At 44.7% G+C, this 66,901-nt stretch overlaps 1 protein-coding gene across 3 annotated transcripts; it reads left to right on the plus strand.

Moving 5' to 3' along the window:
- The first annotated feature begins 13,837 nt into the window (after nt 1-13,837).
- On the plus strand, nt 13,838-57,127 carry RHOBTB2 (Rho related BTB domain containing 2). 3 transcript variants are annotated; one of them, XM_026714879.2, is made up of 11 exons: nt 13,838-13,956; nt 26,403-26,481; nt 44,607-44,808; nt 46,863-46,966; nt 47,109-47,294; nt 47,435-48,444; nt 51,455-51,573; nt 51,932-52,082; nt 52,455-52,543; nt 54,119-54,224; nt 55,738-57,127. In XM_026714879.2, the coding sequence occupies exons 2-11, from the start codon at nt 26,426-26,428 to the stop codon at nt 55,962-55,964; spliced, it is 2,250 nt and encodes a 749-aa protein (XP_026570664.1). In that variant the 5' UTR covers nt 13,838-13,956; nt 26,403-26,425; the 3' UTR covers nt 55,965-57,127. The 3 variants fall into 3 exon arrangements, with proteins under 3 accessions (XP_026570664.1, XP_087794987.1, XP_026570666.1); XM_087938861.1 differs by lacking the exons at nt 13,838-13,956; nt 26,403-26,481 and adding an exon at nt 34,104-34,564; XM_026714881.2 differs by lacking the exons at nt 13,838-13,956; nt 26,403-26,481 and adding an exon at nt 37,499-38,060.
- Nucleotides 57,128-66,901: the final 9,774 nt, after the last annotated feature.

Below are 66,901 nucleotides of genomic sequence, written 5' to 3' on the forward strand. Positions count from 1 at the left end.
GTGCAAGTTTACCAGATGAACAAAGCTGTTACAGAGTCTGGTGGTCCTTCTAGAAATACTTCAACACCCCCCCCTCCCCGCCCCCCAGAGGGGAGCAACAGAAATAGACCATAAAGTGAGTGTGGTGGGGTCTCTAACAAGGCTTTGAGCTCTAAGCACACAGCACTCATGAGCGGCCTCCTGAATAACAGGAAGAGAGCTTCCTATAATCTTCTCCACTGCCCTCACCACTCTCTGTAGGGACTTTCTATCTGAGGCACTGCTGCCACCAACCAAACAGGGATGCAGTTTGTTAAAACCTTCTCAATTGGGCCTCTGTAAAAAGTGGCCAGGATAGAAGGAGAAATATGTGCTCTACTCATCCAATGCAGGAAATGCAGGTGCTGGTTTGCACACTTCCCTTAAGGATGACGGATGACAAGACCAGTTCAGATTGTTACTTATCTGCACCCGAGATAGTATTGATGACCACTTCTAGAGCTGCATCCTTGATACTGAGTGGAGTATGACTACACCGGCTCTCTTTTTAAAATCTACAATGACCTCCTTTGTTTTATTAATATTTCAAACCAGGTTGTTTTTATTGCACCAAGCCCAGTAAGGCTGTGAAGTGTGGGAAAGACCTGGGTTTCTAGAACAGTCTTTCTCAGGTATCTAATCTGATCTTGAGAGATTATCTAAAGAAATCTCATGCTCAACTTGTACCCAGCAAAAATTAAGGTGGAGTTCCTGTCCTTTCTCACTCTTATCCCTCCCACAGACTCAAGAATGTCCATGGGAACGGCCCAAGGACTGGCACAACTTGAATAGTCTTGGTGGATGACTTCAGTGGAGAACCTGTTGGTCTTTCTGGACAACTTGGAGCTTTTGTTTTTTTGCCTGTTGTTGTTATTCCTGCCAGTCGGAACAGCAGCTCACTTTCTGCAGCTTTGTTCTGTCTGTAGGTCAGAGGAAGCAACTGGTTCTTCTGGAAATGATTTGTGGAGATCTACGTACCAGATTCCTCATTAGTACCCAAGTTGTCTCTTTGTTAAGTTTATATAGCTGCCCACCTCACACAAAGCGACTCTGGGTAGCGTCCAGTAAAACCAGAGATTAAAATATGCAATAAAACCAGTTGAAACAATAAGCAGGGTGAAAAACAAAATAAATCGGGTTCACAAGAGTAGAGGATTACTCTATATAACACAGACAGTCCTTGATGGATGAGCACAGTTGAAGCTAAAATTCTATCCACCACATTCCGTAAGTTTCCAGGCTGAGTATTATCAGCACACTGGTGATACTTCACCTCAGGGTAACAAATGGTCTCCCCCAGTGGTTTCAGGTAGATGAGCACACAGATTAACAGAGTTGGAAGGGACCTTGTAGGTCATCTAGTCCAACCCCTTGCCCAAGCAGGAGACCTTTCACCATTTCTGATTGATGGCTGTCCAGTTTCTTTTTGAAAACTTCCAGTGATGAAGCTCCCACAACATCTGAAGGGAGCTTCTGTTCCTCTCTTTCTTTTCCTCTCTCTCTCCCTCTTTGCCCCTTTCCCCCTCTAACTCCCTCCCCTCCCTCCTCCCCTCCTCCCCTCCCACTTTCCCTCCCTTTCTCTCCCTCTTGCCCCTTTCCTCTCCCTCTCCTTCTCCTATTACCTCTCTCTCCTTCTCTCACTTTCTTTCCTCTCTCTCCCTCGCTGCCCCTTTCCCCTCTAACTCCCTCCCTCCCTCCTCCCCTCCTCCCCTCCCCTTTCCCATTACCTCTCCCTCTTCCCTCCCTCTCTCCCTTCCTCTCCCTCTCCTTCTCCCATTACTTCTTTCTCACTCTCTCACTCTCTTTTCCTCTCTCTCCCTCTCTGCCCCTTTCCCCTCTAATTCCCTCCCCCTCCCTCCTCCTCCTCTCCCTCCCCCATTTCCTCTCCTCTCTCCCTCCCTCTTCGCCCCTTTCCTCTCCCTCCCCGTCTCCTACTACCTCTCTCTCGCTCTCGCCCTGCCTCCCTTTTTCTACTAAATTACTGATAAATAATTCTAAAGAAGCTAAGAGCCTGCATAACCATTCGTGGCATTTTGTTTAGGGCCAAAGGCCCATGAAATGACTGAAAATCATTGGAGGTTCAATGTTTGCATAGATAATGTTCGTGTGGGGGTGGAAGCAGAGCACTTGGGGGGCAGAGTTTGCACAAAGCTTCAATAGAGTTTTATTTGGTTTTGACTCAGTCGCTGTGTTTTGTTTTGTTGTTTTTAATATAGATTATGCTTTGGCACACAACGTCAACCATTGTGGCTAATTCAAAGCCCCTCGTTAAACAGACAGTATTGTGGGATAATGTGCAAACCAGATTGTGACTATGTTGGTAGACGATGCTGAGTTCAGCCCAGTTTGGGAACCCAACTATTTTCGCTTATTTAATACAACACGATTAAGCAACCCTCTGAGATGTGTAACTCCAGGAACAGGTAGTAAAGCTGGCTGGGGAATTCTGGGAGTTGAAGTTCTCCAGTATTCTTCCCCTGCCACAATCGCCAAGCCACGCCCACCAAGCCATGCCTACAGAACTGGTAATCATTTTTTTTGAATCCCACCACTGCTTCCATCCTTCTGCGGTCGGTAAAATGAGGAGCCAGATTGTTGGGGGCAATATGCTAACTAAATTGTTCAGAAAGCGCTGTAAAAGCACTGCGAGGTGGTATAAGTCTAAGTGCTATAGTGCTGTTGCTATTTCATCCAGCCATGTGTGCATAAGATACATGTCTTCCTTTATATAGGTATGCATGGATTTTGTTATGTGGCGTCCCTATTGTTCCTCATAGAGAAATCAGTTTTTAGACAACGGCATGACTTCTGCTTGCTTCCCACTGCCTATGCGATCTTTAGATCTATTCCAACCAAAAGAAACTTGGAATCACATAAACAGAGGAAGAATAAAAACAGCCTGCTACTGAAATCGTGAAGTAAAGCAATCGATAATGAAACCACCTAGGGTTCCATCAGAAAATTAAAACAATGAAAGATGCAGTCTAAACCTGGCATAGTTGTACTCTATTGTTAGGGATAAATCTTCGCCTGCTGCAAAATTGGGTTTCTATTTTTTACATCTCAAGCCAGGGGACAGTAATTGCTTCTCTCTGATGGAATATTTGTGCAAGCAGGCCAAAACTTAACCCTAGATGACTTTGCCATCTGGATCTCAGCAAATAAACATTCCTCTTGTTTATGGAGTCTTGGCCATCCAGGTCACGGTGCTCTCAGAGGTGCTTTTTCAAAAGGCAACTGGAGTTCCTTTGTCTTTTTGTTTTTTTCCCCTGGGAGACGTTTCGCTTCTCATGCGAGAAGCTTCATCGGTTCTGGCAGGATGGTGGAGAGATAGAAGGATACATTCTGATAGGATGGGGAGGCAGGAACGGAAGGATCATATTTCTTTGCAGTCATCTGGCCATTAGTACCCTCCCTGAGAGTGTTCCCCCAAAAGCACTAAGCCAGGGGTCGGCAAACTTTTTGGCTCGGGGGCCTCATTGACTTTTAAAATTTGACAGATGGGCCGCCACCTGGTGCCGAAATGCCTGTCATTACAAGTCAAAATCAAATGAATGCAATCATTCAATCATTCACATCAAAACCTTAATTCTGTACCAATCTTCGGCGGGCCGGATTAAAAAGACCAACGGGCCGGATGTGGCCCCCGGGCCGTAGTTTGCCCACCCCTGCACTAAGCAGACTCTTTATCCCGGCAAAACCCCTTTTATTAAAGGAAGGTGAATTTCTTGCATTCACTTTCAGCCAAAGGCCTGGCAAACAGTCTTTCAAGGGTGTCATTAGGAGCACAGACCTTATCTAGCTTGGAGAGCTGCCAAGTAAGTATCTCCAAATGCAGTGCTGACAAGGAAGGACTCTGCACAGAGTCCTTGAGGTGCAAGACAGATCTTCATACTTCTGCGATGAACAAACGAATTGTTTCCCGCAAAAGCCCCCTCTCCTTTTGCTCCTCTTTTAATCCCCATTCACCATCCACCTGTGGCTTTACTCCCACATTGACACTTAGTTCGTAATTGTTCTTTTCTTTTGGCAGCTCTGTGCATGGGCAGGCTCCAGCTGCTCCCCCGCCTCACTTCTGTCTGACTCTGAAGGCAGCTGATAACTGCCAGACTGCCCTGGCTCCACCTCTGCCTCTGTGAGGCAGAGGCCTTGTCCAAGTCTTCCTCAGCCTCCAGGACAGGCCCAGGTTCCTCCACAACTTCCTCAATGTCCAACTCTGCTGCCAGCTCCTCTAGCCGCCAGCGGGCCACAACAGAGAGCTCTTGAAGCCAGTTAGGGATTTATCTGTGCCCTCAGGGTCACCTGAATCATGGGGCAATTGTTTTTGGAACCTTCTTGGAGCTGCTGAAAGGACTGAGTTATAGACAGGAGAGATATGGTGCCTTATCCTCCCCCTCTGTTGAGGGATGGATGCTCAATTTTTAGCATAGATGGCTTCTTTTGCCTCTTTTTCAAACCAATGGTTCTCTCTATATACACTCTGTAGTGTACAGGTAGTTCTCAACTTACAACAGTTCACTTACTGACCGCTCAAAGTTCCAACGGCCCCCCAAAAAGTGACTTATTTTTCACACTTATGACCCTTGAAGCATCCCCATGGTCACGTGATTTATATTCGCAGGGAGGAGTATGGGAGGCAAGTCAAAAAGAGAAGAAGTGGAATTTCCAAGAGGATGAGAGATGATGGATAGGAAAGATTTTTATTTAAAAAAATGGTTGTATTAAAAATTAGAATAGATGAAAAACTTAGAAATAAGGGGAATATTGTTATACATATTTTTACTTGACATGTCTAAAGTGAATGTTCGGGGATAGGATCAGATTTTGAAAGAAGATTTTTGCTCAATAATTATGCTATTCCTATGAGAAGAATGCAGCAAATATTGAACAATTGAAAAAGGAAGGATTATGTGTTAATACTGATATGTTTAATAACATTAGATTACGTAAATTTGATTAATGTGGTAATTTAAATTTGTATCAATAATATTTTTGTACCAAAACAAATGATACTCAGATCCTACACTGTCCATGAAATGATATTGATGTATGTTTTTAAAATTTTTTTAAATAATATATATATATATATATATATATATATATATATATATATATATATATATATATATATGGATCTTTGGTTGTTCGGGTTTTCTCCGCGTAAGATTCAAGTATCTAGGCAACGTTTCGATGAAGTCACATTCATCATCTTCAGGCTTCTGTCTCCGGCTCTGTGCTTCTCAGAGTAATGTGAGATTGCAGCTGCTTCCTCCTTTTAACTGCCAGTGGGGTGGGACTTGATTGGGTGGGGGCTTGGCTGTGTTCTGATTGGGTGGGGGTGTGTTCTCATTGGTAGGGGGTTTGGCTGTGTTCTGATTGGTTGTGGGGTTAGCCGTGTTCTGATTGGTTGGAGGCATGTTCTGTTCAGGTGGGGGCTTGGTTGTGCTCAGGTTAGTCTTAGTTGCTGGGGATTTGAGTTGGTGAGCTGTGATCTTGTTGTTTGGCTTGAGTTCGTGGTCGTGCTGTATCTTCATAGTGGGTGTCGGTTTGCTTCATGTATGGCTCGGAGGGGTTTGAAGTGGGTAGTGATGCAGCTGCAGTGCAGCTTCTGGTCCATGGTCGTGTCTCATCTTCTGAGTGGGTGTGAGTCTGTTTTCTACATGGAAGTGTGGTGGTGGCATCTTGTGTGGCTCTCATGGGTGTGGGTCTGGTGTCCTTCTTCATGTTAGGTACTGCGTCTGTTCATGAGGGCGGGTTTCCAAATGGCTGGAAGGCGGAGGTGTCATCTCGTTTGTTCATGCTGTGTGGCGTTTTTCTATCTCTATGGCTTCTCTGATTATTCTGCTGTTGAAGTGTTCAGTTTTGGCGATGGTTCTGGTATTTTTAAAATCAATTTCATGTCCTGTGGCTTTGAGGTGTTGGACCAGGGAAGAGGTCATTTCTTCTTTTTTGATTGAGTTCTTATGTTCTTCAATGCGTGCACTTATTCTTCTGTTAGTTTGTCCAATGTATGTGGTAGGGCAGGCAGTGCAGGGGATTTCGTATACTCCTTGGTTTTCTAATTCGATTTTGTCTTTGGGGTTTCTTAGGATGGTGGATATTTTTCTGTTTGTGCAGAATGCTGTTTTGATGTTGTGTTTTGGAGGATCTTGCTAATTTTGTCTGTAGTGCCTTTTATATATGGGAGGAGGGCTTTGCCGTTTTCTTGTTCTCTGTCTTGGATTTTGGTTGGGGTTTCTTTTTGGATTAGGTGGGTAATCTTCTTTCTTTGGAATCCATTGGCTGTAATACGTTGGTGAGAGTGTGTAGTTCGGTTTTTGGTGTTGTTCATCGGCTAAGCATTTTGTTCTGGAGATGAGTGTCTTGGCTACGGAATTGATCTGTGCTGGGTGGTGGTGTGAGAGTGCATGTAGATAGCGGTTAGTATGTGTTTTCTTCCGGTAGATGGTGTGTCCTAGGGAGCCATTGGATCTTTTGTATACCAAGACATCTAGGAAAGGAAGTTGATTGTTGGCTTCTGTTTCCATGGTGAATTGTATTTTGGGGTGTAGGCTGTTGAGGTGTGTGAGGAAGTTGTTCAGTTTTTCTTTCCCGTGTGGCCAGATTATGAAGGTGTCATCTACGTATCTGAGCCAGAGTTTGGGTTTGTGGTCGTATTTTTCTAGAGCTTGTGTTTCAAAGTGTTCCATGTAGAGGTTTGCGATAACAGGTGAGAGGGGTGATCCCATGGGTGCTCCTTCTATTTGTTTGTATTTTTGTCCATTGTAGGTGAAGTATGTATTGGATAGGCAGTGGTTGGTCAGATCTAGGATGTGCTTGGGGGTTGTATTTGTTTTGGATGGCTGTCAAGGCTTTTTTATTGGCACTTGGGTGAAGAGGGATATGACATCGAAGCTTACTAGTAGGTCGTTAGGTTGTAAGTTTTGTTTCTTTATGATCTCGATGAACTCGATGAATTATTTATTTATATATTTATTTATTTATTTATTTATTTATTTTCGGAGGCTTGACAACTGACTCACATTTATGACAGTTGCAGCGTCCCAGGGTCACATGATCCCCTTTTGTGACCTTCTGACAAGCTGAGTCAACAGGGAAACCAGATTCGCTTAGTCACCATGTTCCTCATTTAACGAATGTGGTGATTCACTTCACGAATGAGGCAAGAAAAGTCATTAATGGGAGGAAAGCTCACTTAACAAATGTCTCACTTAGCAACATAAATTCGGGACTCCATTGGGCTCATGCATCAAGGGCTACCTGTGTTCTTGTAACTTGTCACTCAAGTTCAGTGAGAGCTGCTGATAGCGGTAGCACTTAGACATATATACCGCTTCACAGTGCTTTCCAGCCCTCTCTAGGCAGATTACCAAGTCAGCCTGTTGCCCCCAACAATCTGGGTCCTCATTTTACCCACCTTGGAAGGATGAAAAGCTGAGTCAACCTTGAGCTAGTCAGGATCGAACATCTGGCCTTGGGCAGAGTCATCCTGCAATATTGCATTCTAACCACTGCACCACCATGGCAAGGAAGGGAGGGAGGGAGGAGGGAAGGAAGGAAGGAAGGAAGGAAGGGCAATAGCCCTTAGACTTATACACCACTTCACAGTGCTTAACCATTGCACCAACATGGCTTCCTTCCTTCCTTCCTTCCTTCCTTCCTTCCTTCCTTCCTTCCTTCTTTCTTTCTTTCTTTCTTTCTTTCTTTCTTTCTTTCTTTCTTTCTTTCTTTCTTTCTTTCTTTCTTTTTCCTTCCTTCCTTCTCCTTGTTTTCCTTCCTTCCTTCCTTCCTTCCTTCCTTCCTTCCTTCCTTCCTTCCTTCCTTCCTTCCTTCCTTCCTTCCTTCCTTCGCAATAGCACTTAGACTTATATACCACTTCACAGTTCTTTACAGCCCTCTCTAAGTAGTTTTACAGAGTCTGCATAGTGCCCCCAACAATCTGGCTCCTCGTTTTACCAACCAAAGATGCTGCAGACCCAGCAATGCTTAAAGGAACAAATTAGCCAACACCTGCTCCTGGCAGAAAGCCAACGGCAAGAGGCACCTAGGCGAGCAAGGCGGCTCCCTCTGCGCAGGGCACTCTTGATCTGGGTTTGCTCCCGGCCCTTTCAATCCAGCCGTCGTGAGGATTGTTTCCCACTGCATGCCGACATACCGATCGTTCATTAGCGCTTGCTTTCAACATGACGCATGAGTCATCCCCCTCCTTCCATAACCTGGCCTTTGGCTAGCTCTTTGGGTTCCCACTGAATCACTACCAGCTCTTCCATGTTCCTAGTCGCTTAGTTAGCTTTTAGTTCCCACTGAGTCACGGTCACCTTTCCTTGGCTGTTTCCCCATCTTTCCCAGGGCGTAATTACATACCTTTGCATCCTGAGCACCTGTCTGCCTGAATGCAAAACAAATCAGTACCAGACCCAGGCAGGGTGTGCATTTAACAATCCTCTGGTTTATTGTGGAGGTGGACCGTGACTGGAAGATACAACGGGGGGGGGGAGAGGATAAAAACAAGACACAACAAGATAAGATGAGGCAAAACAAGGCATCACAAGCCCACCCGCTTATGGCTCTTTTATTTATTAAGAAAAAAAATGTAGGAATTTGCCAAATTGCTAGAGAACTAATCAGGCGCCCCCATTGGCCTTTCTCTGTCAATTAGGCCAGTTGTAAAGGGACGCTCAGTGGCTCAGTGGCTAAAATGCTGAGCTTGTGGATCAGAAAGGTTGGCAGTTTGGTGGTTCAAATCCTAAGGCATGTAATGGAACGAGCTCCCGTTACTTGTCCCGGCTTCTGCCAACCTAGCAGTTCGGAAGCATGTAAACAATGCGAGTAGAAAAATAGGGACCCCTTGAGTGGGAAGGTCACAGCGTTCTGTGCGCCTTTGGTGTTTAGTCCTGCTGGCCACATGACCACGGAGACGTCTTCGGACAGCGCTGGCTCTTCTTCGGCTTTGCAATGGAGATGAGCACTGCCCCCTAGAGCCAGAAACGACTAGCACATATGCGTAAGGGGAACCTTTACCTTTAAAGAATGAGTATGTTAGAAAGGAACCAGGGGTTGGAGAACAACACTCACTCCCCACCTGCCTTTATTTCTGAGGCTAGTAACTTCTACCATCCACTTATTTGGCAGAGTGGGAGAATTTGCTGCAGTGAACCCGCCATGGCCAGCTTGCCAAAGGACAATTCACTGCCTCCAACTCGCTGCAGCCGCAGCCAGTTCTCCATGGCCAGCTTGACCCAGCTGACTCTCTGCAGCCAACTTCCACGAGAGAGCTTGCTGCGGGACAACTCAGCACGAGATAACTACAGTATAATATTATAAATAACAATATTAATATATCTATTACTAATAATATTGAGAGAGGAACAGATCTAGAGTGCACTTATCTCATATTAAGTTGCCCCATGTTGAGTTGTGCTAGACCGAGGGTGTCAAAACTCAAGGCCCAGGGGCTGGATCTGGTCCACGGGGTACTTAGATCTGGCCCATGGGGCCACCTTGGAAAAGCAAAGGATGGCCCCGCAGCAGTGGTGGGATTCAACTATTTTTGCTAGCAGTTCTGTGGTCGTGGCTTGGTGGGCGTGGTGTGGCTTGGTGAGCGTGGCAAGTGAAGGATACTGTAAAATCCCCATTCCATCCCCGCCCCACTAGCCTGCTTTCCAGCTCTGTTCTCCTGTGCAGGGCAACCAAAGAAGACCCAGCCGATCATCTGGGACTCAGGAGGCAGAGAATGGATGGGGGCGGCACCTGTCACAGGTGGTATTTGCCGGTTCTCCAAACTACTCAAAATTTCCACTACCGGTTCTCCAGAACTGGTCAGAACCTGCTGAATACAACCTCTGGCCTGCAGTGCTTCTGCCAGCGAAAATGGAGCTCCGTTTTCACTGGCAAAGGGTTGCAGGAGGCTGTGGCAGCCCAAAATGAAGCTTGGGAGCCCATTTTTGCTGGCAGAGTGCTCAGGTCATCACAGGTGCCCCCCCTCCCCCCAACATGAGTGACATTGAACAGGCCATGCCCCCTGACCACGCCCCCTCCCCCCTCCCCCGAGGTCAAACACAACCCTGATGTGGCCTTCAATGGAATCGAGTTTGACACCCCCATTCCAGACTCTTCATTTGGTGCCTCAAGGCAATATGGAACGAAATGCATGTTAAAGATAGGCCACCTGAAATAAAACGTTGGGCAGAAGGAGCAAATTCGACCTATTGGACTAAGATGTAGCTCGGTGTTACCTGTATTGCTTACCTGCTGAAGTTTTGCACTACGTTACTGTCAGTTTCTTAGCTAGGCAACGGCTAAATCAGGCTTTTTCCAAATTCCACAGCCCGAGTCATTGACTGAGATGGGCGGCTGTAGAAATGGAATTGTGATGACCCAGGGTGGGATACAAAGCGAACACAGTCACAGAAAACAGGTGAAGCCCCTTTTATTCCTTCACTTTGCTTCCAAGCTCTGAATATCTTTGACGGAAGACAAAAAAAAAAACTCCTGCACAGTTACACAAAGAAGGAAAAAAGCAACGCAAACCAAGCAAGATAAGGACTGGAGGAGGCCCACAGATAACACACACTGGGAAGGACCCCAAACTCAGAAAGGAACTATAAACTGGAGGTATTTACACGCTTTGTTTCCAGCGTTTGCCAGTACGCAGGTCCAAACTCTTATTCAGTTCTCACAGCCACAGCCCATGAAGAGGATCAAGGCCCTCTCCTCCCGAGGAGACCATGTCTCTCCCTATCCTCTCCTTCCTGCGTGCCCTGGGATGGGCCTGGGTCCCCCTCCGACTGGTCAGCCGGCCTCTGCCCTTCCCCAGCCTCCTCCACAACCTCCGGAGCCACACTTCCACTCCCTGTCGGCTGTTCCTTCTCTCCCTCAGAGTCAGTCTCCATCAGGGGCATGACAGGAATAAATGAACAAAGAACTCATTACTCTTTCCCTGTTTTGTGTGGCAGTTCCCCTGGTTACTGATTTGGAGGATTAATTCAAGATGCTTCCAGGCACCACTTGTGGTCTACACCGCAATTCCCCAGCACACAAATTCTCCTCTGATATTTCAACAGTGTGACGCTAAATCACAACTAAAGTACTATCTTGGCCTCTGCTGTTCCCTGCCTATGTCACAGCTACAGAGTCACTAGGGTCACACGAATAACAGATAACAGATTTGGAAGGGAACTTGGAGGTCTTCTAGTCCAACCACCTGTGCAGGCAGGAAGCCCTATTCCATTTCAGACAAATGGTTGTCCAATCTCTTCTTAAAATCACATCTACCTGACCCATCAGAGCGGAGAGGCAGGGAATGCTGTGGGTCCCACCCTTGAGGGAGATACACCTGGTGGGATCCAGAAGCAGGGCCTTCTCCGTGGTGGCTCCCTCTCTCTGGAGCATCATTCACTCAGAGATTAGAATGGCCCCCTCTCTAATACTCTTCCGGAAGGCGCTGAAGACCTGGTTCTGCCAGCGGGCCTGGGGAACCCAGAGAGGGATGGAGCCCATCAAATGGTTCATTGTGTGATCTGCTGTCATTGAGGTGGGTGGGTGGGAGTTGGGTTTTTTTTTCTCCCAAATTTTGTTCTGTTGTACTTTACTAATTTATTTGATTCTTTTTTTGTTAGTTTTTACTGTTTTTTATTTTTGTTGTTTTAAATGTGGTTTTACATTGTGTAAGCCTCCTCGAGTTACCATGGGCAAATAGGCGGCAAGATAAATGAAATAAATAAATGAAATAAATAAATAAAAACCTCCAGTGTTGGAGCATTTACAACTTCTGGAGGCAAGTCGTTCCACTGATTAAATGTTCTCACTGTCAGAAAATCCCTCCTTATTTCCAGGTTGAATCTCTCCTTGATCTGTTTCCATCCATGATTCCTTGTCTGGCCTTCGGGTGCTTTGGAAAATAGCTTGACCCTTCTCTCTGTGGCAGCCCCTCAAGTATCAGAAGACTGCTATCCTATCTCCCCCTGGTCCTTCTTTTCCTTAAACTAGATATGTCTTCTCTCCATCCATGGTTTTTGCCCAGATGTCTTTCTTTCTTTCTTTTTTCTTTCCTTCCTTCCTTCTTTCTTTCCTTTCTTTCTCTCGTCTTTCTTTCTTTCCTTTCTTTCTCTCATTTTTCTTTCTTTCTTTCTTTCTTTCTTTCTTTCTTTCTTTCTTTCTTTCTTTCTTTCTTTCTTTCTTTCTTTCTTTCTTTCTCTCATCTTTCTTTCTTTCTTTCTTTCTTTTGCTTTGGAGAATAGCTTGACCCACTCCACTCTGGGGCAGCCCCTCAAATATTGGAAGACTGTTGTCTCCCCGGTCCTTCTCTTCCGTAGCCCAGCCAGGCCCAGTTCCTGCAACTGTTCTTCATATGTTTTATCCTCCAGTCCCCCTAATCATCCTGGTTGCTCTTCTCTGCACTCTTTCTAGAGCCTCAACATCTTTTTTACATCATGGTGACCAAAACTCAATACCATATTCCAAGGGTGGAATTCCAAAGATAGTCCTCACCTTACAATCCCAATGGGGACCAGAATTTTGATTGCTATGCACGGCAGTTGTTAAGTGAGTCACACTTGATTTTATGACCTTTTTTCCCCATGGTTGTTAAGCAAATCTGGCTCCCCTCCCCTTGATTGCTTATTGGTCACAGCTGGGAAGGTCACAAGTGGCAATCAAATGACTCCAGGATGCTGCAACCATTGTAAATTCATGTGTTGTCAAATCCGCCAATTTTGATTGTGTGACTGTGGAGATGCTGTGATGGTCATAAGTGCGAGGACTGGTTGTAAGTCCCGTTTTTCTCGGCGCTGTTGTAAATTTGAACGGTTGCAAAACAAAGGGTTATAATTCAAGGACTGCCTGTAAACTTTGTGCTAAGAAAGGGTAAAAATTCCTACATCGAGTGGAGGAAACGTTATATATTAAAAATTGTGCATGTGATATACGTGAGAACATTTCCCAGGTATCTCAGATAAAGACGTGGCCAAATGCAAAATCCATATTGATGATGCAATACTCTCCATAATTGCATCATCATCATTATTATTATTATTATTATTATTATTATTATTATTAGCATCTTTCCTTTGAGACCAAGAACACCTTGACAATTGTTACGTATTGAAGCTTCGAGCGCATGTCTGCGAGCGCCAGAAAGAAATGCTTTAATGCAGTGGTGGGATTCAAAAATATTCACTACTGGTTCTGTGAGCGTGCCTTAGTGGGCATGGTATTGTTTGGTTTAGTGGGCGTGGCTTAGTGGGCGTGGCAGGGGAAAGATATTGCAAAATCCCCATTCCCTGCCCACCCCACTAACCTGCTTTTCAGTTCCGTTCTCCCATGCAGGGCAACCAAAGAAGACCCAGCCGATCAGCTGGGAGTCAGGAGGCGGAGAATAGATGGGATTGGCGGGGCCAGTCGGGGGTGGTATTTGCCATTCTCCGAACTACTCAAAATTTCCGCTACCGGTTCTCCAGAACTGGTCAGAACCTGCTGAATACCACCTCTACTTTAAGGGAAACAGAAATGCCTGGGAAGCTGCATTCAAACATTACCCCTAACAAAAGGGAACGTGGTGTCTCTTGCGTTTCTGACTAACCTTGAATCCTGCCTGCCGTCATCTATTCAGACAGCCAGGCAGGTTGTAAACACATGTGTATTCCTATTAGTGGAAAATTCCTTTCTATTGAGCTTAAGCCACAACTGTGGTTGAACAGGTTTTAGTTCCCAGCCACTTTTTTTTTTTCCCTTCCTGTCTCCTGGGAAAAAAAAAAATTCTCAGCCCTATGGCATCTGCTCAGATCACATGGGCAAGCAGAGTACTTATAAATTACGCTAACCTGCTCACACCAGTTATAACTTCCAAGATCATCCAGGAGCTTGGGCTTCCGACTCACTGAGGCAGATCCAGAAGAGATCCAGAAGGCATTCTGTGTGCCTTGGAGCCCTGCCGTACAGGTAACCCCTGTGGGGGTTTCTCCTGGTTGAAAACAGAAATTGCCAGAATTATAGTTATTATAGGCGTGCTTTTGTGTGTGTATCTGTGTGTGTGTGTGTTGAACATTGCGGTGCACAATTTGAACTAACGTCCAGCTCGAATTCTGGAAACGGATTTGGAATAGCTGCACTGCAATATTGGAGAGGAGCCGTTGTCATGCTGATGGGGACGATGGGAGCTGTAGTCTGATGCATCTGGAAGACCTAAGCCTATGAGAGACCATTTTAAATTTGGGATGTTTCCCAACAGATGCTAATCCTCACAAAGAAGATGGCATAATATTTATTTATTGTCCCTGTGATTGCTTTGATCATTTCTGTTGGAAAGTTTCAGGAATTGGTTTTCGGCTTCAGCTAGAAGCTGGACTAAAGGATTCATCACTCAATCTATCACTGTCTTCCTGAACTTAATAATTTGTTCCAGTTTATCCTTACTATGTTCTCTAATTGTCCAGAAACAAGGTAGTGAATTATCCCCCCCCATACAGGTAATCCACGACCACAATTGGGGCTGGAATTTCTGTTGATAAGCAAATCCATTGCACCTGGTTTTATGACCTTTTTCGCTGCAATTGTTAAGCAAATCACTGCAGTCCTTAAGTGAATCATGTGGTCATTAAGTGAATCCAGTTTCCTCCCTCCCCCCATTGAGTTTCCTTATTGGCTAGGAAGGTCCCAAATGCTGATCATGTGACTCCACATGCCAGGTGTAAAGCACCTGAATTATGACCATGTGACCATGGGAATGCTGCAATGGTCATAAGCCCGAGGACTGGTTATAACTCACTTCCTTCAGTGTCATTGTAACTTTGAAGAGTCACTAAAGAAATGGTTTGTAAGTCTACGACTGTCTGTATGGTTAAAAACCAGGCACCAATATAGGCTCCTAACATCAAATTAATAATCTATTGTCATTTTTGGATAATAGGCCATTAATTGACAATGGGATCACAATTCTGTTCTGTTCTTATTCATTCATTCATTCATTCATTCATTTTTCACTTTTCTACAACCCAAAACTCTTGTCAGAATATACAACTGTTACTAGTACTCCATATTTCATATTATATGTAAACATTATTGCTTACATTTTATTGTTGATTGCTTTTGATGAAAAGTCCTTTGTTATGCATAAAACGGCCATGATTTCAATGTTTGTAAAGAGATGAAATAGAATCTCATGCTGTTGCATAACTTACCTGTTAAGACATAATGTAGATTTTTTTTTAAAAAATGGGTTAGTGTTTTGTGTGAATCTCTTGGCATCTGATTAAATCTATTGTGCCAATTTAATAAATTGTGGCTTAAAATTGGTTTAATGAAGAAGGCCTTGGTCTAAGACTCAATCAGTGATAGAATTGGCAGATGTAATTTCTGAGCAATCTTTAATCTGATCTCTTTAGAAATGCTGGACTACAATTACCATAGTCCCCAGCTCTCAAGGTGACTCACGTCTTTGGAAAGTGCTATCTCGGGGACACTAAGGTCTAGATCTGCTTCCCTTTGACTGAGCAGCCACCAGCTTTAGGCTGCAATTAGTTTAGATTAACAGAGTTGGAAGAGACCTAAGCAGGAGACCCTACACCAGGGGTCTCCAACCTTGGCAGCTTTGCTGGCTGGGGAATTCTAGGAGTTGAAGTCCTCCAGGCTTAAAGTTGCCAAGGTTGGAGACCCTTGCCCTATACCATTTCTGACTGATGGCAGTCTAGTCTCTTCTTGAAAGCCTCCAGTGATGAAGCTCCCACAATTTCTGAAGGCAACTTCTGTTCCATGGGTGTGATTACTCTCACTGTTAGAAAATTTCTCCTTATTTCTAAGTTGGATCTCTCCTTGTTCAGTTTCCATCCATTATTCCTTGTCTGGCCTTCAAGTGGTTTGGGAAATACCTTGATCCCCTCCTCTTTGTGGCAGCCCCTCAAATATTGGAACATTGGAAATTTTCAGAACTAGCTACGAAATTTGAGAATTGCAGTCCCAATTCATTTGGAGAATATCAACAAATTCGATAAAGCACCAGAATCCATGGTGTCCATATTGTAGACTTTCTAGCTGGATGTCCAAACGGTGGCTGACTACAGTCATTTTTCAAAATATGTAGAGAAAACAGCAAAAATATGAAATCATGTCAGTTCTTATGTAACGATCAGGAAGACTGCCACGTTAATAGAAGCAATATCCCATAGGACAGGGCTGTCCAACCCTCACAACTTTTAGACTTGTGGACTTCAACTCCCAGAATTCCACAAGTCTTAAAAGTTGCTCAAAATTGGACACCGCTGCTATGGGAGAAATAAGTGTCCCTCAAGTTCATTTCTGAAGCAGCCACAAATACCCCTTTGAGAGAACTACATTTTCCAGACTAAAATAGTTTGCTTTCTTCTTTCCAAAGTGTTCCAGTGCTTCTAAACTTCTCAAGTGTTTTTGGAACGAACAGGAGGGCAAATGCAGTGGTGTAGAAGGAAGGCACAAGAGGGCACAAACAAACATGATGCAAAGACTGAGAAATGATTGCTCAACAATACACACTTCTAGTAATTCTGTTTCCCCAGGGCCTTAAGCTTCCCATGCTGAACTGTTTACAGTTGCCAGAAAGGACTGGATATAAAAACTGTAATTAGCGTTCTTCAAGTCCACAATTCTGGGCTGGTATCGCAGGCGCTGAAACTCTCTCTACATAAAATTATGCCAAGTCATAAGACCTGAGCTCTCTTCTAATACCATGGAGTAGAGAAAACAATTCCGTAGAAACACAGCCTCCAACAGCATGAAATCAGCTGTTGGGAAGAGCAATGCTCATTTTGTAATCTGTAGAAATACGTGTTGTTTCGAGATAGTCTCTTTTGCCCTCCCCATCTAACTCTTGCCACATCAGGTAGTCTCCAAGATTTTTAGCTTCTCTTTTCCTCTTGCCAAACTACCCGTGGCATCTTAGAACTTACCAGTCAGTTGGTCAGGTCTTGCTTTCTGACTCAGCCATCATCATGGAAAAACAAAGTCTACTTTGTGAGGCTAAAAACGTTTCCATTGGCTGCAATGTTTATTTATATGTCCCAAGATGTTCAGGATTCCATCCTGGAAATAACTTTCTGATGAAAATTCATATCAGGAAGACGGGGTGTCTCCAATCCAATGCTTTTGCAAGCTTTTGGAATAGAGCATCCAGTCTAGGGACGTTGTACAGTTCTTGCTGTTCTCTGAGCTTGGTCACTTTTTCTGCAAATGTTTCTTTATCTGAATAGGTCACATCTCCAGTGCTGGCGAGTGTAGGGCTTGTTCCTTATTTCTATACAGTGGCTTGCTCTGCAGTGTTGGTGGAGTGTGGCTTTCTTTTTGGTTGTGCCTTGACTGGGGTATTTTCAGAGGTGTTCAGCAGGTTCTGACCAGTTCTGGAGAACCAGTAGTGGAAATGTTGAGTAGTTCGGAGAACTGGCAAATACCACCTCTGACTGGCCCGCGAACCCCATCTCTTCTCTACCTCCCGAATCCCAGCTGATCGGCTGGATCTTCTTTTGTTGCCCTGCACAGGAGAACGGAGCTGGAAAGCAGGTTAGTGGGGTAGGGAGGGAATAGAGATTTTACAGTATCCTTCCCCTGCCATGCCCACCAAGCCATGCCCACAGAACCGGTAGTAAAAAAAAATTGAATCCCACCACTGGGTATTTTCTTGGATAGTTTGTCTGGTGTTAATCCCTGCTTCTCTAGGCATTGGTAGCTGGAGAAAATCTGTTGTTTCTTTCTTAGCTTTTTTATTATCTCTTTTGAACGATGTGTAAACGTTGTTTTTCTTTATGTATCTATTGATGACTGAAATTCTACTTCAGTATCTCATGGGGATCATACGTTCCAAGGAAAGGTTGAGATAAAAACAGCCAACAAGGAAGTTTAAGAACAGGGTGAAAGTCAGCATGGCTGTTATACATCAGAGGCAAGGAGGTTACAACCATGGGGTTAATAATGATTCTTACCTGGATATCAGGACATATATCAAAGTCAGGCAAAAGTGATCTACTCCAGAATTTCTCTGCTACATCTCCAAGAACCCCTTGCCCAGGCTAGGGAAAATGTTAACTGAGATTTTGAACATTTGTAGGAGACAAAGGTAATGTCACTTTCTGGCTAAGAAAAAAATCTGAGCCTTTTTCTAGAGCTTACTGGAATAACTTTTTAAAAAAGAAAGTGATATCCAACTATCTTATCACGTACTATCGGGTAATTCCCCTTTTACTTACCTGTTTCACGTAAGGTCAGGTTATGAAAACTTAGGCTTTCTTAAGAGACATGTTCTAGAGCAAAGTTTGGTTGGTCAAAAGATTCTAATTTCCATAACTCTTTGATAATTCTTTGCTGTTTCAAATCAAATCTGTTTACAACTTTTTAAAAAGAGATTCTTCCCTGCTCTAGGGTAACTTGCAGCATATCATATACCAAATATTTCCCATAAATAGCAAATGTTAAAAGAGCTTATTAAAGAGAAAAAATGAGAAAGGAATTCCAATTATTATTCTCTTTGGAATTAGATGAAGAAACGGGAAGAAGAGAAGCTGTCTTAGAACTCACAGGGATACAGATATTACTTAAAGTCAAGCTGTGATTTTTTAAAAAAAAAGCTTTTAGCTTATCTGCAGTGCAGTATTCTCCACTGGAAAAATGTGGGGGAAAAAAGAAAAAGAAAAAGAAATGAGGCCATTGATAACACTTAACTTCCTTATGAATGCACGGTGAAAATGAATGCGTGGCAAGCTACTTGAAAAATGAAAAGTGTGAAGTATTGCGGTCATATGATCTATTTTTATGCAACTCTCTTTGCTAATAAAGGGGCAAAGGAGGCCAGTGAGAAACAATGAGGATGTGCTATTAAAAGCAACCCCATGTCCACACAGAACATTTTCCGCCACTTTTTTGCTCATGTAGCATCAGCAACTCTTAATACTGTATGAAGCTGTGAATATTGTATGAAGCTCTGGTACAGCGGGAAGCCAGCTCTATAACCGTTTCATGCCAATTGCTGCAGCCATCCACCAGTATTCCTTGCTTGCATACATGCTCTGAAATCAGGGGTGGAGGCTGAAAAGCTGCACAGTATGGTTAGAGTATGGCACTCAGGTTCCGTGTGATGAAGGATTGAGGGAACTAGGTATGTCTAGTCTAAGGAAGAGAAGGACTAGGGGTGACATGATAGCAGTCATCCAGCACTTGAGGTGTTGTCACAGAGAAGAGTGGGGGAGATCTATTCTCCAAAGCCATTGGTCACCCACCAGTGGGCCGGGGACCACTGGCGGTCTGCAAAAACATTTTGGTGGTCCACAGGGCTTGTCAATGTCACCCCCCAAAAGCAATTAATCCAGACTGCATGGCAACACAAGGCTGCGCCTCCCACATGGCCCGTGGGAACACAAGGCTTGCGTTGCTTGCATTGCAAACATAAGGAAGTGAGGAGAGGGGGGGAAAGGGTGGAAAGGGGGAACTTGCCCTCGGCGCCTGGCCTGGCCACCGGGCTGCTTCTTTCCACTTCTTTCTTCTTCTGCTTTTGGCTGCACGCAAGGAAAACAGCAAAAGTCTTTCTTTCTCTCCCCCAAACTCCACCAGAAATGAGTCTTTGGGACCCTGCAAGGCCTCCTTGCTCCAAGAGGCTGCACTGTCAAAGACTCATTTCTGGCAGAGTTTGGGGGAGAGAAAAAAAAAGACTTCCGCAGCTTCTGCTGCTTTCCTTGCATGAAGCCAAAAGTCTCTCTCCCCATCCCCTGAGAATGGAGCTGAAGACGTTATCCTGCAATCCCAAATAATGAATGATCGATCGGTAGGAAAACGGGGTGGGGAATTTTCCTGCAGACTTTTTTGGGGGGTTCCCCAGGGTCTCTGCTCCGCAGGATTTAAAATTACGAGTTTGGTGGTCCCTGAGGACCAAAGCACCTGAGGGCAGGATAAGAAGATCATTAGAGAGAGAAGCAACCTAAAACTAAGGAGAAAATTTCCTGATAGTGAGAACAATTAATCAGTGGAACGTCTTGCCTTCAGAAGTAATGGGTATTCCATTACTGAAGCTTTTCAGGAAGAGATTAGACAGCCATTTTTCTGGAATGGTCTACTTTTCCTGCTTAAACAGAGGGTTGGACTACAGGATTAGAAGGTCTTTCAAGATCCCTTCCAACCCTATTATTCTAGGTTCTAGTATAATCATTGACGCTATTTTCTCAGGCGGCTGTCTTCTTTCTGAGCCGAAATAGGAAGAGCTGAAGCTTCCTCCAGCAATGATTCAAAATGTCTCCTCTAGCTCACCTTCTCCGTTCAGTCTGGTGGTTGGCATCTCAAAGGCCTGCGGTTAGGGAAGGCATCGTAAGGTTTCAGAGGTGATAATCCAGTAATAACAAATGCTTAAAGACTATGGCTTGTTGTTGTTTTTTTTAAAAAAGGCCAAGCTAAGTACACTAAGACTGCCTTGCCAGATGCAGCCACAGTTCAACTACAACCTGTGCCCAGTATCGTCCTAATCTGGAGAAGTCTTTGCCAAAACTACTGGCTGAGTTGGTAGAACATGCTAGACTAAGTGAAAATGGTATTTGGAGACTTTTGGTCCCTGCCAGTGACTGAGTATGTTCTAGGTCAGATCATAGACCATCACCTGAAGCTACCTTGTGGGTTACTTTTTGGGGAAGTGCCTCTTAGCCGTTGGGTTTTGTTAACACAGTTTACGTTATGGTATAAAACCAGGCACTGAATTCATTAGAATTGGCATAAGATCTGGCATAATACTGCATGGTCTTTCAATTTTGATAACTCACAAACAAATGTGAAGAGGGGAAAAATCAATCTCTAGCTCCAATGTTTCCCAATGTTAGCCATCTTAAGCTATGTGGACTTCAGCTCCCAGAATTCCCAGCTTGTTTCTCATTCCCAGCCTGTTTCTCCTAGCTGGGGGATTCTGGGAGTTGAAGTCTTAATACTTTTAACTTATCAAGGTTGAAAACACAGCTGTAGGTGACCACTGAATCATCTCCTGTTCAGACATACACGGAGAGTCCATTAAAGGGTGAGCATCATCACAAAATCTCCAGAACCGTAAAGCCTACAAACTTGAAATTTGGCACGTATGTTCCTCTTGGCTTCTAGGTGCTCACTAAGAAAGGGTTTTTCGAAAGGACCATCAGAGCATTTAGAGTATTTCCTATATTATTATTATTAACACACTCTAAAGAGTTCTACTCCCCCTCCCCACCTGAAAAGAAATATCTTCCAAATGCAAAACACAAGCAGAGGAGAGGAGTTTCAGTTTCAGTTTCACAGCACCAAGCAGTTTTAGTTACAGAACAGTTGAGCTAAGCCACGTCTAGGCTCCTTGCTGTCTCCTTCTTGCTCACACAGCAAATACTGTTTCAGTTTCCAAACAGCCCTCAATCTCTCACACACTGACAGGACCTAGCCAGATGAATACCGGTGGATGCTGGTAGGCAGAGGCAGAATTTTTTTTCCCCTTATTTTCCTCCCCCAAAACTAAGCCTGATCACATAGTTTCGTAGCGAAGCATGGGTATTGAGATAATAACTACATAGTCTTCCCCTCTTGTTAACAGACTTTCTTTCTTCCTTCATATTTTAAATACATTCCTCAAATTTGGTGCTGATAGGAGTACATCACATATTGGGGTTCTCCTTCCATCTCCAATACAATCTATAACTAAAAAAGAGACAAACTTGTTCATAGCATTAAGCTGATCAGTCATTTAAATACTGAAGTAGGATCCTAGCAAAGATTCCTTAAAAAAAAAAATCTCCAAATTATATAACTGTGTTGAGCTGGGGCAATGCAGAAAACCGAGAACAAATACAGTGGCATTTCTGGATTATATAATCGGTGTTATTTCAGGTGCCCTGTATTTTGATATGCTTATAAGAAATTAAAGGTGTATTTGTGCTTGACAACTAGGGGTCGTTATTGAGTTCACCGTTTCAGTGGATTGAGTGGTGACCCTCAAATTATTTCTTTTCCTAATGCTGGCTATAGTTCATCTTATATTCTTAGCCACAGATTACATCAACCAAGCAAACATGTAAATAAATCCCACTATATAATCTTCTTTAGCCTCAGATTTGTGGAGGGAATGTGAACATTAACAGGGATGAGCTGTTTTTTCCTGCTCTATGTCATTTTCATTCTCAAAAAAAAAAACCTCTAAAAGGAGATCCTCAGAAGTCCTCAGAAAGTAGACTAGTCCACACAGACTTGCTTACACTTATACAGTGGCATTCTATCTAGACCAGCTCTTCTAGATTGGAAAAGGGCACCCAGTCTTGATATTGTTCTGTTTTAGGAATGGATACAACGCTATCCTTAACTTCTTGGAGAGCTTTGTGCAAACTCTGTGGAACTGCCAACCAAGCAACTGACTGGGATTTCAAGCACTAGCCAGTCCTCTATTGCAGGGGTCTCCAACCTTGGCAGGAATTCTGGGAGTTGACATCCACAAGTCTTAAAGTTGGCAAGGTTGAAGAGCCCTGCTCTATTGCTTCAAAATCTCCAACTTAAAAGAAAGATAAACCTGTCATGCAATTTGAACCTGTCCATCAAATGCAGAGAGAGAGAGAGACAGAGAGACAGAGATGGAGACAGAGAGAGAGAGAGAAAGAGAGACAGAGAAGAAGTTGCCTGAGGCAAAGTTACTCAGATCATTTTCTTTACACAGGATCAATCTTTTCCTCCTTCGGTTACTTAGGTTTACAAGACTAAGGAATACAATCTGTCTCCCATGGGTTGTTTGGAGGGGCCTAGGACAGTGGTGGCTAACCTTTTTGGGCTCCTGTGCCAAAAATTGTGCACGTGCTTATGCTTGCACGCCAGCACCCAGAAGGCAACGCACACGCACCCTCATGCCTTCTGCGCATGCACACACAATCTCCCCTCCACTGCCTCCCTACCTGCACTGCGCCTCACAGCTTATTTTTGGCCTGTTTGAGGCCTTTTGTTGGTCTCCCAGAGGCTTGAAAAAAGCCTCTGTAGGCTTTGCAGGCCGAAAAATAGGCCCATTTCATCACTTCCAGTATTTCCTGCAAAGGCTGCAGAAGCTGTCCTCAAGTCTCTGGGAGGCTGAAAAAGGCCTCAAACAGACCGAAAATCAGCTGTGAAGCACACGCATGTGCAGTGAGGTAAGTTTACCTGAGGCTCACGTGCTGGCACAAATGGCTCTGCGTGCCACCTGTGGCACGCATGCCATAGGTTCGCCATCACGGGTCTAGGACAACTCGCTGCAGCCAACCCGACATGGCCAACTTGCTGTGGCCAACTTGCCACAGCCAAGTTGCCCTGGTCAACTCATCATGACCAACTTGCCATGGAACAAGAACTCACCGTGGAACAAGAGTTAGACTGATATCAAAGAAATGATGGAATAGAATCATTAAAGAAAGAATGCAAAAGGAGGAACAACATGAAATGTGACGGATAAAAATTAAAATAATTGTTGAATTACTTCAAATAATTAAATTGAATTGTTGGAATTGTTCCATGGTGAGTTGGCTATGGTGAGTTGTCCCATTCCGCGTTTGGAGTGGTTGATCCTCACAAGGATTCCCCCAACTGAGATTTTTGAATGACTAATGTTATCCTCAAGTCGTCAACTTAGTTGGAAGATTTATGGATAAGAGACAACTTAAGTCTCTGAAGATAACTTATCTTCAAGCCTCCAACTTTGGGGAAGAAACCCCTGAGGCTGGTGCAGGAAGAGTTGGTATATTACAATGACTCTCTGCCTAACTAACTTGCTTCTGTTTGAGCGAGCACCAAAAGCTCTCAAACTAATAAGAAAATAAGTCCAGTTGCTATGACTCAACCTTCAGACAATTTTACCTGGATGACTGAGGATCTCCATTGACTCAAATCTCTAACTTCTGCCTCTTGGAGTTTTAGCTTTGATAAGCTTTTCTATGCAGACGTTTTGCAGTTGGAGAAAGCCTTATCTGTACATTTGCTGCATGTCGATCAATATTCCTTGAAAATTAAGCACCAGTCCCCTTCAGAATTCTATTCCAGGAATTACTCGAAGCTTAGCCAAACAAAATGATTTTTTTTTTTAAAAAAAGCCAACTATCTACAAAATGGAAATCTTGGATGATATCAGCCACTGCTTCATCCGTAACAGGTCTGGGGGGCTCATCTGGCAGTCATCCCTCATGCTGGATAGCTTAGAAACGGTTGCCAGGACAACTGGAGAAGTGAAGAAGAAAATCTTGTGCTATCCTATGACAGATCACTTGGAAAGCAAGCTTTTGGTTTGCTTTTGAAATCCATTCCTCTCCATTTGCTTCAATGGGAGAGGAGGCAATAGTTAAGGCTCAGTGGTGGCTCATCATTCTGGAGATATTAGACAAAGCAACTCTTTGGTGGATCTACCCATGTTTTTCATTTTGCAGACAAAGAGACAAACCAGAGTTTAGAGCTGCTTGTTTGTTTTTCTTTTCCAATCCAGTCCCCAAATCTGGTAGCTTTCTACAATCACTGCATCACCGTAGCTATATTTAGATAATTCAGACCTCAAAACATATCCATAGTTCGGCCTTCTCACATCTGTTGCCCTCCAAAGATGCTGGGATTGTAGCTCCCCGAACTTACAACCAGCCTGTTGCGGAGTTTTGTGGACTTTACATTTTCTTACTGGAGAGAAGAAGGCAAACCAGAAGTCCTCTCAGATTTGATTAGTACAGAGAAGTCTACAGAGAGTAGTAAGAAATAAATAAATCAAGGTGGCAGGCAATGGTTTGGTTGAAGCTCTAACTTTTTTTTTTACACTGCACGTAAAGTACTGGTAGAATGTCAGAACCAAAACCAAGAATGATATGTGGTGATTCTTCCAAACTTAGTTCTAGAGAGAAAATCTTGCCAGACTGAGGATTCTACCATCTGCATCTAGAATATGTGAACGATTTCTCTTTCTCTCACATATAATATTAGGACTGAAACCTATAATATCAGGACGGAGTTGCCTCTTACTCCTATGGAATCCATTCCATCCCCCTTGGGAACCCACGTCCTTAGGACGTTCTATCACAGAGATTTTTAATTGCACAGTGCGGCCATCTTGATTGCGGGGAGGACACACCTATGGCCATTCGAAACAATTTATAAACTCAAGTAAGCTGAATAAATATTTATCATGGGTAAATCCCATCCTGGTTACGAATACTGAGGGATACTGTTGTCATAATGGCTTTGAAAAGCACCAAGATTGGAAAACAAGCTAAGCAGAGCCAACAGATTGCCAATACTGTAGATCCAGGGGCAGGCTTCAAAAGCAACAGGCTCTCTGCCTGGTTTCTAGGTGGGCGTGGCCATGGTGGGCGTGGCCTAGTCGGCCTCCTGCACCACAAGGGGGAGTGGTTTTGCTCTTCCTGGGCTCCATAGGCTCTCCTCGAACCTCCAAGAGGGAAAAAAAATGGCCTCCCTGGGCTCCAAAGGCTGTTTGGAAGCGGGAAATGGGCCCATTTCCAGCCTTCCCGAACTTCTGAGAGGCCCATTTTTCATCCTCCCCGAGCCTCTGTGTGTGTCCTGCACTTACTTGCATCCAAAACGGGCCATGTGGGGACTCCTGGGAGGGGCAGGATGGGGTGGGTGGGGCCAGCCAGGAGTGGGATTTGGAGTTTTTTTGAACTGCACAGCATCTTAGCCGTCCCGAACCCCTGTGGACCCCGAGCAGCACGCACCCTTGTGTAGATCACAGAACTTTTGTTTGAGCCTTATTTGAGTTTAGAAGCTAAGGAAGGTTGGGCCTGGATGAGTAGACACCAGAACTGTAGGATAGGTTAAAAAAATACACCCTGAAAGAAGATACGGTAACAGTAAACCACTCCTGACTTGCTTTCAAGAAGACTGCGCAGGATGTTTCCATGAAGTAACCGTCGAGTCGAGCTCAGCTGTTTTGTAGCAACTACAAGCCTTTCTATAAAGAGTCTTGAGTGACTTCTCTCTGTGTGTGTGCCCCAATTACCAATTTGTTTTAATAATAGGCTTTTTCATCCACCGTTCATTGGATGCAGAACTGCTGAGAAGTTGGTATTTTGGAAAAGTAAAGCTAGGATTTATTCATGCAAATTAAGCATTGGGCAGAAATCCGTATTTGGAAACTCAGCATGTCCTTGGCTGGCTCTATCATCATCTCTCATGCTGGTGTGTCTCATTTATGAGCATACCACACACAGTTTGTTGTTCGCTTTATTTGTTTACTTCTCTCAAATACTGGGGAAAGGCACAAGCTGAGACGGGCAGGAAATGATCCAAATGGGTTTTTTTTTGAGTCTTCCATCTCACTGGCGAAATTGAGGGAATCATCAGCGGTTCAGGGAAAGAAATAGCACCTTCCAAAGGCTAAACAGGTAGAGTTGAGTAGGCATTCGTGTCATCTGTACGTCTTCTTCTATTTTCAGATTCTTGAAGAGACGAAGAAGAGATGGCACCCGGAGACAAAAGTGCTGACAAACGGAAAACTAAGATGAACCATACGCTGTGAGTATACACAATGCTTTTCATTCTTTTGGCCTTGTTATTAAGCTCAGCTAAAAAATAGCCCAAATTTGGGTTAAGGTGCCTGATCTCTTCTTACAGTCTCATTCTACAAAGTACAGGTACTCCTCAAAACTTACGACCACCATTAAGCCCCAAACTTTGGTTACTAAGTGAAACATTTGTTAAGTGAGTTTTTCTTCATTTTGCATCCTTTCTTGCTGTAGTTGTTAAGAGAATCAGTGCAGTTTTTAAGTTAGTTAACAGAGTTGTTAGATAAATCTGACTTCCCTATTGACCTGGCTTGTTAGAAGGTTACAAAACATGATCCTGGGACACTGCAATCATTGTAGATAGGAAGGACTAAAGTCAGTAACTATGAGTCAGTTGTCTTGGGTCTGGATTTTGATCACGTGACTATGGGGATGCTGCAATCATCATAAATGTGAAAAATGGACATTGTGACTTCAAACAGTCACTAAATGAACTGTTGTAAGTCAAGGACTGCCTACATATGATGATAGATTCAAAACTGATCTAAACAATCCAATATATTAAAAGTGCTTCTCCATTGACTCCCACAAAATACAAACTTCCATAACGGGAGCCTAATTTAGAGAATATTCGTCTTTGGGTTCTCTTATCCTCTTAAGACTCAGATGACCAAGGAAGCAAAGAGTTGGCTTTCCTGCACCTCTTTCCTTTGAGCTAGTGGCCATCCAGATTTCTGCAGTCCAGTAGGTTAGCAAGACATTTAGGAATGGGAAAAGACATCGAAAAGTATAACAATGCTAAATAAGTTTGCTTGACTGCCAAGTTTCCAGGTAGAATAATCTGGATAATCTGAATAATCATACCCCTTAAGTATGAAGTAAGGTTCACGGAAGTCAATTTGTGACTGAAACTGTGAAAATTGGGAGCTGAGACAACTGAATCAGGTAGGGCATTCCAAATTTTGACAACTCTGTTACAGAAATCATATTTTTTACGGTCAGGTTTAGAATGATTTATATTGAGTTTAAAGCAGTGGTTCGCATGCATATTACTGCAATTAAGTCATTTACAGGTAAAATATTGCTACGTATAATTTTGTATGCAATACCTAACCATCCCGTGAGCGAGTTAGGCTGAGTTCGGCTGGGACTTCCCCAAGACCAGTTAGGAAGTGATCAATCTGGTTCTCTCCATCCATAGTTCAGCCCTGTGCCCTACTCCATGATTGATCCTCTCCCACTTTTCCCTGTGGATGCTATGGTCCAAAATTGAAGGAGCTAGTTGGAAAAAAAATTGTTTACCTTCTGGCCAAGCCAGCTCCGTCATAAATAAAATTTGAACTTTGCCCCTAAAGGATGACTCAGATTGCCTGTTACATCACTAACAAGTGTCTTGATAATGCACATCAGTCTCTCCAGATATTTAGTGGAGATAGTTGGGTCTTTTTATGGTTCCTTACAAGCAACCAGATTATTGCCCTTGGAGATAACCGGAAGAGGTCATTTAAAACTTAGGAAAGTTTGCTGGTAACTATTTATAGCCACTAATGACAAAACAGATCTATAGCGATGGGATCAAAATAGTAGACAGCAGGTTATAAATATATGTTTGTCTGTGTTGAATATTCCCTTGTAGACTATTGTGCTAAACCTCAGGATGTCCTGAAAAAGATTCAGACTATGGACTATGGGGCATTAGGGCTCTAAGAAACCATTGCTGGATCTCCTGCCTTTTTGGGAAACTGTGAACAAAACAGACTTACTTAATAGAATAGATGCAGAATTCTGCAGGCATGTAAAATCTTATTATATCAAATATAAAATACAAAAAAGAAAGTAAAATAGGAAATTGAGGATGGGAAAGGGGACGGCAGAAAGGGGGTATGAAATACAAGGGGGAAGAGAAAAAAGAAAGAAAAGCGGGCCAGTGGCTTCCAACTCTTCGCAGCACAGTACAAAGTAAATGGAATTTGTCTTTATTTCTTAGCTCAGAAAATATACTCCATCTTTCAGTCTGTGTTCAGGGAGACAGTGCAGCTATAAAAATAACTAATGTATCAGAACTAACAATAATGAAACAAATTAAGAGAGAAATGGCGGGGGGAACGGAGCTATTTGAAGTCAATAAATAATTTGATAAATTAATTATTTACCTTAGACAAGCCTGTCAAGTTTTCTTTTTTTTTCAAATTGTAATTCAAGAAGATGATACTGCATAGGGTATGCCGGAATTTGAGAAACATTTCGTAATGTTGCCTTCTTATCTACCTGCCCAGCTTCAGAGTACGGCAAGGTGGCACTGGCTGGTCTCACCCATCATTGTCACACACTCTTAGCAGGTCCATCCGTGAGGGATGCTTTAATGAGAAGAGCTTGTTTAATTATGTACATATGTGATTCTGCAAGCAGTTCAATCTGCCTGCCTGCTTTGCCTGATTTGGGGTAAAAGTTGCTCTTTTTTAAAAATAAAAAATTCAAACTTTACATATATATTTACAATATTTACATACAAGCCACACCCAGCCAGTCACATGACCACCAAGCCACACCCACAAATTAGGCCATGCCCACAGATCCGGTTGTTAAGAAATTTGAATTCCACCCCTGTTGTCCAACTGAGCAATTCATGGTGGTCTTCAAAGCTTTACAGAAGCCCAGGTCTGGCTAAAAGAGTCAGGACTAAACGTTAAGTTCCAGCTAAGCCTATACACAAGACTCCAACACAGGGGTGTCAAACTTCATTTCATTGCGGGTGTTCATCAGGGTTGTGTTTGATCACAGAGGGCCATTTTGGGGTGGGGGTGGCCGGGGTCATGGCCATGGTGGGTGTGACACAGGACTCGTGTCGGGGGCACCTGTGGTGGCCAAGTGCTAAGGCACTGAGACCTTCCCTTACTCTCATAATCGCCCGCCTGCCTGCCTTTTCTTCTTTTTCCTTCCCTTTTCCTTCTCCTTTCTTCTTCCTTCCCCTCATTCCTTCTTTTTCTTTTCTTGCTCTCTTCCCATCTTCCCATCTTTTCCTTTCCTCTTTCCCTTTCTCCTTTCCTGTCCTTTCCTGCATTGCTCAAATGCAAAGGGGGAAAAATTTCTCCTTTTCTTTTGTTTTTAGTTTGTTTTGATAGCCCTTTGCCAGTGAAAATGGTGATGTGGGGGGCCATGCACCACCACCCCCCGAGCTCCAGTTTTGCTAGCAAAGGCACTATGGGCCAAACCTTTGCTATTTCCAGGCTGGCTCTGCAGGCAAAATCTAAGCATCCCATGGACCAGGCCTTGAGTTTGACACCACTGCTCTAATAAAGCAATGATCGGAACTAAATTGGTGCTAGATAAGAGTTAACGGAATCCAAAAAAAGGTTGGATTTATACTCTTTGTGGTAATGTTCAGAGCTCCAGACTGAGTCCTCTCTTGACGCCACCCTCTGCCTGTCTTCCTACAGGCTAGGAGGATAGAGGCCCTCTGAACTTCAGGGCTCAGAATGTTCCATAGGACAGAGGCTGCCACAGAAAAGGCACACTTCCTAGTTCCCATCATATGTATTTATTTATTTAAGAAAATTTATATTGTATTATACTGTAAAATCGAGGGCAACTTAGTTAACAACTGCCTAGCTTAGTATTGGAAATTCTAGTCGTAACTGTGGTTATAAGTCAAGGATTACCTGCATACAAATTGGCCATCCACAGTTTACAACCTGAGCAATTCACAGAGTTGGAAGGGACCTTTGTATGTCATCTAGTCCAATCCACCCCCCTACCCAAGCAGGAGACCCTACACCATTTCTGACAGAGGGCAGTCCAGTCCCTTCTTGAAAGCCTCCAGGGATGAAGCTCACACAACTTCCGAAGGCAACTTCTCTGTCCATGCGTTGATTGTTCTCACTGTCAGAAAGTTTCTCCTTATTTCTAGGTTGAATTTAGATACCGGTTCCAGTTTTTCTTGTGGTGGGGGTGTAGTGTATTCTAATTAAATTAGGGTTGTGCCATTTTGTCCTCCTGACTGGCAGCTGCACAAGGAACCAAGTGCAATCAGGGAAGTAGTTCTGCCATTCCTGATGGGCAATATTTATTTTGTTGTTTTGTTATCTCCCTTTCCATCTCTCTGCCATTTGTGGCAGATCTGTTTTGATGGCTGCCTAGAGAGCAGAAGACTTTTTGTAGTCGACTTCCTGTGCTTTAATTTCTGTTTGCAGCCTTTGTAGACTATTGTCTGTACTAGCTTCAATATTTTTGAGTTATGTAAGACATTGGAAAGCTTCCTTCTGTTTCAAATGTTGTGTTTTTACTGTTAGATAACAGGAATCTTTTCTGAAATAATCCTCAGATAACCCAAATAGGAGGTGGCCGGTGCCTGCTCTTTACTGGTAATCCTTGATTTGTGCGTACAATTGGGACTGGGATTTCAGTCGCTAAGCAATGCAAGTCCTCATGGGGTCAGACCCAATTTGACAATGATTTTTAACACCATCGTTAAGCAAATTACCATGTCGTTAGGCAAATCTGAGGTCTCCAATTGGAAAAAAGTCACAAATGGTGACCAGCTGATAGCTTCCCTTTAAAAACAAACTATATTTAAAGCAAAAAAATAAAATAAAATAAATACAGGTAGTCCTCGGGTTATGACCGTTGGTTTAACTATCGTTTGAAGTTAGAACAGCCTGGAAAAACATTGCTTATGAGCTGTCTAGAGGGGGTATTCAGCAGGCTCTGACCAGTTCTGGAGAACCGGTAGCAGAAATTTTGAGTAGTTCAGAAAACCGGCAAATACCACCTCTAATTGGCCCCGCCCCCATCTATTCCCCACCTCCCATTGAGTCCCAGCTGATCGGCCGGGTCTTCTTTGGTTGCCCTGCACAAGAGATGTTGTGGTTTGCTGGCAGCAGGTGCGGATGCCTGAGGTCTCGGAGAGTGAGGACTCAGATGAGGGGAGTCCCGTGTGTGATGCAGGGATGGGGCCAGGACCATCAGGGAGAGGAATGCTGCCTTTGGAGATTGTGGAGGCTGGCAGCAGTGAGGAAGAGGCCCCCGAGGAGCCTGTGCCCAGTGTGCATGCGCGCAGGGCTGCTCGAAGGAAAGAGCAGCTGCAGCAGCACGGGCGACTCAGGAGTAAGGCTGCAAGATGATGGCCCTTCCCATAAGAAATAAAAGCCAGCTGAGAAATCGGAGATCTTTGCAGGAAGCAAAGAAGTTTTTGGACTCAAGCCTTGTGGACGTTCGGACTCTCTTAGTTTGTGTTTGGAGACTCTTTGTGTTTGAAATCTTTCTTGGCAACTTTATCTAGTGTTCTTGGCAGCCTTGCACAACCTTGGCAAGACTCGTTCTTATCTGGGACAATTAGTTGGAAACAGCCTTTTAACCGTGAAGGAACAGAATTCACAAAGAATCATTAAAAGGTCTGGCAACAGGCTCACATTTATGATGGTTACAACATTCTTGCAGTCACATTTTTGAGACCTTTCCCCAATTGGAGAAATCAGGTTTGCTTAACGACATGGTAATTTGCTTAACGGCGGTGGTAAAAATGATTGTAAAATTGGGTCTGGTCCCATGAGGACTTGCTTAATGACTGCATTGCTTAGCGACTGAAATTCCAGTCCCAGTTGTAGTTGTAAGTCAAGGACCACCAGTAAAGATGATAACAGACACCACAGTCTCCTATTTGAGTTATCTGAGGATTATTTTAGAAATATTCCTGTTATCTAACAGTAAAATCTGAGCTAATTTGACTCCAGAGGTAGCTATAAAAAGCATTTCATGCTTAACTTGCCCACCTCAAAAACATACTTTGATTAATTGCAGGTTGACTGGGGCTGCCTTCTGACAATTGATTATGTGCCATCAATTGCTGTCAACTCTTAATTACTATAATAGAAAGATTTTCTTTGTGGCAAGTCTTGTAACACTATGCTAAGTTAAAACAAAGCAACTCTATTATATCATATATAAAATAAACATTTGGCTCCAAAGCTGGAGAATAAGAGGCTAGACATTATTTACACAGCATACACGGCTTATCTGGCCCAAGAAATAATTTTGTTTTACTCAAAGAGCCCTTTCCCTGTTAGGAACTCTTCCTTTAATTGAATTAGTGTGTCTATGCAGAAGGAATACTTAACCTATAAAATATGTGATCAGAATATTATTAGAGCTCAGAAACTGAGTTTTGGAGACCGTTTACCCAGAATTAGCAAAAAATTTCATTTAATTGACCCCGTGCTCCACATTTGTTCATCTCACGTAAGCTAGGTTCATATAACATGCAATTTTCTAATTCGTAATGTCATGTGAATACGTCCAGTACATTTAGTTGAGTTACACAGAAATATAATAGAGAATTTAATTGCACAAGTACCTTCCAAGTGTTTATTTATTTATCAGATTTAGAAACCATCCATCTGCTCACTGAGAGACTCTGGGTGGTGTACAAAGAATTTATACAGATATTTTCCCCTAGACTGTCTTTTAAAATGAAGCAAAAAATGTACCCATTTCACAGGTGTATAGGTTCTTGGTAATTGGTGACATCTTTACATGTTACATAATTTGTGACTGACGCATAGCCCTTTGATAAGTCTAGGTTTGGGTTATTCATTCTGTCAAGCTTAGTGATTTATTAATAGAACAGAATATTTGTAGCTCAGGGTTGAATAATGGAGCCCTTGTTACTCTCTGAGCTTAGTGGTTTTCTTGGAGATGTTTCATTACCCAGCTAGGTAATATCATCAGTGCTAGAAGGCAGTGAGGTTTGTTCTCTGCTTTTATACAATGGGTTGCATTTGCCAGTGTCGTTGGAAATGTTCTTGACGGTTCCTTGATTAGAGGAACAAAACCAAACCATGATTTTATTAGGCTCCCTTCCAACACTGATGATGTTATCTGGTTGGGTGATGAAATGTTTACAAGAAAATCACCAAGCTCAGAGGGACCAAAGACCCCTTAATGCAAGGGTCTTCAAACTTGACAGCTTTAAGACCTGTGGACTTCAACTCCCAGAATTCCTGAGCTAACATGACTGGAGGAGGAATTCTGGGAGTTGAAGTCCACAAGTCTCAAAGCTAAGTTTGAAGACCCCTGCCTTAATGATGTATGCATGTTTTCATCAGGTGTTAGAGCAAGGGTCTTCAAACTTGACAGCTTTAAGACCTGTGGACTTCAACTCCCAGAATTCCCGAGCTAACATGACTGGAGGAGGAATTTTGGGAGTTGAAGTCCACAGGTCTTAAAGCTGTCAAGTTTGAAGACCCCTGGACTAGCATGGGGGTCTTCAATGTCAGCCATTTTAAGACTTGCGGACTTCAACTCCCAGAATCCCTGAGCTAACATGACTGGAAGAGGAATTCTGGGAGTTGAAGTCCACAAGCCTTAAACTTGCCAAGTTTGAAGACCCCTGTGTTAGAGGATGGATAGTAGGGTAGATGGATATAGTAGCAGCCTCTTTGCTTATTGATTTCAACTCCATTCCCACCTTCATTAGTCCTTGTTCTCTCCGATACCTTCCTGTCTGACAGAGCAGCTCTTGGCTTGGAGAAAAACAGGCTCCAGCCATGTTACTTAAGAATTATTTTGACCTATGTCACAATTTATGCTTCCATTCAAGACTCCCAGACCGAAGTTAAAAGCCGCCAGGAACTTTTCATACCAGAGTTAAGCACCTGCTCCAAGGAGCAAATGAGCCAAATCATGCAAGTGGCAAAGCTGGCTTTATGTGTGTGATGGTGGTGTGTGTATGTGTGTGTGTGTGTGCGCGTTTCCCCCTTCGGTGACCCTTTCCCACAAGGAAGTTCAAAAGCCTATAACTCAGCCGCTTGTGCCTGCGAGCTCTCATTCCAGCTCCATGCAGGAGGAGAACTGGCAGCGGTTAGCCGGGTTAGCCCGCAGTGGTTGCTGACTCAAAAGCTCTTGGGGGCAGGTTGGCAAGGGAGCCGGCCTCGCAAAGCCCAGCCCAAACTTTCAAAATCATCATCATCATAACAACAGCAACCACCACCACCACCACCGAAAAGGACCCTCCAGACTGGAGGATCGCCACTCCCCAGTCCAAGTCATCCAAGGGACCCTTCTGCGATGGCGAGAGAGATGCCCGTCTTGCGAATTAGGTGAGAAAGGGAGAAGAAAGGGAGGGGAGTTGTAGAATGCAGCTCGAGAGCAGAGCTGGCCATGGGGGAAGGGAAGTGGGGGGAGGGGGAAACGGGGTGCTGGAAGCCGGAGGGAGAGGAGGGGGGAGAAAGGGGACATGTCGGCCTCTGTGATTGGATTGCAAAAGGTGTGCAGTGAGGTAGATGCGGGTGCTGCTCTGACGCTCGCTGACGCGGCATTGCATCAGCGGCTCGGGCCCGCCGGGCGGCTCGGAGGGATTGCTTTGATCCGAACACGAAGAGAAGCAGGAACGAGCTTATTTTCGTTATGCATTCGGGGGAGGAGGCGTTGCAACCAAGTCTCGGCGAGGGGAGTCACGTGATCCTCGATGTGCTGGGTCACAGCAGCTGAGACAGGCTGCCAAAGAGCCCCGGCGGTTTGCTGCTTGGCCTTGAATTCGCCTCCCACCCCCCGACTCCTCTCTTCCTTTAAAGGCTTTAGGGATGGCTAAAGCTTTTCTTGGGGGTTTTCTGTACTGAGGTGGCAAAAAAAATGTGGGGGGGACGACGTGGGTGGGGGTGACAGCGCGGCAAAATTTGGGGAGGGAAGAGGGGGCTCCCAGGAAAGCCAACTGGCAGGGCTGCAGGGTGGAGGGAAGAGCGTCGGCAGGAGCGCCATCACTTGAAGAGACTGGAGCCCCATCTGTCAGAAATGGTGTAGGGTCTCCTGCTTGGGCAGCGGGGTTGGACTAGATGACCTTCCAACTCTGATTAGCTGTAGCTGTGGCTACAGATAAAAGCCAGGGGCTTTGTAGGCTATAGAAGCCCAGTGGAGCACAGAGAGGAACCCCCCCGAAGGACAGGATCTCAGACCCCACCTCCTAAGGCAGAAATCTCCAAACTTGGCAACTTTAAGGCTTGTGGACTTCAACTCCCAGAATTCACAAGTCTTAAAAGTTGCCAAGTTTGAGGACCCCCACCCTCAGAGGATGGCTTCTAGTGAGGGGGATCACAGCTGTTTTTTTGCACAAGAGGCCTGGCTAAATGCAGCTACTTGGTGGTGTTGTGCAAATCCTGCTCTTGTGATGGCCTCTTCGTAGTTTTGTGCAGGAGATGGTTTATAAGGGTAGGGCTGACTCCTTCCTGGGACCTATTTTCCAAAGGAAATTCCACAGGGTATTTTTGTTTTTCACTCGGGCACAAGGCTCTTGGGACAAGGAACTTGCTCCAAACTTAGTCAGCTTTGATTTTTTTTTTTTTCTCCAGGACAGTCCTAACTGCAAAACTAGCATTGGTTATGTAACTGTCTGCCCGAGTTATTTGCTGTTGTTGTTTTTAACTGGGCGCCTTTTGTTCCTGCAAGAGAGGAGTGCAGCTCCAAGATGTTACTCTGGATTTCAGGAAATTTTTATTTATTTATTTAGGACAGAGGGTTAGCCAATCCTGGGAGAGGGGGTTTCTCCATATAGTCGAAAATATGGGCAGCCAATGCCCATTCCTCTGGGACTCCTTTCTGTTGGCCAAGCTTAGCTCTCCAGCCTTTTGATCTGCAAAGCAGCATAAACTTGGGAAGACACAGCCTGCTTTCAGACCTAAGGGATGGAGCATTCAGGTAGTCCTTGGCTTACGACCACAATTAAGCCCAAACTTTCTGCCGCTATGTGAGACTTTGGTTAAGTGAGGTTCCCCCCCCCATTTCATGACCTCTCTTGCCACTGTGGTTAAGTTGAATCCCTGCATTTGTGTAGTATTAACATAGTTCTTGAGTGACCCTGGCTTCCCAAAAGGTTCCTGTACCCCTGGGGGAGAACCCAGCCGTTGTTAAATGTGAGTCAATGGCCAAGTGTTTGGATTTTGATCCGGAGCGGCCTCAACGGTTGTAAGTGTAGGAAAAAAAAACAGTCCCAAGTCCCTTTTTGGCAATGCTGTTGTAACTTTTGGTCATGCCCGTTGTAAGTCGAGGATCCCCTGTAGTAGCAGCTGAGCCCACCTTCCAGAATGACTGCTCTAAAGCAAGGAGTCTCCAAACTTGGCAACTTGAAGACTTGTGGACTTCAACTCCCAGAATTCTCCAGGCAGCTTCTGGGAGTTGAAGTCCACAAGTCTTCAAGTTGCCAAGTTTAGAGACCTCTAGCTTGAAGCCTACAATGCATGTGTGTAGTAAGGGTCACACATTTGACCCAAGTCCTAGAGCAAACTCAGATCCCTTTTTGTAGATGGTCTCCTTATTTTCCTTGCCTTAACAATACTACTGGAATTAGGTATAATAACCGGCAAAATGCCTTTTGAAATCTCGAGAGATGTGCTTAGAGCAGGGGTCCCCAAACTTGGCAGCTTTAAGACTTGTGGACTCCAACTCCCAGAAATCTCCAGCCAGTGCTTGTGGACTCCAACTCCCAGAAATCTCCAGCCAGTGCTTGTGGACTCCAACTCCCAGAATTCTCCAGTCAGCATAGCTGCCTGGAGAATTCTGGGAGTTGAAGTCCACAAGTCTTAAAAGTTGCCAAGTTTGGAGACCTCTGAAGCCCTGCCAACGTTTTCCCAATGGAAACAGAGGGGGAAATTAGCCTCTTTAGTGTCCTAAAAAGAAAGAAAGCCCCCAGTTTTTCCCCCCTCTTCTCTCCCACTTAACCTCACCCATAGGTTTAGTGGGGTCCCCACCCACATCCTCCAGGTAACCCCCCTTCGAAAGATCGCTGCAACCTGGAGCGCGTTGATGCTTCTGGGAATCTACCGCGGACAGCACCGCTGCCTCTTTGCCCAGGAAGACCCGGCTTGGCTCGCTCCAGAGCCCCCACCCTCCCCTTCCCTCCTCCCTCCCCTTCCCTTCTCCTCCCCTCCCCTCGACTCCGCTCGCTCTCAGCCAATCTGCAGCCGCCGGGGATGCAAGGCGGAGCTTGCCACTGCGCTCCTGGGTGTTCCTCCCCCTCCCCGCCCGCCCGCCCCCCCCCCGTCTCCTTTTCTTTTTGTGAATGAAAATAAGCGTTTGGGCGCGTCCCAGCCTAGGACTGCAGCTCCCGCGCCCGCCCGCCCGCCGCTCAGTTGCTCCGCAACTCGAGGCCAGGGAGGAAAGGGAAAGGCGACGCCTCGGCGGGTCAGGAAAAAGGGTTGGGGTGGGCTGAAGCGAGGCAGAGTTGGAGGAGCAGCCGAGCCTTCTTTCCCCGCGTGCAGCAGCGCGGGGCAACCGGCAGGGAAGATGCTGGCCGGCGGAGCTTCGCAAAGGGCTCCACCAGCCTCTCCGGAGCCGGCGCGGCATCGTATCCCCGAGCAGCAGCAGCAGCAGCTGAGCTGGGGAGTCTGAACCTCCTGCAGCGGCCTCGGCCCGGCGGCGGCGGCGGAGGAAGAAGACGAAGAAGAAGAAGAAGAAGAAGAAGAAGAGGAGGAAAGAGAAGGAGGGGAAAGGACAAGAAAGAAGAAGAGGCCGAGCCCAGCGCTCGTTATCGCCCTCGGCATCATGTCTCCAGGGAAGAGCTGGGCTCGTCTTCCCGCCGCCAATTGCCCCTTCAGATGTGTTGGTGTAAGTAAGCCCGCCGCCTGGTTCTCTCCCCGGCTTCCTCTAGCTAGCGGAGGGGCGAGCTGTTCCGCCCGGCTTCTCCTTACCAGAGTACTAGAAGGCTGATTGACAGGGGAGGGGAGAGAGAGAGAAAGAGAGAGAGAGAGAGACCGAGAGAGAGGGAGGGAGGGAGAGAGGGAAAGGGGGGAGGGCCGGAGAGAGAGAGAGAGAGAGAGACCGAGACCGAGAGAGAGACCGAAAGAGAGACAGAGACACAAAGAGAGGGAGAGAGAAAGGGGGAGGGAGGGAGGGAGAGAGAGGGAAAGAAGGGGGAGAGAGAGAGACCGAGAGAGAGGGAGGGAGGGAGAGAGAGAGGAGGGGAAAGAGGGAGGGAGAGAGGGAAAGGGGAGAGGGGGCCGGAGAGAGAGAGAGAGACCGAGACCGAGAGACGGAAAGAGAGACCGAGAGAGAGACAGAGACAGAAAGAGAGGGAGAGAGAGAGAGGGGGGAGGGAGGGAGAGGGAGGGAGAGAGGGGGGGAGAGAGAGAGGCCGAGACGAGAGAGAGGGAGGGAGGGAGGGAGAGTGGGAGGGAGAGAGAGAGGCCAAAGGCCAGGATGGGAGAGGGCGAGTGGGGGACTGGGAAGGCTCCCTTTGAAGCCCAGCCTTGTCACTCTGCGCGCCCTCGCGCGTCCTGCGCGGCTCGGTGCCAGCTCCGTTTTTCCTGCCCTCCGGCGCCCCGCACTGTTGGAGTGGAACGGTCCTCTGGGAGGGGAGGTGGGGAGAGACGCTGTCCTTTGAGCGATCCCGTGGCTGTCACGCACCCGCCGAGAGCGGCGGCCTCACTTGCTCCGGGTCGCCGTGCATGTGCACTTACTTACCCACAAGGGAAAAAGACCGGCGCCCTGGGGAGGGAAGAGGGAGGAGGTGGGGGAGGGTTGGGAGGAAGGGGACGCGGAGTAGTGACAGTTGTTTACAAAACCGTGGCGCATCTCCGGACAATCGTTGCAAAGAAAAAGAAAAAGGAAGGAAGGAAAAGAAAGAAAGAAAAAGAAAGAAAGAAAGAAAGAAAGAAAGAAAGAAAGAAAGAAAGAAAGAAAGAAAGAAAGAAAGAAAGAAAGAAAGAAAGAAAACACTTGCACTTTGCCCGAGGAGGATTTTTTTTCTTTGCCTCGGGGGTGGGGGAGTCTGGTTTGAACTAGGAAACCCTGTCGCCTTCCAGATTGCAAGTTGGAGGTGCTTGCGTGGTAGAAGAAATGTGCAGCACACTTCAAGAGCCGTGTCCGTCCGTCCGTCCGCCCGCCCGCCCGCGTGTGCACGCGCAAACATACGCACGCGTTTTCTGCTTGTTTTGCAAAACGGGGTTGCTTTTTTTTCCTCCCCCAGTCTGCGTGGTTGTCGTTGTTATCATAATAATCAAGCCCAGCTTTGGCCAGAAATTTTGCAGAGTTCTTTGGCTCCGTTTCTTCTCCCTTGCACCCGGGTGGGATGTTCGGAACACGAGATGTTCGCACCACCAGCCTTCTTCCTTCGACGCCCTTTATAGTGGAAAACTCCAGGTCCTGTTTGGACACAAAACGTTGTGAGGACTAGTTCTGAACAAATCATGATAAAGGGAGGAAGATACATTTCTTTTTTTAAAATAATAATAATAATAATAATAAATATTTTACATTTTACATTCCTGTAAAATGATGGGAGGGATTTTTGAGCTCTCCCGTTGCTAGGAAACGAGTTAGGCTCCCCTGGTGATTCTGTGGTCTCCTTGGCAACAGAAGACTGGGGCAGCTTGCGAGAACACGGGGACTTTCTCTCTTTAAGAGATAGCGAGGCAGATTTTGGAGGGCTGGAATTCTAGTAAGCAGAGCGCTGAGGACCTGACCGACCGAGGGAGCAGGAGGGAGTGACGAGCAGGGACAGATGCTGGAATGACAGAGGAGGGACAAGCGAGAGCAGCAAGCCCACAAACTTGAGTCTGGAAAGGAGAAGGGTCAAGGCTCAAGCAAGCCCCCCCGGGGAGGAGGTGGGGAACTGGAGCATCTGGGGGCCGTGATTTACAGAGCTTGAAGCCCAAGATCCTGGAGAACATAATGAATTGGCTGCCCTGGGACAAAAGAGCAACTAAAACAGACCTGCTCCATAGGGTGGAAAGAAAAGAGATGGCTACCGCGTCCCCTCTGCAATCCCGAGAGGTTTTTTGCAATATGTATACACGGTGTGTGCGGAAGGAAGAATATCTGATGAAGGGTCGCAGGAAAGGAGATGGGCCAGAGGAGGGTAGCTTTGGTCTGTGCATTGAATTGATAGTCCCCTTGTTAAATAGCACCTGACTCTAACTGAGCCGGCCCTGTTTGCTGCTGCTGGAATTCCCGCTAGGCAGTGTTCTTCCTTTTGTTTTTTGTTTTTTCCAACAACATAAACAGAATAACAGAGGTGGAAGGGCTCTTGAAGGTCTTCTAGTCCACTCCCTTGTCCAAGCAGGAGACCCTAGACATATACCATTTCAGTCAAATTGCACTTAAATGCTTCCGGAGATTGGAGCAGCCGCACCTTCTGAAGGCAAACCACTCACTCTTAGGAAATTTCTCCTTAATTCTAAGTTGCTTCTCTCCTTGACTAGTTTCCATCCATTGTTTCTTGTCCTGCCTTCCGGTGCTTTGGTGAATAATTTGACCTCCTCTTATTTCCGTCCCATATGCCCCTGCATCTTGCACCTTAGCGGTGAGTTCTTCTTAACTCTTGCAACCCCGTGGAATGATTTCCAAAGCGGAATTACAAACTCGGTTCTGTTACTTTGGCCAAATGTGCTAAAAAGGGAAGTTTACCAAGGGTAAAAGACCGAAAGTCTACCAAGGGATTCGGACAGATGCAAGCATCCACCATGCCACTATGAAATCATGATAGCCTAAAATTTCAGGCTATATTCATCCCCTGGGTATGAGTTACTTGGGGGGGTTCCCTCCTTCCTCTTTTCGGCCTTTGAATCTATCTTGATTCCTGGTGCCCTCCTGGACCCAGTCCCTGCAGTTTCCTTGGCATGGTTTTAGTAAGGGGTCTGCTATTGCCTCCTTCCCAGGGCAGAGAAGAGTGACTGGCCAAAGGTGGTCCAGCTCAGTTTGTAGCTAAGGTGGGCCCGGAACTCACCATCCCTGGTTCCTAGCTTGATGCTTTAACCCAGAGGTCTCCAAACTTGGCAACTTTAAGACTTGTGGACTTCAACTCTCAGAATTCTCCAGCCAGAGTTTAACCACTTATACCAAACTGGTGATTACTTGTTTATTGCTCCTGAATTAATGGTTAATGTGAGCAAGTGGTTCTTAATGGTGTCTGTTGTGTACTGTGTATTTACTCCAGATTATAGGCATGCCATTCTACTTCCCCCTATTTTATCCTCTGAGTAAATCTAGGAGGTAGAGCAGGTTGAATTGTCTGGTTTCACACAACCTGGGTTTTTCAGTTCTGGCTTAATATATTGTGTGAACCCATCCATGGTGGGGTTATATATGATGCTTTATAGACTGTGGTTTATTCAATGCACCAAGGTCACATAAATTATATTTTAAGTAGTACGTACTACATGAATCATGTCATATAGTACAGTGGCCTGCAATTACCTTGCAACCTTTTGTGGCTCAGTGGGAATTTAAACTTGGTTCTCAATACTCCTACATATTATATTTGTATTTTATACTGAGTATTAGAATTATACTTACTCCCTCATCCTCCCACTCCTGGGGAGGTTAGGTTGTGTAAATCAATGTGAAATCCTATAGAAATATGTTTAAATTGCTTTGGGACAATGCTACCTGCTAAGGTGAGACGTGTTCTATACATGATTGCTTTTTAAGGACAACATAAATAGAATTGTAGTCTCAAAGTCTCTTAATATTTTTTTAAAGAAGCTCTTATTCTTATCAAACTCTCTTCTGGCTGTCAATGTCGTGTATTGGGAGCAATAAAGAACAAAGCTAATAATACACCTCTTTTTTTTGCCTCATATGGTGTGTGGTCTTATTTTTATCACAAAAACCATTTTTATAAAATCAGTGGATACCTGACACTTGAGGCCTATTTTGGGATAAATGAATCACACTCAGCTTTTCAAAACCTGTGCGCTGAGAAACTGAAGACTTTTCCCCCCGTGTGATTCTTTTATTTCGCTTTTCTTTTATCCATTGGATACATTTTCTAACAATAAAGAGGTTATTATTTTAAGAGTCCACCATCGTAGTGGGGTTCTTTGTCACCAGCATCTGTCATTGCACCCTTATTTAAATGCCTTTCACCAAATCTATCCTTTTGCTATGAAAATTTCTCAGGACTCAAGTCTATATTATTTTGTTTCTGCGAACATTCTATACTGTACAATTGGCCATTTCCATGTGTGTAGCACTGAGCGAGCATAGATTAATCTCCGTGCTGATAAGCAGTGTGACCTGGGTAGATTTGCCTAACATGCTTAATTGGGTTATTGAATCGACCCTTTTTCGTTTATGATTAAAAACCCCAAACTTTGAATTGTAAATCTGTTGAGTTCATAAACCTGTTGAGCTCAACCAACAAGCACTTGGCAAAACGTAAAATGAAGCTTAGCATGTTCTGTGCAGGCAGCCATAAGGTCTGGGACCCTTGCCAAAATGGTTGTGATAGGGATTATAGAAAGAGTGCAGAGAAGAGCCACAGAGATGATAACGGGTCTGGAGGCCAAAGCATACAATCGATGGTTGTGGGAACGAGGTATATCTAGTTTAATGAAGAGAAGGGCTGGGGTGACATGATAGCACTATTCTGTATTCTACACTATTGAATGATGTAAAGCTCACATCATAGAACATAGAAGTACGGAGAAATGGGGAACTTGGAAGCAATTTTTGCCTTAAGACTTGGAGTTAAGTTAACTTCCTTCTCAAACTCCTACCATTAGATTAGATCAGCTACAGGCTGCTGAGCTGCTTCCATGACCCATTCCAAATCCCAGTATAGAAGATAAGAGGGCACAAACTTCCTTCAATTTCACTTGAGGGCAAATGTTCAACCATATTGAATGCCCCCTTTGCTTACAGAAGCATCTTTCTAACTGCATGAGTTCTTCCCATTCAGATGCCAGTTGTAACACTCTTGTTATAAACTTTCCTACCAAGGAAAACAAGTGGCTTTTTTTTTTTAAAACCAAGCAGGGAGCCAGGCTTTGTTTTATTCTGAGTCAGCAACAAATGCTGTAAATTCCATTATCCCAAGTATCCGTGGTTCCTTTTGCTAAACAAGCAGCCCGAGGTCTGCATTACAGCGTCTATTTTAATTATTAAGCCCCACAGGCTGCTGGTGTGATGCATTTGGATGCCTGTATATGAGAAGAGAGGAAGAAAGGAAGATGGGATGGCTGGCTGGCTGTGGGGCAGAGGAATGGGTCAGACTCAGTGCAGAGGTTGTTGACCAATCTTGGATGGGGGACAGGTTTGGTGGAGGTGAGATTGGGAGTCTCACATAACCAGTGTAGGAAACAAAGAGAAGGAAGGAGATGGGAAGCAAATTTCCAGGATATGCATCTTATCGGAAGCTGCACTGAGACATGCTCTGAAATGCTTAGTAATTTGTAAGGGACACTGGCTGGAATGCATGCTGGGTAGGGGTGGGGGCACTGGCCAAGTTCCCAAACCCCTTTCAAGGCTTTTCTCAGTTCTTTTCTAAGATCTGGTGAGGATTATCTCAGCCTGGAGGAGAACAACTACCCAAGTCTTTGGAAAGTTGGGTGGCCAGTTGAGGGTGGTATGTGTGTGTGTGTGTGTGTGTGTTGCCATTTGCAAAGGCCAAAACTGAGAATCATGATTAGATTATTAGATCTAAATTAGACTGTCTACTATTGACCTCACCCCTTTCCTAAGAGGTCTGTAGGGGACGTGCATAAGCGCACCAACGTGCCTACCGTCCCTGTCCTATTGTTTCTTATTCGTATCCATTTCATGTATTTATAACCATGTTTATACTTACACCTGTTATCTAATAATCACTTGACAAAATAAAATAAATAAAAATCATTGCATATCCCCTCCAGCAGGTCCCACTGTGAAGTAGGATTATTGGTTAGTCTAAAGAAAAGAAGAATTAGGGGAGACGTGCTAGCAGTATTGCAGTATTTGAGGGGCTGCCACAAAGAAGAGGGGTGGTCAAATTATTCCCCAAAGCCCCTGAGGGCAGGACAAGAAGCAATGGATGGAAACTAACCAAGGAGAGAAGCAACTTAGAACGAAGGAGGAATTTCCTAATAGTGAGGACAATTAAACTTCAGACGTTGTGGGCACTCCATCCCTGGAGGTTTTTAAAAAGAGACGAGACAGTCACTTAATCTGAAATGGTATAGGTTCTCCTGCCTAAGCAGGGGGCAGGACTAGAAGACCTCCAGGGTCCCTTCCAGCTCATTCACCCTATTCTATTCCATTACTATTGATTCCTTCCATTGTGGTGTGGCCCACTTGTGGAAGACAATCTGGACCTCCATCTGAAAAGAAAAAAAAAACTCCCACCCTTTCTGATGCCCCTTTTCTCTTTCCTTTCCTCTCCCTCTCTTGATGCAGGTCCCAATTAATGGATTCTGACATGGATTATGAAAGGCCAAACGTAGAAACCATCAAGTGTGTTGTGGTTGGGGACAACGCAGTGGGCAAGACTCGGCTCATCTGTGCCCGCGCATGTAATGCCACATTGACTCAATATCAGCTCCTTGCTACCCACGTGCCCACCGTCTGGGCTATTGATCAGTACCGTGTTTGCCAGGAGGTGAGTGGCATTTTCACTGATGGGTATATCAAGGGGAAAGTGATGGTGTAGAAAAAAACAACAACCCTTCCTTTGGGACTCTTAAAAGCGGTGGAGGTAACCTGCTGATACAACTCCCTGAATCTCTACATTAAACTTCATTGTCATGGCAAACTCTTAAAAAAACGAAGGCACTATTTCTTATTCGTTTGTGCGTGTGTGTAAAACCATAAACGAGTGGTGTGCAGATTTTTGGAAAATAAATTGCACACTTGGAAAAAAAAAAGGAGAACTTTTTCTACACTAGTCAACAAAATCTGGACCCCTTCCTACCATTGAATGTCCTTATTCTTCCCCTACTACAGTTTTTGGATGCTCTTCATCAAAACAAAAACAAAAAAACTCTTATAAAAAAGTTTTATTCCCTTTTATTCTCTTTTATTCCCCATCATCTCCAGCTTTAAAGAGGTCTTTTTTTGGGCCTAAACTGCAACAACATCTTCTAACAATAAATTTATGATGTGGTATAGGGTTTTTTTTTTTCCAGGGTTGTTCCGATTTGGTTCTGATGAAAACGTTCACATTTATTTTTTCCTTAATGAAATATTAGGAGGAACCAAAAATTGAGATGTTTCTTAATTTATTTTCCCGAAAGCCATGTTACAGATTCGTAGGCTGAAAAACTGAAAGGAAATTATTTGTGACATAAACATCCCATCTTTTGTAGAGATGCTCTTGCTGGCACACACAGTGGTCCCTATTCTTCTCCCCACAACCACAATCCTGCAAAGTTGGGCTGAAACAAAGACCTAAAGACACCCCCACCCACCCAAGGAGCCTGTAGGGGGGACTCAGAACCTGAGTCTGTCTGGTCTATCCTCCTCAAACTCCTCTAGAGCAGGGGTGTCAAACTCAAGGCCCGAGGGCCGGATCAGGCCTGCGGAGTATTTAGATCTGGCCAGGGGTGGGCTTTGAAAATCCCAACAACAGGTTCTCTGCCTGGTTGCTGGGTGGGCGTGGCCATGGAGGGCGTGGCCTACCGGAACTTCCGGGAGGGATGTTTTCGCCTTCCCCAGAGTCCGGAGGCTTCCCTTGGGCCTCTGGGAGGGCGAAAATGGCCTTGCCTGAGCTCCAGAGGCCCTCTGGAAGCCGGAAACAGGTCTGTTTCTGGACTTCTGGGAGGGCCACTTTTTGCTCTCCCAGAGTCTCCGTGAAGACTCCTGCCCTTACCTGCATCCAAAATGGGCAACGTGGAGACTCCTGGGAGGTGAGGTGAGGGGTGGCCAGTCGGTTCAACTACTGGTTCGGTGAACCTGATATAAATTTAACATCCGGTTCACCCGAACTGGCCTGAACCGGCTGAATTCCACCCCTGGATCTGGCCCATGGGGCCACCCTGGAAACAGTGAAGGACCGGCCAGCTGTGCTTCTACCAGTGAAAATGGGCTCCTGAGCTCCGTTTTCACTGGCAGAGGGTTGTAGGAGGCCGTGGCAGCTGAAAACTGAGCCTGAGAGCCTGTTTTTGCTGGCAGAAGCACTAGGGCCACCACAGACACCCCGACATGAGTCATGTTGAGCTGGCCACACCCATCCTGGCCCCCCGCGGTCAAACACAACCCTGATGTTATCTCAATGAAATCAAGTTTGACACCTCTGTTCTAGAGTGATGATTAGAATTTGGGTCTCCGCCCTCCCTAGTCTAACACCTTCAGCCCCACACTCGTTGTTAGTTGCAAAGTCATGTCCAACCTATTGCAACCCCATGGCCAACGTTCCTCCGGGCCTTCCTGTCCTCTTCCATCCCCCGGAGTCCATTTAAGCTCACGTCTACTGCTTCAGTGACTCCATCCAGCCACCTCCTTCTCTGTCGTCCCCTTCTTCTTCTTCTTTTGCCCTCCATCATTCCCAGCACTAGGCTCTTCTCCAGTGAGTCCTTCCTTCTCATCAGGTGGCCAAAGTCTTTGAGTTTCATCTTCAGGGTCTGGCCTTCTAAAGAGCAGCCAGGGTCTGGTACACTGGCTGGTTAATTGTCCCTTTGTCTGAAGATAATATTCTTTTTTTTAAATTTCTCCCAGGTACTGGAACGTTCCCGAGATGTTGTAGATGATGTTAGTGTTTCCTTAAGGCTTTGGGATACCTTTGGGGACCATCACAAAGACAGACGCTTTGCTTATGGAAGGTAGGTCCTGAAAGCGGATACAGAACTTTTTTTACTGAACATTTTTTACTGAGTTATAAAGTAACTCGGGGTCAGAGGCCATCATTCAGGGCAAACTCTTACAGTCCTTGGTCATTGATTCTTGCCTCCTTTCTTCCCACAGATCTGACGTCGTAGTATTATGTTTCTCCATTGCTAATCCAAACTCCCTCCACCATGTGAAGACCATGTGGTACCCTGAGATTAAGCATTTCTGTCCCAGGGCACCTGTCATCTTGGTAGGCTGCCAGCTCGACCTCCGCTATGCTGACCTGGAAGCAGTCAACCGAGCCAGGAGACCTTTAGCCAGGTAGGACTCTGGGTTTAGGGTTTCCTTCCATTGAGCCACTGGGTCCCTCTTCCAGTTAGATCCTCCTTTTCCCCACCTATCGTTTTGAGTTTTGGTTGCTCAGCTAATGTCAGACCTTTGTTATTTCCTTTTTCTTCCAGGCCAATCAAACCAAATGAAATTCTTCCCCCGGAGAAGGGACGAGAGGTAGCCAAAGAGCTGGGCATCCCTTACTATGAGACCAGTGTAGTAGCCCAATTTGGCATCAAGGATGTCTTCGACAACGCCATCCGAGCTGCCCTCATCTCCCGGCGGCATCTCCAGTTCTGGAAATCCCACCTCCGTAATGTTCAACGGCCGTTGCTCCAGGCCCCTTTCCTGCCTCCCAAGCCTCCTCCCCCCATCATCGTAGTCCCCGACCCCCCTTCTAACAATGAAGAGTGCCCGGCCCACCTGCTGGAAGACCCTCTGTGTGCAGATGTCATCCTGGTGCTGCAAGAGAGAATCAAAATCTACGCGCACAAGATCTACCTCTCCACCGCCTCCTCCAAGTTCTACGACTTGTTCCTGATGGACCTGGACGAGGGGGACCAAGAGGAGATGGCGGGCAGTAGCCTCAGGATGGGGGCCGCGGAGCGGACGGTTCCTCAGGAACGACACCACCACGGGCGGGAATTCCTCTTGAGGGCTGCGAGTTTCGACATCTGCGAGAGTACTGAAGAAGCTGGCTCCGGCCAGCAAAAAACGTGCCTTAGAGCCTCCACCAGCGATGGGATTTTGCGGGGCAAGAACTACGGGGAACGAGGGCTAAAGCGGGGGAGGCTCCTCTCCTCCTGGAGCCGTGCCTTTGTCAGCATCCAGGAGGAGATGGCAGACGACCCCATGACCTACAAACCCCGGCTGATGGTGGTAGTGAAGATGGACCCTTCCATCCAGCTGGGACCGTTCAGGGCCGTCCTCAAATATCTCTACACCGGGGAGCTGGATGAGAACGAGAGGGATCTCATGCATATCGCCCACATTGCTGAGCTGCTCGAAGTCTTTGACCTCAGGATGATGGTGGCGAACATCCTCAACAACGAGGCGTTCATGAACCAGGAGATCACCAAAGCCTTCCACGTCAGGAGAACCAACCGGGTGAAAGAATGTCTGGCCAAGGGGAATTTCTCGGGTAGGTTGGAAAGCGAGATTTGCAGGAAAGCCAGGAGTCTTAATTCAACTGAGACACAGTTTTGAGCTCCCAACAGGACAATCTACCGACGAATGAAGGGAAATATACATGTCCCAGGATAATGTTGCAGGATCCAATCTGAGTCGGTCGCCGGGACCAAAGGTTCATTCTTCAAGGTTTTGGGGCTCATGCTGGAGCCCATCCTCAGAGAACCTCCCTCCCTCTCTTTCTCTTCTCTCTCTCCTTCCCCCTCTCTCTCCTTCCCTCTCTCTCTCCTTCTCTCTCTCTCTCTCCCTCCCTCTCTCTCTCCCTCTCTCCTCTCTCCCCTTTCTCCCTCCTCTCTCTCTTTCTCCTCTCTCTTCCTCTCTCCCTCCCTCCCACTCCCTCTCTCCTCTACCTCTTTTCCTCTCTCTCTCCCTCCCACCCACTCTCCAGAATGTGTGCACTGGACTTATTCTAAGCATTGTGTTTGTACGGTGCCTGCTTGTGTTTCTTTCAGCTGTTCATTAGGAAATTGATGGCCAGCTATTAAGTCATTAGTTGTTTCCTTTTGCTGCCGTGCCCTAGGCTTCTAAGTTTCCCGAGGATAGGTTCTACCTTGAGCCTGAAAACTTGGAAGAATAAACCTTTGGTCCCAGTGACCAACACAGAATTAATCCTACAATCGACTGAGCATGGATATCAGGGGAAACCTGCCTTATTCTGGCTGTGATTATTGTATCCGCAAGGTGTCTTACAACTGTCTACTGAGTTACAGTCCAAGTGAGGTCAAATAAGCTAATATAAATTTTGGGCTCTGTTGTTTCGTGTACGTGCGTGCATTGGTGATTGGTGCTCTGCCCACAAAAATGAACTTGGCTGCGTGTGGGGAAACCACGGCTGCCAAATCTGCTGTTTCTGTATGCCAACATCCTGCATGTTCCTTGGTGAAAATGTATCCTGCATTTAAAACATTGTACTGGCTGGGGAAACAGTTACTTCTGCTTTGCTATTCTGGTGTCAGGCACAAAAGACCGGATCCATACATAAAGGTTCAATTAAACTGATATATTGCTAAAAGCCCATGCACAGGAAACTTCTCAATTAAGGGTTGGCATCTGCTTAGAGTTAGATAAGGGCAGTGGTGGGATTCAAATAATTTAACAACCCATAATGATTTCTTCCAACAACCAGTTCACCAATCTGCTCAGAAAGTTAGCAACCGGTTCTCCCCAAACTGGTGTGAACTGGCTGAATCCCACCATGGGATAAGGGTCAATGGCACTCAGAAGGAGTTGGGATTCTTTCTCTTGTGGCTACATAGAGATTGTAGGCGGATCCCCCTTTTCATTCCACCCCCAGTTCTGCCATTCTGTTCTCTTTCGTCTGGATTTACGTAGGCATAGGAGCCCCGGTTCCGATGTGAGTTTGAAATCTTATCCAATCTCCAAGTGGGAGAATTTGAATAAGGTTTAGCACCTTATCGCTTGGTACATATGTATCCAGTGTTCCTTCTACCTCTTCAGAAGGAATACGGAAGCCTGCTGTCAGACAAGAGGGCCGGCTGTTTCACTATTCCAGGCATCTCGGCGAACACTGGTTTAACAGCGGTGTTTAATGTGGCATCTGGGTTTCATAAAATCATTCTGCAGCATGCAGTGCTCTCCTATTTTTATCCTCCGTATCCAGCTGTTGCCAAACATGCTCATCTTGATTATCCCTGTCCCTGTTGTGGGTGGAACAATCATAAAACAGAGTGTCTGTAGCTTTTGGGTTGTGCCTTTAGGATAAGTTTGGCAATTTTAAGATATATTAACTTCCAATCCCCAGAATTCCTCAGCCAGCAAGTTGAAGCCTACATAGCTTAAAATCTGGCAAGGTTAAAAAAACACTACTTTGGGGTAAACATCTGTGGAGGCTCCCATTCTTCCAGGTCATGGTATCCCAAAGGTGCTTTTATTTTAAAAGCAACTGGACTTTTTAAAATGTTTCTTTAAGATGTTTCACTTCTCATTCAAAGAGCTTCTTCGGTTCTAACCAGCTGGTTGGTAGATGGTAACCAGGTGGTTAGGGTTGAAGAAGCTTCTTGAATGAGAAGCAAAAGGGGGGTGGATGGGAGTTGCCTTTAGCCTCAAAAAGTCCAGTGGCCTTTAAAATAAAAGCATCTTTGGAGATGCTTTAGGCCAGGCCAGGGGTCTCCAACCTTGGCAACTTTAAGTCTTGTGGACTTCAACTCCCAGAATTCCTCAGCCAGCTTCAGGGATGAGAACATGAGAATCTAACATACAAACTTTAGTGGCTCTTTTGGTCTCACAATCTCTTCTCACAGTGGCCACCCAACTGGACAAGAGAGTTCACTGGTTCCTTGCCAGATGGCCTTCAGAGAAAATCATATAGCCATCAAGCCTAATAGCCATTGACCCTCATGACACCCATGGTTGCAAAATGAGGCAAAAAACTCACTTAACAACCACCTTGCTTAGCAGTGGAAATTTGGGGCTTAATGGTGATCACAGAAGTCGAAGGCTACCCGAAGATAGTTTTGGTCTGAGGGTCCAGGTTTCCTGCCTTGGTGTGAAATAATGAAGTGAGTGTATCACACACTCTGACTGGGCTGCATGTTAGTCTAAAATCATAGAGTTGATAGAAAGAGCACCAATCTGGAACGTAGTTTCAATTGGAGCATAATGCTGTCACCACAGATGGATTTGTATTCATGGCTTGTTGGTTTACTCACCTAAACTTCCAGTGCTAGGAAATTACAGCCTTCAGAAATTTCAGCTAGCCATATTTGAACGGACAAAAGCCTCTTTGTCATTCTTAAGCCAGGCTTGGCAAGTTTTTTTGAAATAGGCATAATCTAGACCAGTGGGGGTCTAGATTATGCTGGGTGAGGAATTCTGGGAGTTGAAGTCCTCCAGGTTTAAAGTTGCCAGAGTTGGAGACTCCTGATCTAGACCTCTGTTTCCAGCGTGACAGACGCGTAACTATTATGTAAGCAATGTGCTTAGCATGTTCTCCTTCTTCGCAGATGTCACTTTTATACTGGATGATGGTGCTATCAGTGCCCACAAGCCCTTGCTGATCTCCAGTTGTGACTGGATGGCTGCCATGTTTGGGGGTCCATTTGTTGAGAGCTCAACTCAGGAGGTGAGACAACCTTGAGCATGGACTGAGAAGTAAATTTATTTATGTGTTTATTTAATTTGCCTGCCTTTATACGTAACTCAAGATGGTGAACATACAGTACATAATATTCCTCCTCTTCCTCCCCCTCCTCCTCTTGTGCCCACAACAACCACAACCCTGTGAGGTGAGTTGGGCTGAGAATCACTGGCCCAAAGTCATCCAGCCAGTTTTCATGGCCAAAGCAAATCATCTCCTGGTGATTGGCTCAAAGTCGCCCAGCTGGTTTTCATGCCTAAGGCAGGACTAGAACTCACAGTTGGTTGGTGGTTGCACCTGAAAATGGTACAGATTTAACCCCTTGCTATCCTCATCATTGCAGGTAGTGCTACCATACACCAGTAAGAGTTGCATGCGAGCCGTGCTTGAGTACCTGTATACTGGCCAGTTTTATTCTTCTTCAGACCTTGATTACATGAAGCTCATCATCTTGGCCAACCGCTTGTGTCTGCCACACCTGGTTGCACTCACAGGTAACTCTAAGAACCACGTTGCGCTGTCTCTTTTCCCATCTATGAAACGATGAGTCGTTTCAAATGCCAAACATAGGAAATAAACACCAAATATCAGAAATAAACATCGTATTTATTTTTGATTGTCCATTTTGGACGCACTCTAAGTGTGAAAAGTTTCTGTGTGCCTTTTTATTCATCTCAGTTTTCAGTGAATGGGATTATTATTTTTTTTTTTAAAAAAGACAATACATGATACCATTTCTCAGATTATTATTCTTAGACCACCAATAACTCAGTTGGTTTGTTATTGGCAAGACAGAAATTTAAATCTTCTTTGTGGGCCACACAATGAACCAACTGATTGTATTTTATATTTTTATTGTTTCGCAGAACAGTTCACTGTGTCTGGTTTGATGGAAGCAACACAGATGTTAGTGGATATAGATGGCGATGTTCTTGTGTTCCTGGAGCTGGCTCAGGTATGAACAACTTACTTAGAGTCAACCCAAAATTCTCCTTGTTTTGAAATATTGTTATATAGGAATAGGAATATATATATTCCATTCTCCACCATCCAGTCAGAGCTGAAGAAGCTTCTTGGATGAGAAGTGAAATGTCTTCAAAGAAAAACCAGAAAGTCCAGTTGCCTCTTAAAAAAAAAAAACACTTTTGGGAGAACCAGGATGATTGAGAATCTCCGTAGACAAATGAGAACATAGGAATATTCTTTATTGGACAAATGTGATTGGTCGCAAAAGGAATTTGTGTCTGGTGCATAAGCTCCCAGTGCATACCAACAAGTCATGAGATCATATATCATAACAATAATAAATCATAGGATACAAACAAGTCATAAATCATAAGATACCAATAGGAGATGGTAGTAGGAAAGATGAGAACATGAGAAGGATAATAGCAATATAGCCCGACTGCATGGGTGAATATCTTTAGGCATTAGACAATGCTGTGGGAATTAGGTGTTCAGCTGAGTGATGACATGTGGGGCTGGGAACTTCTTTGTTTTGGTGTGATATTGTTTTGGCATTATTTGGTTGTCCTTGTTTTGGAATCTTTCTGGGCAAAATCTGATACTTATCTGATGTTTTGTGAAGCTCAATGCTTCTGCATTGACTTGGATGAGAGCCTTCTTTTTATTTATTTACTTTTATTTATGTATTTATATCCCGCCTTTATTATTTTTTTGAAATAGCAGAAGGCGGTGAGCATATCCAACACTCCTTCCTCCTTCTATTTGCCACGCAGCAACGAGAGAGAGAGAGAGAGAGAGAGAGAGAGAGAGAGAGAGAGAGAGAGAGAGAGAGAGACACTAGCCCAAAGTCAACCAGCTGGTTTTGAACCAACTAGTTTCTAGGCAGGACTAGAACTCACAGTTTCTTGCCTTATAGCCTGGTGGAGTTGTCAACTATGTCAACTTTATAATCTGTGGACTTCACTTCCCAGTTTAGTTTAGTTTAGTTTATTGTCATCGCACCTTGTACAATGAAATCAAACATCATCTTCAGTGCACATCATGACCATGAAAATAAATACAGACACACATCCTTCACACTCTACACATTGAACCGAAAACCCCCAACACCGCACCAGCACTGCACTATACAGTAGAATTCAACAGAGCTACTGCCCTGGGATAGAAGCTGTTTTTCAGCCTGTTTGTCCTTGTTTTTATTGTCCTGTACCTGAGAATTCCTGAGCCAGCATGGCTCACAGGTCATAAAATTGCCATAGGTGCCCACTCCTGCATTAGACCGATTTGAGTCTCTCTTCCTTTTCAAAGGAAGAGTTGACTCAAAAGGTCTGCAGAACAAGTCTAAATACATGCCAGTTGCTAAATGTCCCAATTTTACTCATATGATTATAAGGATGATGTGTCATAAGTGTAAAAAAAATTATGTCACTTTTTTCAATGTTATTGTTAACGTTGAACAGCCATTAAATAGATGTTTGTAAGTCAAGGACTCCCTGTATAGCTTTCCTGGCTAAATGCAAATAACATTTGTGACTCATGCCAGCCTGTCTTTTCTCTTCCCCAGTTCCATGGTGCCTACCAGCTTGCCGATTGGTGCCTCCACCATATCTGCACCAACTACAACAATATCTGTCGCAAGTTTCCTCGGGAAATGAAAGCAATGTCAGCAGGTGGGTGTGTGAGTTTGTAAAATGATGGAGGCTGCTTTCCTTTTAGGCAAAGGAGTTGTGTAGATCGGGGGTGTCAAACTTGATTTCATTGAGGGTCACATCAGGGTTGTGTTTGGCCTCCGGGGGCAGGTAGGTGAGGCCAGGGTGGGCGTGGCAGCTTGAGGTCACTCATGTTGGGGGGGGCACCTGTGGTGGCCTGGGCAGGGCTGGAGGGATTGACCCACCCTCCTCATAATCTATCTTCCTTCCTTCCTTCCTTCCTTCCTTCCTTCCTTCCTTCCTTCCTTCCTTCCTTCCTTCCTTCCTTCCTTCCTTCCTTCCTTCCTTCTCTTTCCTTCCCCCTTCCTTCTCCTTTCTTCTTCCTTCCCTTCTTCCCTTCTTTTTTCCTCCCTTGCTCCCTTCCTGTCAGGTGTGGCTTCACCTTCAGCACCCTCCCCTCCCACAAGGCCCAATTATTCCCCCGCCCCCATTTCTATGGCAGCCAGAAAGAGTCAAGCAGAAGACAGAATCTTGGAGGTTGACACTTCCCTTCTTTCTTTCTTTTTCCCTCCCTTGCTCTCTTCCCATCTTCCCTTCTTTTTCTTTGTCTCTCCTCTTTCCCTTTCTCCTCCCCTGTCCCTTCTTGGATGCTCAAATGCAAACGGGGAAATATGTCTCGATGCCTCCTTGCCTTGAGATCCAATGCCACTTTTGCTAGACGTTTGTTTTGGTAGGACTCTGCCAGTGAAAACTGAGCCTGGGAGGGCCATGCATGGCCCGTGCGGGCTCTGTTTTTGGCCACGACGGCCTCCTGCAACCCTCTGCCAGCGAAAACAGAGCTCCACTTTTGCTGGCAGAAGGGGACCATGGACCAGTCCTTCTCCATTTCCAGATCTAAGCACCCTGTGGACCAGATCCAGCCCACAGGCCTTGAGTTTGACACCCCTGGTGTAGATCATCAAGATGACTCTACCATTTTTTGCAAGATTTTTGGGGCCATTCTCGTCGTCTCTGCAGCTGCTTGCTGCACCTGATCTTTATCCCTTTTGAAATCCAGAGGAAAATAATAATAATAATCTCAAAAAAGGACAATCTGAGAAGTTACGGCTGCTTCTCAGCCACCTGTCAATTAAAGAACTGGATTCTTCCCTTCTTGATTCTCTGAGCTGCTCCCCATCTTTGCTCTTAACATCAATTTATGTCTCCAAAAGTCAAATGCAGTTCTTGGGCTGGCTAAACTGGCTACCCCTATTTTAAGTTTCCTTTCCACGATTGCATTTCGCAAATATGCAACGCTTTGCTCGTAGCCTATGGAATATGTAGGTGGGCATGCAAGACACGCATGGGATATATCACTACATGGTTGGTTTTATTTTAATTTGCAAACTGCCGTGGGGCGGTCTTTTTTATATTGCAACCGGCTGTAAACAAAAAGAAAAAAGAAAACATTTGTATGAGTATTTTAGAAACAAGAAGCAGAAGAACTCAAAACATCGGGCTGAGGTTCTTAATTTCTCTTCATTTTTCCCTGCAGAAAATCAGGATTATTTTGAGAAGCATCGGTGGCCCCCCGTTTGGTACCTCAAGGAAGAGGATCACTTCCAGAGAGCCAGGAAAGAGCGCGAGAAGGAAGACTACCTCCATCAGAAAAGGCAGCCGAAGAGACGGTGGCTCTTCTGGAATGCCTCTTCCCCTTCCTCATCGGCAGCCACAGCTTCCTCCTCCTCTTCCTCCTCCTCCTCTTCCTCTGCTGTGGTTTGAGGGCTGCACTGCCTATCTGCTTCGATGGCTGTGAGAAGGAGGGAGCCGACTGGCGCCTGGCATCCCCAAGGCGTGGCGAGAGGCCACAGGCCGAGGCCTTTCAGCGGAGAAAATCAAGCATGAATATCCCTGAGAGGCTGATGAGGAAAAACCTCCGAAGGAGAGCAACTCAGGAGCCAGAATTATCCAACCATCTCATCCAGAGCTCTGGGTGGCCTCCCTTCCTGCCTTGGCTAAGTCTAGAAGCACAGCAGTTGGAGGCCACCAACCAGTGGAACGGAAAGCGGCTCCGTTTTCTTTCCAAGAGGCTCAACTCATCTCGCGGGACTGCACCTCCCTTTTGCAGAAATGCTGGAGGGGGCGAACGTTTTGGTTTTTTTTTTTTAATTATATATATATATGGGGGGAAAACAATTACTCCAAGAAAGATGGAGCCCTTCTGTGTTATTTTTTTTTTAATTTTCCCCTTTTCAAAAGAAAAAAGAAAAAGTTTTCTTAAAAATAGAAAAGTATTACGTATCTCACATCGACCATCCTCTGCACCTTATACATTTCAAGCTGCTACAGATGCTGCGTGACCCAGGACTTTTGTTTTGTTTTTTTTCCTTCTGGGTTTCCTTCCCGATGGTCAAAGGGCCACTTCATTTTGGTTGCACTTAATGACTACCCAGGCACTTATCTCTAGATGTTTTGCTTTGAGCAAGGCATGTATCCTGACAGCAAACAGCTGGGGTCTCTCTGCTCCTGAAAAGCAGACACCCCTATGGAGGAGACAATGGCTAAGAGAAGCAGAGACCCTCCCATGGGGGTTCAAGGGCAAGGGGGGGGAGGAAATGACCCTAGAATAGGGGAAAAAAAACCCAGCTTGGCAAGGCTGGGAAGCTGCTGCTCCCTCCCCCACTTTCCCCCCTTAATTTTGCAACACAATCTACAAGCCTGATCAAACATGGCGGATTAGGAGAAAAATAGGAGGAAGAGAATTGCCCGCCATAATGCTTGAGGATGCACTGTGTACAAGAGAGTATAACCCACCCCCTCACACACACACACACACACACAGACCCCAGCAGTTAATGTGCTGTTTTAATGAAAATGAAACACCAACCAATACACATCTTGGATTTTAGTGTGGAAGGTTCTGTTGTAATAAATGGTATTTTAAAAGAGACAGTTGTGAACTCGTCTTTGGCTTGGAAGCGGGGAAAGAAGACAGGGTGGCAATCCAGAGCGGTGAATTGTACTTCTGAATCAGAGGTTTTCAAACTTGACAGCTTTATGACTTGTGGACTTCAACTCCCAGAATTCCTCCTCCAGTCACATTAGCTCAGGAATTCTATTTATTTTATTGATTTGTTTTGTCAAAAGCTTACAATACAATAGGGACAAGAATAAACATAAGTTTAAATATAAGAAATAGGAACTAATAATTGGGGACAATAGGACAGGGACGGTAGGCACGATCGTGTGCTTATGCACGACCCTTACTGACCTCTTAGGAATGGGGTGATGTCGATAGAGGTTAGTTTGAGGGTAAAGGAGTTGGGGTTTGAGCAGGTGACAACAGAATCAGGTAGTGAGCTCCAGATGTTGACCACTCTGTTGCTGAAATTGTACTTCCTGCAATCAAGCTTGGAGTGGTTTACATTTAGTTTATATCTGTTGTGTGCTCTTGTGTTGTTGAGGTTAAAGCTGAAATATTCATTAACTGGTAAGACGTAATATATTATTTTATGTACTATGCTTAAGTCCAATCTTAGCCGGCATAGTTCAAGGTTGTTTAGGCCTAGAATATCAAGCCTGGTGGTGTAGGGTATTCTGTTGCGAACAGAGGAATGTAGTACTCTTCTGGTAAAATACTTCTGGACTTGCTCAATTGTATTGATGTCTGATATACAGTGTGGATTCCAGACAGCGAAGCTGTATTCAAGTATTGCTCTAGCAAAGGTTGTGAATGCTTTAGTTTGTAAATCAGTATTACCAGAGGAGGAGCTTCGTAATATTAAATTTACAACTCTTGAAGCCTTTTTGGCAATACTGTTGCAGTGAGCTTTGCGCTTAGGTTATGCAATATGAGAACACCGAGGTCCTTGACAGAGTGAGGGTCATCAACAAGGTCATATCCGCCTAGCTTGTATTTGGTATATAGATTTTTTTTTGCCAATGTGTAGGATTCTGGGAGTTGAAGTCCACTTGCCAAGTTTGAAGACCCTTGTTCTAAATAGTAGCGATAGCATTTAGGCTTATATACCACCCATACTGCTTTACAACATCAGCCTATTTCCCACAACAACCTGGGTCCTCATTTTACTGACCTCAGAAGGATGGAAGTCTGAGTCAACCTTGAGCCAGTCAGGATCAAACTCTTGACAGTGAGCAGAGTTAGCTTGCAATACTGGATTCTAACCACTGCACCACCAGGGCTTCTAACTGTTCTTCAGATAATTAAAGCTTTAGTGTTGTGAGCTTTACCTACAATAGCTTTGCTAAAATAGAAGTCAGAAGACATGTTCTAGTACCCCAAGTATTGCCTCGGAAGGAAAAAGAAAACAACACAATGTGTTTGATTCTATTAATTTAGTTTACTTTATTGTCATTGCACCTTCTACAACAAAATTAAATGCCATCTTCAGTGTACATTATAACTATATAAATAAATCACAAACACACGTCCTTCGCATTCTATACCAGTGGTCACCAACCAGTGGGCCGCAGACCACTGGTGGTCCATGAGAAAATTTTGGTAGTCCGCAGAGAAATGTCACTCCCGAAACACCCTCCAAAGCAATTAATCCAGGCTGCGTGGGAACACAAGGCTGTGCCGCCCACATGGCCCGTGGGAACACAAGGCTTGCGTCGCTTGCATTACAAACAACACAAGGTGGTGAGGGAAGGGGGGAAAGGGCGGAGGGGGGAATTTGTCCCACTCACCCCACGCACCTGGCCTGGCCACCAGGCTGCTTCTTTCTGCTTTTTTCTTCTGCTTTTGGCTGCATGCAAGGAAAGCAGCAAAATTATGTATTTTTCTCCCCCAAACTCTGCCAGAAATGAGTCTTTGGGACCCTGCAAGGCCTCCTGCTCCAAGAGGCTGCGCCGGCCCGACAAGTCTGACAAAGACTCATTTCTAGGGGAGTTTGGGGGAGAGAAAGAAAGACTTCTGCTGCTTCTGCTGCTTTCCTTGCATGAAGCCAAAAGTCTCTCTCTTTCTCTCTCCCCTCTCTCTCTCCCAGGGAACGGAGCTGGAGACAGTATCCTACAATCCCAAATAAAGAATGATTGATTGGTAGGAAAATTGGGGTGGGGAATTTTCCTGCAGTCTTTTGGGGGGATTTTCCCAGGGTCTCTGGTCCACGGGATTTAAAATTATGAGTTTGGTAGTACCTGAGGTCCAAAAGGTTGGCGACCTCTGATCTATTGAATTGACCCTTGTACAATTGAATTGAAAACCCCTGATATTGCATTAATATTGCACTATATAGTAGGATTCAATATAGCTATTGCCCTGAGATAGAAGCTGTTTTTCAGCCTATTTGTCCTTGTTTTTAGGGTCAAACTAGACTCTGGGCAGAGTTTGCCTGCAATATGTCACTTTAGCCACTGCGCCACCAGGGCTTTAGGCTCCACCAACCTAGCTGCAAATCATACTCCTTGTAGTTATTGAAAGTTAACAATAGCTGCAAAGAGGCTGTGTGAGTCACCTGCATTGGAACTTGAATTTCTTTGGGGATCCTCACGGGACTCAAGAATAAACTCTGATATTGGCATAAAAAATTCCCGGTACTAATTATTTTATTTAACCGACTTGCACTTACAAAAGCAAGTTTGAAAATGTGCAGCCTTACTAGAGTTTCGGGTATTCTGGATTAGGATACGGAATGTATAGAGTGTACAGATTAACAGAGTTGTAAGGGACCTTGTAGGTCATCTATTCTACCACCACCCAGCCAAGCAGAAGAACCTACACCATTTCTGACAGATGGCAGTCCAGTCTCTTCTTGAAAGCCTCTAGTGATGAAGCTCCCACAACTTCCAAAGGCAGCTTCTGTTCCATTGGTTGATTGTTCTGTCAGAAAATTTCTCCTTATTTCCAGGTTGAATCTCTTCTTGTTTAGTTTCCATCCATTATTCTTTGTCTGGCCTTCACCACAGACAATACTGCTACCCTCCAAAAAGACCTTGACTATGTATCAGAATGGTCAAACAAATGGCAACTTCATATCTCAACAAATAAATGCTCTGTCTTATGTACTGGCAAAACAAACAAACAAACCAGAAAATAAAATACAGGCTGAATAGTCAGGACCTTGTTGATCCAAACTCTGTCAAGGATCTTGGAGTACTCACTTCTAATGACCTAAGTACTAGAGCCCACTGTAACTACATAGCCAAAAAGGCGTTAAGAGTTGTTAACCTAATCTTACGTAGCTTTTTCTCTGGTAATATTACACTACTAACTACAGCATACAAAACATTTGCTAGACCAATATTCCAATACAGCTCATCAGTCTGGAACCCACATTACGCATCTGATATTAACACAGTTGAGAAAGTCCAGAAATATTTCACAAGAAGAGTTCTCCACTCCTCTGCTCGTTGTAGATTACCTTATGCCACCAGACTCAAAATTCTAGACCTAGAAAACCTAGAACTACACCACCTTTGATCCGATCTAAGTATAGTATATAAAATCATACATTGCAATGTATACTTCAGCTTCAACCGTAACAACACTAGAGCAAACAATAGATACAAACTCAAGGTTAATCGCACCAAACTTGATTGCAGGAAATACGACTTCAGCAAGATATGGGATGTGGTCAATGTCTGGAATACTCTACCTGACTCTGTGGTTTCTTCCCCAAACCCCAAAAACTTTAACCTTAAATTGTCTACTATTGACCTCACCTCTTTCCTAAGAGGTCTGTAGGGGGCGTGCATAAGTGCACCAATGTGCCTACTGTCCCTTATATGTATCCATGTATTCATAACTATGTTTTTACTTATACCTACTATCTTGTAAACAATTGACAAATAAAAATAAATAAATAAATAAATGTGCTTTGGACAATAGCTTGACCACTTCCTCCTCTCTGTGGCAGCTCCCCAAATATTGGAAGAGCGCTATCATGCCTCCACTGGTCCTTCCCTTTCACTAGACTAGCCATGCCCAGTTCCTGCAACCATTGATCGTATGTTCTAGGCTATTTCTCCAACTGGTACAAGTAGTGCTTGAGTTATGGCCAAAGTTGAGTCCAGAATTTTCATTGCTAAGAAAGGCGATTCTCACATCAGTCCAACTCAATGTTGCCACCTTTTTTGTTGCAATTGTAAACGGCTGTTAAGAGAACCCAACCTTTCCCACTTACCTGGCTTGTCAGTAGCCCCCTGGGAAGGTTGCAAACAGTGATCACATGACCCTGGAATGATGAGACCATCATAAATGCCAGTTGCCAAGTACCTGGATTTTGACCACTTGACTGGGGACTCTATGGCAGTCTTAACTAGGTCAACCAGATAGGCCACGTTTCTCAGTGCCGTTGTAACTTTGGACAACCACTAAACTTGAGAATGGCCTGTCATGCTTATCCAATGTCCTGCCTCCAAACAATGTCCTGGCATTTTTAAACCATTGCTCTGGGTTCTGAAGGTTTAGAGTATGAATCCATACAGGCAAGAGACAAGCTTGTCTGTGCTGATAAATAAAGTGGCATGTTATAATACTCCAGATTCAGGTCAGAATTCAGAAATTGTGCATTCTATACAACCACAAACATAGAATTCCACTTACCAGAGCATCAGTGATTATCTATATCCACCTACCTACCTACCTACCTACCTACCTACCTATATCTGCCTGTCTCTATCTATCTATCTATCTATCTATCTATCTATCTATCTATCTATCTATCTATCTATCTATCTATCTATTATCTATCTATCTATTGTATCTATCTATTGTATCTATCTATCCATCCAACCATCTGTCTGTCCATCCATCCATCCATCCATCCATCCATCCATTTCTTTCTTTCTATCTATCTATCCATCCATCCACCCACCTCTATCTATCATCTATCTATCTCTATCATCCATCTCTCTCTGTCTCTGTCTCTATCTCTATCTCTATCACCTATCTATCTATTTCTATCACTTATCTATCACCTATCTATCTATCATCTATCTATGTATCTTTCTATCTATCCATCTATATCTATCCATCCATTTATATCTATTTATCTCTCTCTCTCTATCTACTGTATCTATCTATCCATTCATCCATCTGTCCGTCCATCCATCCATATCTATCTGTCTATCCATCCATCCATATCTATCTATCTATCTATCTATCTATCTATCTATCTATCTATCTATCTATCTATCTATCTATATCTATCTACCTATCTGTCTGTCTATCTATTTATCTATCTATCTATCTATCTATCTATCCATCCACCTCTATCTATCATCTATCAATATCTATTTAGCTATCCATCCATCCATTTATATCTATCTATCATCTATGTATCTCTATCATCCATCTCTCTCTCTCTCTCTCTGTCTCTGTCTCTCTCTATCACCTATCTATTTCTATCATCTATCTGTCTATCTATATCTATCTATCTATCTATCTATCTATCTATCTATCTATCTATCTATCTATCTACTGTATCTATCCATCCATCTGTCCGTCTGTCCATCCATCCATATCTATCTATCCATCCATCCATCCATTTATATCTATCCATCCATCCATTTATATCTATCTATCTTTCTATCTATCTATCTATTATCTATCTATCTATCTATCTATCTATCTATCTATCTATCTATCTATCTATCTTTAGCTATCCATCCATCCATCCATTTATATCTATCTATCATCTATCTATCTCTATCATCCATTCATCTCTCTCTCTCTCTCTCTCTCCATCACCTATCTATTTCTATTATCTATCTATCTATCTATCTATCTATCTATCTATCTATCTATCTATCTATCTATCTATCTATCTATCTATCATCTATCATCTATTTATCCATCCATCCATCCATCCATCCATCCATCCATCATTACAGTATATATCCAATCTTCCTAGATTTGACAAGCTTATGAGCAGAAAGCTATAGTGGTGAACAAGCAGCTGGATCCAAGACAAAATGAACTGACTTGAAGTCTATTGATGCAAACAATAATAAATGGACTGAAAGCACCTCAAGAGTTTAAAAATACGAATCCCTTTTCTCAAGGAGGATACAAACCAAGCACCAAGTTCTGATTGCGGTCACATGGCACAAAGGACATACTTTTCTTGATAAGCCTACTTTTGGATTGGTAAGATTAGATTCATACAACATCCCACATCAGAATTAAGCAATTAAATCACATAATGGTTTATCACAATGTGAGAAACAGATCAATTTTAGTAGCAAGTCTGAACTGATATAATGGCTGCAAACAGAATATACCACATTTCCTTTCACTCTGTAGATTGGATAAAGGTAAAGGTTTCCCCTGAACACTCGTGTCTGACTCAGTGGGACGATGCCCATCTCCGTTTCCTTGCTCAGGGAGCCAGCGTAGTCTGAAGATGCTTCCATGATCATGTGGTCAGCATGACCATATACCGAAGAGCATGGAATGCTGTTACCTTCCCACCGTAGTGGTACCTATTTATCTACTTGTATTTGCATGCTTTCAAAATGGTAGGTTGGTAGGAGCTGGGGCACAAACGGGAGCTCACCCTGTCACACGGCACTTGGGTCTCAAACTGGTTACGTTCTGGTCAACAAGCCCAGCGTCTTAACCAATAGGCCACTGTGCCCCCTGCCATAGATTGGATATCGGATGCTAATTATTAGGAGAGTGCCTTTCACTGCTAAACTTCTTTCAAGACGTTTTCAATATTTCAATATGTAGGAAAGGGAGGAAGCAAATGAATAAAAGGTTTCACACTTCCAAAGTGTGAAATATTGATTTAAACATTTGGAACAGAAGCAGCGCCCTGCTGGATCAACCCAGCAATCTTCTCACTGTTGTTGACCAACTGCAGAAGGAACCCCACTAGTCTTCTAGCACAGGGGTCCCCAACCACCGGGCCGCGGACCGGTACTGGTCCGTGGAACATTTCCTACCAGGCCACCGGTTTGCTGGGCGCCGCCATCTTGTTTGACGAGAAAGTGCTTCCAGGTGAGCTTTTCCGGTTGGAAAGCGGCATTTGGGTCCTGAAGGAATCCTCGCACCTTAGTTTCATCGAAGTGGGGGGCTTCGAACGAAACTAAGGCACGAGGATTCTTTCAGCACCCAAGGCAAGGCGAGCCGAGTGACCGTCCCGAAGCGAAGCCCATCGACAAAGGTACAAAGGAGGAGTTGAAGGTGGTGGGGAGAAGCAGGGGAGGGCTGGCTGGCCGGTCGCTCGGCTCGCCTTGCCTTGTCATGCGTGCTGATGCTGGTACCGGGCTGCGGATCATTTTGTGATGCCAGTACCGGGCCGTGGCACAAAAAAGGTTGGGGGCCACTGTTCTAGAAGATGGCCTTGAGAGGCAGATGTTGATTGCTGATAGCCACTGACTCAGTAGTGGGATCCTACCTTAGTCACTACCAGTTCAGTGGGTGATCGCGCATGCAGATGGCTGAGGTCTCGGAGAGCGAGGACTCAGATGAGGGGCCTGAGGGTGATGCAGGGATGGGGCCAGGACTAACGGAGAGTGGGGTGCTGCCTTTGGATGTTGTGGAGTCTGGCAGGAGTCTGGCAGCAGTGACCCTGAGGAGCCTGTGCTCAGTGCGCATGTGCTCAGGGCTTCCCGAAGGAAAGAGCAGCAGTAGCAGCATGGGTGACTTGGCAGTAAGGCTGGAAGGTGATGGCCCCTCCCATAAGGGATAAAAGCCAGCCTTCGGGATTGGCTTCTTTGCAGGAAGCAAAGAAGTTCTTTCTACTCAGTCCTCGTTGAAGCCCTGCTTACTCTGGTTTGTTTTTTTGAAACTTCTGGCTTTGGATATTTATCTACAATTGGTCTTTTGTTCTTGGCAGCCTTTCACAACCTTGAAAGGGACAATTAGTTTTGAATGACTCTTGGCTGTGAATGCACAGAATTCACAGCACCACATTAAAAAGGTTTGCTTTTATACATACTTTGTGTTTGATTTGAACAAGGCTTGGGTCAGAACAAGCTAGGAGCGACCCTCCCTCCCTCCCATGCGCTTTTCAGTCTTTCCTCCTTTCAGCTGATCGGAGGCTTTTTTTAAATTGCTGGCTGGGCTGAACTGGTAGTGATTTTTACTACTGGTTCACATGAACCGGGCCAAACTGATAGCATACCACCACTGCACTGACTCCCGTGAACTAATCCAATTTTTTTTGGAAGCCACCAGCCAAACTGGTGGCCAGCACCACATCTTGTAGTGAATTGCAAAGGTAAATTAATTAACAGTTACTCAAGAAATAATGTCAATTGGGAATTCTGAAAATTGTAGCCCAACTCCCATAGAGGGTGGATAGTTGGTCTCATATTTTCTGCTGGGTTCATGTTAAAGGTAACCTGCCTAGTCCCTGTGTCCCAAACCTGGAGCTGACTTCAGGATTGTAGCACAAAGCTCACTTGCTCATATCCTGAAATTTTTGATTGAGTCACGTAGATACAAGATAGAAGAGAATATGCAGAGAGTCAAACTAACCCCTCATTTTTTTAAAAAAGAAATAATCCAGAAGTAGCAGAGGGGGTATTTAGCAGGTTCTGACCAGTTCTGGAGAACTGGTAGTGGAAATTTTGAGTAGTTCAGAGAACCAGCAAATGCCACCTCCGACTGGTCCCGCCCCCATCTATTCTCTGCCTCTCATTGAGTCCCAGTTGATTGGCTGAATTTTCTTCTGTTGCCCTGCACAGGAGAACGGAGCTGGAAAGCAGGTTAGCGGGGTGGGGAGGGAATGGGGATTTTGAAGTAAACTTCCCCTACCACGCCCACCAAGCCATGCCCACAGAACCGGTAGTAAAAAAATTTGGAATCCCACCACTAAGTAGTATGGTAAATTTGAATCCAGTGAAGATTTGATTCCCATCCTCTTTTTCCCTCTCATTGGGGGGTGGGCTGTTGAGGGATTTAATGATGAAGAACACAAAAAGTTGGGGAGAAAAGTTAATACCAAAAACAAGAAAAGAACATTTCTTCTGTTTGCTTAACACTACAGTAGAAATATATCTTAACAGACTGTACAACAGTGAGCAATTTTTAATGTTATTTATTGCAAAACGGAATTTCATAATAGCTTCATCAACCTGCTTTCATTGTAACTTTTAACGCACAAGAAGCAAAAAGCAAGTGTGTAAACAAGGATTTACACAAATTTGAATACTATTTTTTTTAAAGAGTCCTACTATCTAAAATACTTAAGTTGATATTTCTACATGAACAAAACATTCAAAAAGAAGAAAAAAACGGAAAAAAAATATTATAAACTTAAATATCTACAAACAGATACAACTTTGAAACAGACTTCAATTTGAAGGTTAACTATTTACACACCGTCTTTCGTTCCCTAATTGTGGTACAAACATGGCATTCTACCTTTGGCAGGATCCAGATCCCAGCTGATCTGGGCTTCTTACCACCCTATGGGTTCAGCCAATACATCAGATAGGAATAAGTTGAATCTCAAAGATTTACAGGTCTTCCAAATCCACAAAAATTTAATCAGATGGACTTGGTCATCAGGACTTCCGTCACGTACCACATGCAAAATGCACACAGGAGACTTCAAGATTTTAAAAACTGGCTCAGGGGGGTCTATCATTATGCACCCCCTTCTCTTTAATGCTGCAGTGATTCCATACCGAATTAACATTCTCATGGCTCTCTGGCATTTTTATTGGCCTCTGGAAATGCCACAGAGTAAGGCAAATTCAAATTCACCCTGATTTTATTTTTTTTAAAAAAACAACATGTT

The sequence above is a fragment of the Pseudonaja textilis genome, chromosome 9 (assembly GCF_049901715.1).
Source record: "Pseudonaja textilis isolate UNSWEBS1 chromosome 9, rPseTex1.2, whole genome shotgun sequence".
NCBI classification, from domain to species: domain Eukaryota; kingdom Metazoa; phylum Chordata; class Lepidosauria; order Squamata; family Elapidae; genus Pseudonaja; species Pseudonaja textilis.

Excerpts from the sequence above, each read along its gene's own strand:
- RHOBTB2 (XM_026714879.2), top strand. The coding sequence starts at position 26,426 with ATGGCACCCGGAGACAAAAGTGCTGACAAACGGAAAACTAAGATGAAC. Across the intron at positions 26,482-44,606 it reads ACTAAGATGAACCATACGCT|GTCCCAATTAATGGATTCTG; the intron begins GTGAGTATACAC and ends CTCTTGATGCAG. Across the intron at positions 51,574-51,931 it reads TTGAGAGCTCAACTCAGGAG|GTAGTGCTACCATACACCAG; the intron begins GTGAGACAACCT and ends TCATCATTGCAG.